Below are 72,089 nucleotides of genomic sequence, written 5' to 3'. Positions count from 1 at the left end.
AAACAGCTCTCTACCCCCCCCACTGCCTTATTGGGGGCCATCTTGGGTACTGGCAGCTGTCTGCCAGTACCCAGTTTGCATATAAAAATGTTTTTTTTTAATTTATTTTAGTTTTTTCTGTAGTGTAGCTCCCCCCCCCCCCCAGATCAATCCCCCACCCCCTCCCAGATCCCTTAGATGAGTTCCATTACGTTTTATTATTATTATTTTGTACAATATTATCCAAAAGTTTCTGTAGTGTAAGCGGTTCCCACCCGCTCCCTCCCCGTGCACGCGCCCTCCCGCCGCCCCCTGTGCACGCGCGCGCGCCTGTGCGCGCCCCCGGCGATCCCGCCCCCGATCCCGCCCCCCTCTCTGACTAAGAAGCCATCGATGGCCGCCCACCAACGAATGCGGCCATCGATGTCCGGTGCAGAGAGGGCCACAGAGTGGCTCTCTCTGCACCGGAGGGGCAAAAATTGTTATTGCAGGATGCCTCGATATCGAGGCATCCTGCAATAACCGGAAAGCAGCTGGAAGTGATCAGGATCGCTTCCAGCTGCTTTCCAAACCGAGGACGTGCAGGGTACGTTCTCAGGCATTAACTGCCTTTTTTCTGAGGACGTACCCTGCACGTCCTCGGTCGTTAAGGGGTTAAATTAGAGGGTAGCAAATTCAGGAGAAATGAGAGGAAGCATTTTTTTCAGAAAGGGTGGTAAATGTATGGGATACATTTTCAATAGAGGTGGTAAAATTAATTAATTTAAAAAATGCCTGGGAGATCCATAAGGCTATCCTAAGAAAATAGTAACATGTACAATGTGTAGACTTAATGGGCCTTTTGGCTCTTATCTACCATCAAATTCTCTGTTTCTATGTGTATAAGGTATAACAATGTATCAATTTATGATGAGGTGTCACTTTCTCATTGGCTTCTTGTTTTGTTCTTTAATGTAAGCATCCATATAGGGAAAAAAATATATATTTTCTGGACAAAACATTTCAACAGAGGAGCCTACAACTAATGAGCATCAGTAGTAATCTGTATATTTGTTCTGTAACCACCATAGAAAACCGTGAGCCTTATATAACATTTCTATTGAATATTGTTCAAATAAACTGAATAGGCAATGCAATTACCCAGATATGCAAACAACTCACATGCTAAATCAAGGTAAAAAAAAAAAAAAAATATATATATATATATATATATATATATTATTCTGATCTATGTCTTATTTAACATTATAGTTTGTAGCTGTTAATGTATTCTGTACTAGTTTTAGTACAACTGAATAATTTATCTTGCAGCTTTATGAATATATGTAATTCAGGTTTTACAAATACAAAAAATTAAACATTTGAAATATGAGTTAAATTACTGTATTTCTATTAGTATAAATATATTTAGTTTACATGGATACCTGTTAAAAAGGGGTTTTGAAATATGTTTTTTTTAGAAATAAATAATATACTGAAAATAATGCATTTGCTTTAGGCTCATATTGCAGCTTAAAGCATCAGTAACGAATCATTAGCATAAAATTGTGTTTTTTCCCTGACATATCATATATTTACTGGATTCAGTTAATCTTTCCCTGTGAGCCATTAAGTGTTTTTATGGTGCTTTGTTTATTTGGTGGATCAGATAATAAATTCAGATTATGTTTCAGAAGAGATTTACTGAGTTAACATTTAACTTCACCAGGATACAAATATGAACATTTCTAATCAAAATATTTGAAGACATAGTTTTTAAGAAAGGATTGCTTTTGCCTCAAAGTCAAAGCAATAGTTATAATAAACATTGTAATGCTGAGAAATATATTCAGTGAAGAAAATGTACTATTTTTTCTGCTAGCTTTATGTCTTATTAGTAGAGCAAATTTACTAAAAAACTTCCAGTGTCATAAAGTCCTAGGGGTCAATTTATCAAGCTCTGTACGGAGCTTGATGTCCCGTGTTTAAAGACCGCTGCTCCATAACCTGTCCGCCTCCATAACCTGTCGGATACGATCGGGTTGATTGACACCCCCTGCTAGTGGTCGATTAACCGCAAATCTGCAGGGGCGGTATCGCACCAGCAGTTCACAAGAACTGCTGGTGCAATGATATATGCCGACAGCATATGCTGTCGGCATTTATCGATGTGCAGCGGACATGATACGCTACATTGTATCATGTCCGCTTGCACATTAGTAAATTGAACCCATATACTGTTATGTGCAGCTGATTCTCTAAACTTGACATACCTCCCTCCCGTCTAGATTGTATGGTCTCTTTAAATTAACATTTAAATTGGTGATACATGAGGCTTGCTCCAAGATATGTTTTAGTAATTAAACACCTTGTAATTACATGATATTCCTTTTGTGTTGCTATAGGATAACATATCAGTAAAGTCCAAACATTTTAAAAACAAATTAACATCCCTTTTAATTAGAATTGCTTTTCATTATCCAAACTCAATCCACCATTTGATTTATTTTGAGGAGCCAATCTTGGCTTTAGTTTGCAGACAGCAAGATTAGTTATAGTTATGTGTCAATCATAAAAAAATAATTTTGACTTTACTGTTCCTTTAATAGTGGTTAAATAAATAAATAAATAAAAACTGCATTCAAATCAAGCAGCCATCATCAATATATATATATATATATATATATATATATATATATATATATCCTCCGTCTGTGTCTGCAATCCCAATGCTGTGTGGTCATCCACCAGGGTGCGAAGTCAATCAAGCATACAGTCTATATCCAATAAGGGACTGCACTCGCTGGGTTTTGTTTAAGAAACCTTTAAATCTTTATTGTGGTAACGTTTCAAGGTTCACAGACCCATCTGGTCTGAGGAAGGGGTCTGTGAAACTCGAAACGTTACCACAATAAAGATTTAAAGGGTTCTTAAACCAAACCCAGCGAGTGCAGTTCCTTATTGGATATATATATATATATATATATACATCTTTACATATGTATCTCTATGTAAAAGCCCTTTGTCTGGCTTTTGTTTTCTAACACCTGAGACCTCATAACTTTGAGCCCTTATAAAGTTTTTCTGCAATATTTTCTTTTATAATTTTTTATTAGATGGTGCTATTATGTGTGTAAGCATAATTTGTAATGTATTTTTGATGTGTTTTGTGACAGCTTTTTTCACAAAAACTGTTAACCAGAGCTCTGAGGACGCGGTAATCATCCTAGCGTAAATCGCAATTGTGCTCAAGTGATCACGTTTACTTTCAACTTGTAATACGAGCGCTAAACCCAATGCGCGCAAACACTAACCATAACAAAAAAGTAAAGCTATTAAACTGTCTGATACATTAAATAATAGTACAGTTAATAAACAATATTATATGTTTTAAATTAAGATGTTACATGCTGCAAACAAAATAAGGGAGAAAATATTCTAAGAGCAGATAAATAAGGGATCCTGGGAGACTGTAAAAGTTTGGCAAATAAAGGAGATCCCTGTAAAAAAAAAAAAAAAAAGAAGGAGGACGGCAGGCCTATTTACAATGATATATTCATAATAGTATTGCAACAGATATAAGGACAAGTAGAAATATCTCCTTCCAAGGCCTAGATTCATACACATGTGTGACATTGCCAAGGGACTTGTTTTATGGCTCCGTCATGTTAAAAAATCCTAGAGCATTGCATTATCCATATTTTCTGCTGTTTCATTAGTGGGCTTTCCTGCAATCAACATCTAAAATTTAGTGAGGTGTCCTATAAATGGTATCTTGCTCATCAAAAGCAAAGCTCTAGCAGTGCACAAAAACAATAATTATATTTTTTTTATGTAAAGTAATCATGTTGGATAGAGTGAAAGCTGTGTCTATGAACTGGCATGGGCATTCCAGGGAATTTTAGAGACATGATTTCTCTCCTTCATATAGGCCCAGTATACAAACTTCATAAAGACTCTATAGCAGAGTGATGTTTCTTGTGTCTTTGTTATATCTCACTATCTATTTAACTGTTTTCAAGTTTCTTTCTTGAAGGAATTTTGTTAATTCTAATGCGATTGTTCTGTATGACTTTAAAGTTGTTTTAGTGATGTCAGTATCCTGTACAGTGTAACTTATTCAATGCACAACCAGTATTAATATTCCATTATCTCCAGAAAAGTGGTCAAACTTAGTCTGGATTCATATCCTCCGATGTAAGGGATTGCAAATAGTAAATCCAGTTAATCAGAAGCTGTTTAAATGTAATTTTTATATTGTCATCAAATCTATGCTTGACACCTGTTCAAAGAGTTTAAAATGTACTGAATTTATATATATGAGAAAAAAAGAAAACACAGCGCATCCGTGATTCACAGCATCGTTTTATTCATAACACACAGCTCCACGTAAAATGGCACACTTACAAGATAAAGGATAAAAACTAGCACTTAGCCCACTGGCTGATGAGAAGACCGCCTGTAGTAGTTACCGGAAAGGATCACCTGGACGCGACCAGCAGCACATGGAGTTACACTTCTCCTTGTCTCACAGAGCAGTAATAGATCAATTGCATATAGCAGTCCCTTTACCCAACGCGTTTCCTCTGCTCACGGGCAGACTTTTTCAAGGGGATTTGTTCAACTGGAGTACTAAACCCTCCATACATAGACTGCTTTATAATGCCAAACTTCCTCTAGCTTGATTGCATCAGATGTGTCCAGGTACCATAAGTGCTCTAATACAATGGCAAATACCTGTTCTTAAATTTGAGTAAATTAATTATTTCCCTGTTTAGAAAAGTTTATCTTTCTGTCTCATTAAATCAGCTTCAATGTCCGACCAGATTACAAGTGGCGTGCTATTGTTAGTGTTAGGAGCATAAACACGATCGCAAGATCACAGTGTTTGTTACTCTGAAATCCATATTGCATGTTATGTACTGTTTAAATTACCACTGTTTTATTTGCGCCAAACTTGCAGTAACTTAATGGACGGCGTTGAGCAGCAATGTGCTCTCGTATTACAAGTTCAATGTAAATGCGATCAATCAAACACAATTGCAATTAATACTCAAACTTTTTGTGCGACCTTAAAGTATGCGTAAATTATTTGGCTAGAGGAAAAAGTTATACTAAACTAATCCCTAAACCACCCCATAGCCCACCGCAAAGTTCTCCTTTACACTTTTAACACCATAAACCGCCACACCACCACATTGCAAAGTACATGCTTACACTATTAACCCCAACCCCCCACATCACAAGGTACCCCTCTACACTGTTAAAGGGACAGTTCACCCAAACATTTTCTCCCCTTTAAATTGTTCCCAGCAATCCAGTTTACCTGCTAGATTGTGTTAAATTGTTTACAAGTAGCTTCTTTACCCCTATTTTGGCATTTGAAATAGCTGGTTTAGCTTGTGGCATCCACACCTATTCTGAAACTTTCTATACTGAAGTCTCAGCTATTGATAAGCCTATGTAAATACAGCAAGCAGAATAAATTACACTCCCAGTGGGGTGCAGGATAGTTAAGTAATAAAATCATAATTCTCTATTGTTCTCTCTAAGTATTGAGCTTTGGTTTTCAAGACAAATATAAGATAAGAAAGCAAGTGTGTGTACACAAAGTGATAATATAATAGACTATTGTAATAGGCTGTGGTTTAAAATCACATATACACAAATAAAGCTGAAAATGCAATTTCTTATACATTTTATACTCTGCAGCTCATTGAGAATACATTAATTGAAAAATAAATTACAGTGTATTTTCCCTTTAACTCCCAAACTGCCACAACCCCCATCGTAAAGTACCCACTAATCTCTAAACACCCTAACCAGCTAACACCCCTGACCTATTACCCCATAAGTTAACAAAAAAAAAAACATTGCATATAAAAAAAACGAATATTACAGGTAAAAAAGCTAACATTACAGAAAAAAACTACCATTACAGAATTTTTTTTAACAAAAATGAAAAAACAAAAAACAGTTATGCCTATTCTAAAACTAAAGACCCACTTAAAAAAACTATACTAACACTAAAATAAACTATAGCAATAGCCCTTAAAACGTCTTTTTGTAGGGTATTGCCCTAAAGTGACTAACCTCTTTTTCACAAAAAAAATAAATACAAAAATACCCTATTCTACAAGTAACCCCCCACCCCACAAAAGAGCCTAATTAAAAAAAAAACTACTCTAGAAAATGCACTGAAAAGGGCATTTGGTTGGGCATTGCGCTTAGAAGGGAACTTGATAGGGCAGTGCCCTAAAGCTCTTTTGCTGCCCAAAAAAACCCTAAAAAAAACCATTCTAAAAAAAAACCCCAAAAAAAACCCCCAAAGTCTACCATTAAACCCCAAAGATGGTATTCACTAAACTTGAATCCGGCTACTACGTGATCGCCAACTGTGGTGCTCCTCTTCTGAACTGGCGATGAAGGCCTTCTATCTTCATCCATCTTCTTATCTTCTGAACGTCCGTCTTCATGCGGTCACTCATCGCACACTGAAGTTTGAATGCCCTTGCATTCCAATTGCCAGATTTTTAAAACCAAGTTAAAATCAGACAATATAATGAAAAAAATTTCTATTGGATGATTTGCATTTAGATTTGAAAACCAGCAAGGGCACCCCTATATAAGGGGGTAACCTTCATTCAAACTTCAGTGTGTGGCAGTGGACCACATGAAGAGGACGTTGTTGATGGAAGATTTGAAGATGAGAAGATCTGAAGATTAAAGATGGATGAAGACCAGTCGGGTGGATTAGGACATCACCAGTGAAGCGGCATCATGGCTGAAGATGGAAGAAGGACCACTGCCATGGATGAAGATAGAAGAGGAGCACTGCCTTGGAGTTGTAGCTACCCACCGAGTCAGATTCACGTTGGGCAAGTACCATCTTTGCGGTTTAGAGTTAGGCTTTTTTTGGATGGATGTTTTTTTTAGGATAGGGTTTTATATTTTTTACTTAGGTTTTTTTTAAGAATAGAAGTTTTCTATGCAAACAAGCTTAATCGCTTTAGGCCAATGCTTTACCAAATGCTCTTCTAAGGGCAATGCCTTACCAAATGCTGTTCCAATGGCAATGCCCTACCAAATGCCCTTTTCAGGGAATTTTTTTTTTCAGGATGGGAATTTATTTTTAAAAATAAAAGAGTTATAATCAATTTATGGCAATGCCCTACCAAATGCCCTTATCAGAGCAATTTTTAGTTTTGTTTATTTATGATAGGCGTTTTATTTGGGGTGTGGAGGTTACATTGGATTTAGAATATGGTCATTTTGTGAAAGAGCTAAATTACTTTAGAGCAATGCCCTACAAAATTACCTTTTCAGGGCAATTTTTACAGTAGGTTTTATTGTTAGCATAAGGTTTTTATTTTGAGGTGGGCTTTTTTGTAAGGGAACTTTAGTTTTAGGGGAACTCTTATGTTTTATTTTTTAATTTTGTAGTGTGTTTTTTATTTCTTGTAATTTTAGTTTTTTTTTTATTTGGTGTAATTTAAGGAATGTCATGTTAGGGATCTTTGGAGGCATTAGCTTTTAGGGGGTTAAGTAGTGTAGTGGTAGTTTGAAATTGAGTATCAGGCAGTGCTTTAGGAGTTAATAGGTTAGGGTGTTACATGTGGTGGGGTATTGGCAGTTAAGGTATTAATAGGTTATGGGGTGGTTAGATTATCATGTTATGGCAGATTAGGGGTTAATAGTGTAGCAGGGTTAGGTTGCGCTGGGGGTGAATGTACGTAAGGAGTTAGTAGTTAAATTAAAATGGATTTTCATTTGGATTCCATTCAATGGATATACACAAAATAGTCCAAATTAGTGAAGTAAAATAAAGAAAATAACTTGTTTTAAAAAATGATAAACAATAAAAAACTGAAAAGTGGTGCGTGCATATGTATTTACCCCCTTTGCTATGAAGCCCCTTAATAAGATCTTGTGCAACCAATTGCCTTCAGAAGTCACCTAATTAGTTATATAAAGTCCACCTGTGTACAATCTAAGTGTTACATGATCTCAGTATAAATACACCTGTTCTGAAAGGTCCCAGAGTCTGCAAAACCACTGAGCAAGGGGCACCAACAAGCAAGCTTCACTATGAAGACCAAGGAGCTGTCCACACAGGTCAGTGACAAAGTTGTAGAAAAGTACAGATCAGGGTTAGGTTATAAAAAAAATCCGAAACTTTGAACATTCCACAGAGCACCATTAAATCCATTATTAAAAAATGGAAAGAATATGGCACCATTACAAACCTGTGAAGAGAGGGCCAATCACTAAAACTTATTAACCTGGCAAGGAGGGCATTATTCAGAGAGGCAACAAATAGACCAAAGATAACCCTGAAGGAACTGCAAAGCTTCATAGCCGATATTGGAGTATCTGTCCATAGGACCACTTTAAGCCACACACCCTACTGAGCTGGGCTTTACGGAAGAGTGGCTAGAAAAAAAAAAAACATTGCTTAAAAAAAAAAAGCAAACATGTTTGCTGTTCACCAAAAGACATGTGGGAGACTCCACAAACATTTGGAAGAAGTAACTCTGGTCAGATGAGACTAAAATTTAGCTTTTTGGCCATCAAAGAAAACGCTATGTCTGGCGCAAACCCAAGACCTCTCATCTCCCCAAGAACACCATCCCCACACTGAAGCATGGTGGTGGCAGCATCTTGCTGTGTGGATGTTTTCAACCACAGATACTGAGAAACTGGTCTGAATTGAAGGAATGACGGATAGTGCTATATACAGGAAAATGCTTGAGACAAACCAGTTTCAATCTTCCATAGATTTGAGACTTGGACAGAGGTTCACCTTCCAGCAGGACAATCTTGGAATGGCCTAGTCAAAGCCCAGACCTCAATCTAATTGAGAATCTGTGGTATGATTTAAAGATTGCTGTGCACCAGTGGAACCCATCTAACTTGAAGGAACTGAATCAGTTTTGGCTTGAAGATGTGCCAAGCTTATAGAGATGTACCCCAAGAGACTTGCAGCTGTAAATGCTGTAAAAGGAGGCTCTACAAAGTATTGACTTTGGGGGTTAATAGTTATGCACGCTCACATTTTCTGTTTTTTGTTTTATTTCTTGTTTGTTTCACAATAAAAAATATTTTGCATCTTGAAAGTGGTAGGCATGTTGTGTAAAGCAAATGATACAAACCCTCAAAAAATCAAATTTTCCAAATAAGTAAAATGCCAAGGGGAAGAATAGTTTTGAAAGGTACTGTATGCATGGAGCATAGGCATGTGATTTTGTTTTCAAGAAAATTTTAAAAATAAAGGAAATTAATTGTCAAAAAACGTACATACGGTACATTGTCTAGAATTTTAATTCTTATTCAAACGTTAAAATAAAGGAAATTCCGAACTTAAATTTCCCCTACTCCGGGGTTTTTGTATGACATCATCAATGATATCAGTGATTAAATTATACTTGACATTGTTGATATCATCATTAATCACTAGTGACTTCACCTATGACATCATCAATAGGATCACTAGTGAACCCAATGGTATCACTAGTGATATAACCATCATACAGATCAGAGAAATTATATTTTCTAAATCATTAATGACATCACTATCAACATCATTAATAGCATCATATATATGTACACAAATATATATACATATATTTACACACACACACACACAAACACACACACACACTGTGGGCTAGATTACAAGTGGAGCACTTAATATAGCTTGCAAGCAATATTAGCTCACCACTTTGTAATACCAGCACATGATAATGTGAGCTGGTATTAAAAGTAAATTGCAATAAGAACGTGAGCATGCTTCCAAAGGCTCCTATGGGAGAGTCGTTCTGATGCCGTCAGAGACAGCATCAGAACCTTGTGCAGCGAAAGGGGTAAGTAGTGTAGTGATGGGTAGCATTTTTAAATATATATGTATATGATTATATATACAGTATATATATATATATATATATATATATATATATATATATATATATATATATATTTGTATGTGTTAATATGTGTATATACATATATTAACACATAAATATATATGCATTAAACATAATTTAAATAAGAACTTACCTGATAAATTAATTTCTTTCATGGAGTCCATGAGCTAGCTACTGATGGGATATACATTCCTACCAAGAGGGGGCAGAGTTTTCCAAACCTCAAATGACTATAAATACACCTCCCAACTCACTCATACCTCAGTTTAACGTATAACCAAGTTAGTGAGCTGTATAAGGAGTAAAAGCATAACAAAGAGGAACAGGATAAATAATGTGCTTTATAAAAAAAAAAATCAGAACCCCCCCAAAAAATGGGTGGGTCTCATGGACTTTTGCCACCATGAAATAAATGAATTTATCTGGTAAGTTCTTACATACATTTTGTTTTCTTTCATAATGGGTGGCAAAAGTCCACAAACTAGTTACTGATGGGATATAATACCCAAGATGTGGAAGTCCACGAGTAACTATAGAAGGAGGGATAAAATAAAAACAGCTATTTCCGCTGAGAAATTCAATCCAAAAAAAAATTACGTTTTCTAAAAAATTCAAAAAACTTAAATCATAGGCACTAGAATCAAACCGAGACAGCTGCTTGAAGCACCTTTCTTCCAAAAGCTGATTCTGAAGAAGCAAAATCTTCAAAATGGTCTTCTTTCCATACATTTACAAAATTTTACCAAGTTGTTGCTTTGCAGATTTAATCAACTAAAACTTCATTCTTGAAAGCCCAAGATGTGGCAACTGATTTTGTAGAATTAGCTGTTATTCTCTGAGGCGGAGACTGCCCCACCTCCAAATAAGCTTTGCGAATCAGAAGATTGAACCAAGATGCCAAAGAAATGGCAGAGGCTTTCTGGCCTTATCTGGAACCAGAAAAAATAACAAATAGACTAGAAGACTTTCTGAAAACTTTAGTAACCTCAACTTAAAATTTCAAAGCTCTTACCACATCCAAAGAATGTAAAAACCTTTCAAGAGTATTCTTAGGATTAGGACATAAGGAAGGAACAATAATTTCCCTATCGATGTTGTTAGAATTCACAACTTTAGGTAAAAAGTTAAACAAAGTCCACAAAACAACTTTATCCTGATGGAAAATCAGATAAGGAGACTGGCAAGAGAGCAGACAATTCAGAAACTCTTCTAGCAGAAGAGATAGCCAAGAGAAATAACACTTTCCAATAAAGTAGTTTAATGTCCAAAGAATGCCTAGGATCAAAAGGAGGAGCCTGCAAAATCTTTAATACCAAATTTTGACTCCAAGGAAGAGAGATTGATTTAATAACAGCTTTGATACGAGTCAAAGACTGTACTAAACAGTGAACATCAGGAAGATTAGCAATCTTTCTGTGAAATAAAACAGAAAGAGCAAAGATTTGTCCTTTCAAAGTATTGGCAGACAAATCTTTATCCAAACCATCCTGAATAAACTGTAGAATCATAGGAATTCTAAAAGAATGACAAGAATAATCATGAGTGTAACACCATGAAATATAGGTTTTCCAACCCTTGTGATATATTTTCCTTGAAACAGGCTTACAGCCTGTATCATAGTGTTAATCACAGAGTCAGAGAAGCCTCTATGACTAAGGACTAAGATTTCAATTTCCATGCATTTATATTTAGAGATTTGAGATCCGGATTGAAAAACGGGCCTTGAGACAGAAGGTCTGGTCTTAGAGGAAGTGACTAAGGTTGGCAACTGGACATTCGGACAAGGTCTACATACCAGAACCTGTGAGCCCATGCTGGTGCTATCAGAAACATATACGATTGTTCCATTAAGATCTTTGAGATTACTCTTGGAAGAAGAACCAGAAGTGGAAAAATGTAACCAGGTTGGTAATACCATAGAACTTCTAGAGCATCCATCAATTCCATCTGAAGATCCATGGACCTGGAGAGGTATCTGGGAAGTTTCTTGTTTAGACAAGATGCCATCAGATCTATGTCTAGAAGACCCCACATCTGCACAATCTGATAGAACACATCTGGATGGAGAGACCACTCCCCAGATGTAGAGTCTGATGGCTGAGAAAATTTGCTTCCCAATTGTCTACACCTGGTATATAAATCACAGTGATAAGACAAGAGTTGGATTCCACCCAAGAAAGTATTAGAGATACTTCTTTCATTGCTAGGGGACTGCGAGTCCCCCCTTGATGATTGACATATGCCACTGTTGTGGCATTGTCTGTTTGAAACCGAATATACGATTCTCTCTTTAATAGAGGCCAAGCTTGAAGAGCTCTGAAAATAGCACAGAGTTCTAAGATATTGATTGGTAATCTCACCTCTCAAGGATTCCCTACTCCTTGTGCAATCAGAGATACCCAAACAGCTCCCCAACCTATGAGACTTGCATCTGTAGTGATCACAGTCCAGGTAGGACAAACAAAGGAGGCCCCTTGAACAATAAGGTAATGGTTTAACCACCAAGTCAGAGAGAGTTAAGTGTTGGGATTTAAGTATATCAGTTGTGGTATCTGAGTATAATCCCTGCACCATTGCTGCAACATGCAAAGCTGTAGAGGTCTCATATGAAAATGAGCAAAAGAGATCACGTCCGATGCTGCAATCATGAGACCTAAAACTACCATGCAGATAGCCACTGAAGGGATGATAGAGACTGAAGGTTTAGACAAGCTGAACCCAATCTCAATCATCTCTCTTTTCTGTTGGGGATAGAGTCATGGACACTGAATCTATCTGGAAACCTAAAAAGGGGACCTTTGTCTGAGGAGTCAAGAAACTCTTTGGTAAATTGTCACTCCAACCATGTCTTTGAAGAAACCACAGAAGTTGTTTTGTGTGAGATTCTGATAAATGGAAAGATTGAGCTAGTACTAAGATTTCATCCAAATAAGGAAACACCACAATACCCTACTTTCTGTTTACAGATAGAAGGGCACCTTGAACTTTTGAGAATATTCTTGGTGCTGTTGCAAGGCCAAACAGAAGAGCAACAAATTGTTAATTCTTGTTTAGAAAGGAGAATCTCAGAAATTGATAGTGATCTGGAGGAATCGGAATGTGAAGGTAAGCATCCTGTAATTCTATTGTGGACATGAAGTGACCTTGCTGAACAAAAGGCAGAATAGTCCTTATAGTCACCATCTTGAAAGTTGGGACTCTTGCAAAACGATTGAAAGTTTTCAGATCCATAATTGGTCTGAAAGAATTTTCCTTCTTTGGTACAATGAATAGATTTGAATAAAAACCCAATCATTGTAGAGGCAGAGCCTGATGCCGAAGCAGCAGGACGTGCTTTGAAGGAGCTCCTCATTCTAATTAATATTTTATGAGCTAATTCAACAATTTTATGGAAGTTGGAGTAAATTAATAGTACTGAGGATATGTGGGAGCTTGCTCATTAAACACTTTTCTGACCTATGTTCTTTGGCACATTTTAATAGCCATAGAGAGAAATTTTTTTGCAGTGAGGCCTATACGACTCGACTGTGAGTTGGAGCCTAGTGGAGTTTAGTCTAGCGTTTGTCAACCTCAGTTGCCTGGATTACTGACGCAAAATGGAGAACATCTCACAGGCACTGCTAACAAACTTCGAAAGAACTATGCTCCAGATCTTTGACACTCTACAGATAAAAAAGCCAGGAGGCAACTCATGGAACAACAAAGACCAACTGAAGGGAATATCAAGACAACATTGGCAGACCACATCTCACAGGATGCAGCCAACCTTTGGAGACAGATCTACGAACATCCAGCCTACAGGATAGAAGCCTGGGATCTCACAAAGTGATCTAAAAGGCAGTCCAAGAATAGATACATTTTCCACAATGAGGCTGGTAGTGATGGGCCCTAGCTGCCTGACCTCATATTGGCAATGGCCTGCCCTGATAGTCTCTAAGTAGGAGATCACCAAGTCCTTATCCGAAACAGTGAGTATTGACACTTCAGCCCCTCTAACAGACAGGCACTCGCAAGAAATCGAAAATCTAGATTACCGAGATTTGTCATCACCTTATATGACTTTTCTGAGGCAAGCATTTTCAAGTACAGGAGTGGGATAGGAGATGCTTTCTATTACTGGTCAGTCACTACAACCTTTACTACAATGCGGTAACATGCTTACTTATTTCCATGTGTCCAAATTTGCCTGTTTTATCTGCTACTTTCAATGACGACAGCAATGTCCGAAATTCTTGACTGGAAAATATGTGGGACACTTACTCTGTTTATAGTTAGACATTTTGCTCCTGTTATGATCTGCAGTCCAGTCTTTAAGCTATATACATGGCCAACTGCCTAGTTTAAACTTTACTCCTATCCATAGTTTAATGTTTTTATTAAATTGGTTGTGAATTTTGAATTACTTTGGTTCATATGCCCACAGTTTAGAATATTTATTTTTTAATTTTTGTATGTAAGCTTTAATCACAAGGTAGATGTGCAATGTTTTATTTATATATGCTATAACGGGAACTAATCATCCCGGTACTATCCGGGTAAGTAGCAATTGTAACACATAAATACCACTTTATATACTGGTTCCTCATACTTGTAATTAGATCCATATAAATATCTAAGTTTAAGTTGATTACTTTAAGACAGTTATATTTTGAATATTATCAGTTTTCAACATCTATACGTATTCATATTTTTTTAGTTTAAAATTCTAGTAATTAACTACCCGGGCAGACAATAAATCCCCAATATACTCTTGCTCAGTTAGTGATTCAATGTTTATTTTGCGATCATACGTATATACCGGATCTATCCACTAGGTGGGAGTACAACCACAATTTTGAATTTATTTTTGAAGTGGGTCTTTATTTTGTTGATGGTACCTTCATTAGATTTCTGAAATAGCTTATTGCAAACTCCTAGAGAATCCTTAGTAAAGAATACTATATTTTTCCCTGATACTAGAGATGTACGTACTTTGGTTGTTATATATGACTGTAGGATGACTTGTTGCTTACTAATAATATAGGTTAACCTAGACCTTTAGCCTTTTATTTAACTGATTCTTTAATGTACATGTAACTGTTAACATAGCTGCTATTCTTACTTCTAGTTTGTTGCAGGTCCATATGTATTTATATTCTCCACAGAGAAAATGCGGATATGAATATCCTATTTTTGTATGAATGATGACCCCATAGTATAAAGGATGTCCCTCTCAAAGGTTCTTTTCTACTATTGGATCCGCCCCCCCCCCCCCAGACTCATATCTGTTAACTGGATAAACAGAGGAACACAGATTCTATTAAACTTTTCCCCAAACTCTAAGTATGTGGCTTAATTTTAAGAAGAATTTGTTTCTAGTAAGTAATATGGGTGGTACAAGACCTTTGACAGGTGCATAGGGTAATGACTTATAGGGGCCTATTTTTCAAGCTCTGTATGGAGCTTGAAGGCCGCTGCTCGATAACCTATCCGTCTGCTCTCTGAGGAGGTGGACAGACATAGTGGGAAATCAACACGATCATATACGATTGGGTTGATTGACACCGCCTGCTAGAGGCAGAATGGCTGCAAATCTGCAGGGGGCCGTGTTCACAACAGCTGCTGGTGTAATGCTGAATGCAGAGAGCTTATTGCTCCCGCATTCAGCAATGTCTGTCGGACATGATCAGCTGATCAGATCATGTCCGACAGAGGGTTGATAAATCGGCCCCATAGGCTGATAACACAAAATCATAGGGACAACACTGGTACTTTATTCTAGTATACTATATTATTATAGTTTATACCCCTTAAACAATATATAAGACAACATTCCTAGCTATTATGCGATAATACTCAGTTAGAACTTATTCTATTATATATTTTTATTGCACTTGTTATTTCTATATGGAAATTAATGTATGCTTCTTTTATTTTTAAAATATTACCCTTCCCCCTATATTACTGATCTTAAGGGTGAACTTATTGGATAGTCATTTTATGGTGCTGTATAGAAGGAGTGTGTTCGTTTAAACTCTTGTTTGTTTAAATAATACTATCTTGTAAAATATATATAAAAAAGAAAATTATTTGAGGTTTTACTACTATGTTATTACAAGTGTACTATTATAGCTTGAACTCCACTAGGATTGTGTCATTTTAGTTTTTTTGCACTTTAATGATGTATAATGTGGACATAGATTATGATGTAATAGTCTGGGCACTTGCAAAAGGCTGCTTGTGTCATTTGCCAAATGTGAATTGTATTTTGTTATGTTTTGATATACCTCAATTAAAAAAAACAAAAACAAAAACCAATCATTGTTCCTGCTGTGGAACTGGGACAATTACACCTGAAAGTCCTCGATCTGAAAAACATTTCAGAAAGGCTTGAGCTTTTACTGGGATTTTTGGAACATGGGTAAGAAAGAATCTTCCCAAGGGAGGTCTTATTCTGAATCCTATTCAATAGCACTGATAAATTATATTCTGAATCCACTGATTTTGGACAGAGTCTGTCCAAACTCTTTGAAATAGCTTAAGTCTGCCCCCTACCAGAAGAACTGTCTTGAGGGCCCCACCTTCATGTAAGCTTTAGGGGCAGGATTTGGTTTCTTATAAGGCTTGGATTAATTCCAATTTATAGATGGTCTCATTAGAGTAAGGGGCCTTAGGTGAAGGAGTGGTTTTCTGTTCTCTATTCTTATAAAAGGAACGAAAACGATTGGGAGCCTTAGATTTTTTGTCTTGGGGCCAAAAAACTCCCTTACCCCCAGTAACAGTGGAGATAATAGAATCCAATTGTGAACCAAAAAGATTTTTACTTTGAAAAGAGAGATAATAATCTAGTTTTAGACGCCATGTCAGAATTCCAAGACTTAAGCCATAAAGCTCTTCTAGTTAGAATAGCTAAAGACATGGATTTGACATTGATCTTCAGACCATCTGAACATCTGATTTGCATGTTGAAGTAAAACAATAATGGTAGATAATTCAGAATTTGATAACTGCTGTGCTAAACTGTCCAACCAAAAAGTAGGAGCAGCAGCAACATCAGCCATAGATATAACAGGTCTAAGAATATAGCCCCCCCCACTTACAAAAAACTCTTCCTTGAATGGTGGGAGCAACACACAGTATTAGCAGATGAAAATGTACCATTCACAAATCACATCCCTCTATGGCTGTGCTACATAGACAACATGATCTTCCTATGGGAAGGCCCACTAGAAACCCTTAAACAATTTCTGCAACAACTTAATATCAATAATTTGAACATTAAGCTTACTTGGGAACATAACTACAATGAAGTCACTTTCTTGGATTTGAAAATATCTAAAGGTGAAAGGGGTATGCTATAAACTGACCTGTTCAGAAATGAGTGACGTTGTGTTAGGAGCACCCCTAGAGGCTGACTGTGAAAGTGACTTAACTTGTAATAAACTAGAATTATATCTTTAGTAAGAATATATTAAAACTTTTAATAGACTAGAATTATATCTTTAATAAGAAAATATATCAAGTGCAATTTTCACTGGTGAGGAGAATTTTTTATATTATAACTTTATGTTGGTGTTCTTAATATTGTATGACGTTACTATAGAGAATACACTTACGGACCCAATGTTCACTCGATGAGAAATAATGTGATACGAGGGTCTATATAAATACAATTTAATGTTTAACAAATAAAAAGAATGACACAAATTGACATTTCAATTGCTTTCCATAAAAACATTGATACAATTTGTCTGACAAATTTCAAAATTCAGACAAATTGTATCAATGTTTTTATGGAAAGTTACTTATATAGTATATTTTATTGATAGCGACACCGGTGTCTAAATTTTATAATTTATATTGAAATGTCAATTTGTGTCATTCTTTTTATTTGCTAAACATTAAATTTTATTTATATAGACCCTCGTATCACATTATTTCTCATTGAGTGAACATTGGGTCCGTAAGTGTATTCTCTATAGTAACGTCATACAATATTAAGAACACCAACATAAAATTATAATATAAAAAATTCTCCTCACCAGTGAAAATTGCACTTGATATATTTTCTTATTAAAGATATAATTCGTCTATTAAAAGTTTTAATATATTCTTACTAAAGATATAATTCTAGTTTATTACAAGTTAAGTCACTTTCACAGTCAGCCTCTAGGGGCGCTCCTAACACAACGTCACTCCAATACACCCCTTCATTCTAATTTGTGAGGAATTAGAAACGTTAGGAAGCCAGCACTACCATTCCAAGTATTAGTGTACAACCACTCACACACTGTTCAGAAATGACACAGCTACAAATAATATCCTACATTCTACGAGTGCACATTCACCAAATATGGTAAATGCTCTCCCAATTGGAGAATTTCTCAGAGTTAAGAGGAACTGCTATGATGCAGCAACATATTATAAACGTGCAGACGAATTGCAGCAAAGATTGAGGCAAAGGGGTAACAGCAATCACTGCATCAAAAAAGCAAGACAACGAGCCAATGCAACCAATAGACAAGATTTGCTACCAAAAAAGTTAAAAATAAGAGACCAAGGGGCCTATCTATCAAGCTCCGAATGGAGCTTGATGCCCCGTGTTTCTGGCGAGCCTGCAGGCTCACCAGAAACAGCAGTTATGAAGCAGCGGTCACAAAGACCGCTGCTCCAGAACCTGTCCGCCTCCTCTGAGCAGGCGGACAGACATCGCCGGAAATAAACACGATCGAGTACGATCGGGTTGATTGACACCCCCTGCTGGCGGCCCATTGGGCGCGAGTCTGCAGGGGGCGTCGTTGCACCAGCAGCTCTTGTGAGCTGCTGGTGCAATGCTGAATACGGCGAGCGTATTGCTCGCTGTATTCAGCGAGGTCTGGCGGACCTGATCCACACTGTCGGATCAGGTCCGCCAGACTTTCTTAAATAGGGGCCCAAGAAACAAGATTGATATTAACATACTCACCCCAAACCCAAGATGTAATAAATATTTTGAACAAACATCTAAAAATATTAAGAGCAGATCCCAGTCTCAATACCATTATAGGTGACAGAATCCAAGTAGAATACAGACGTACCAGAAATCTGAAGGATATACTAAGCTCAAGTCATATGCAAAATGTAAAATCAGGGGTGTATTATGGCCTAGGCTAACAAGGCCGGTGCCTAGGGAGGCAGATTTTGGAGGGGCAGCACATCTGCCCTATCTTCTCTCTAAAAGCTAGCACACAGTACAGTGAGCGATAAATTGCAGGCTTTTAAAGAGAAGACAAGGCACGTGTGCTGATTAAGGTTGCTCTTCACAGGCAGTGGTCCTTTAAACCTGTCAGGATTCCAGTCCACCTTTTCCTTTTTACTTTGGTTTTCCTGCTCAGTTTGGTAACTCCCCTATTTAAGCAATCAATCCACCTTAAACAGGTGCTTAGTTATTTTGCCTGTAAGCTGAAACTACGCCAGTGCTGTGTCTGACTAGACTCAGAACAAATTGGATTATAACTTACTACAAGTACCAGCAGGAGGTTACAATTTGTCTCACTTCAACCCTCTTGTGGATTGTTACAAAGTATTGTTCTGCTAGGCTGTGTTACGCCTGAACTTTTCCTAGCTACCTCTCCTGCATTCCACTTACCTGACTCTATAAGGCTATTACGCTTCATCTCACCGCTCAGCAGGAGGAAGCACATACTTGGGGCTATCATCAACATTCAGCTCACTACCGAAGATCACAGTCTACTTGTTTAAAACATTCCGGTCACGGAACTTGGCCACGCCCCCAAGTACGAACTCTCAGCTGACTCACTAGCGGCTCTCACACCCTCCGGTCTGAGCCGCAAGTTGCACATACTGTGACTCTCTGCTTCAGCTCCCGATCATGTCTACAGCATCACCTTTGCTCTCACCTGCAGTCTCTCAATACGAGCCGCAACTTAAAGGTACTGTCGCTGTGTGTATTGTGTGCTGAGTCGCACATCAGGTACAATTTGCTGTTTTCAAGTGCGGTCACATCCACACCAACTCTGCTGTGCTCCTCTGAGTAAACTGTCACTCATCCCTTCAGGCTGTTTAGAAGAAGTTGCGATAATAGTAAGCAGTGAATACAATTAGAACTGCCTGATAAAAGGTTTCCTCACATACTGTGACGAATATCTACATTCTTATACTCTCTCAGTAAACTAATGTGGCTCACTTCAACTTAATTCTGCTACATAATATTAACTTGCAACGGTTACATAATTAGTTGCCAAGCATATGAAAATCTATCTATCAATTTCACTGAAGTAAAACTGTGCAAATTCACTTATTTTGCTCAGCATCTAAAGTGATACATTCTCACAAAACATATTAAGGTTTGCAGTTGCGATCCTAAAATCAACAGATACCAGACATAACCTGACATAATAACTAAGCCACCAAATGGATCCAGCAGACCTTCCTCAAATTTGATATGGTCTTTTTCAAAAAGTGGATCAATTAAGTCAAGGACTTAGGGAATTACAGGTTGAAAATGAGACTCTTAGAAAAGTGATTAAGGACACTATGACACCAAAGACAACGACAACTGAGCATTACCCAGAACCGCTGGTGTCACCTCCAGATTTGTTCTATGGGGATAGGAGTCAATACAGGCAGTTTAAAAAATGCATGCCTACTAATGTTCCCCCTGAAGCCGAGGACCTATCCCACCGATAACATCAAGGTCTTAACTTTGATATCATTCCTTAGAGCAGAACCTAGGGTCTGGGCAGACACTCTCTACGAAACTCACAACCCTGTGCTTACATCACTTAACTCATTCCTCACTACTATGGACGAATTTTACTCAGATTCTGATCTTCAACTTACTGCAGAAGGAAAAATGAGGCATTTAAAGCAAGGAAGCAGACCAGTAGAGATGTACATAACAGAATTCAAGCAGTATGCAACTGATTCGCCATGGAACGGAGTTGCTCTAAAGAATCAGTTCAGGCTTGGCTTATCGGAAGCTATAAAAGACGAACTCACCAGAACAGACCTGCCTGACTCCTTGGAAGCAGTAATGAAATTAAAGGGACAGTCTACACCCCTACTAAGCGTCGCTTATATGCTAAATCTACTGCAGATCGTTCAAACTCACCCCACTTCAGTGACCATATTGATCCACCTCCGGACTTATTTATATTACAAACTGAGTCTTTTTAACTTGTAAATGGCCGCCATGCCCCTCCTAATATTACATCAGCCATCCTCTCTTTCCAAAACATCCAATCAGAAATAGATCATGGATGTAAAAACTTGATCGCGCTTTTGTCGTTTAGCGCATGCGCACACGCTGTGGAACAAAAAAAACGGAACCAAAATTTTATTGCAATTTCCACACGTCTATTTGTTTTAACTGTACATGCAATATCAATTGTAAGTATCGAGCGCAAATGAAGTCTCTATTAAAATTTCCTACTGATAATTACCAAATAAAAAGCTTTTTATTTTCTATGGGTCCTTTCAATTTATTTGACTCTTGATAGCAGCAAAACTATTGTTATGTTCGCTTTCAGATACATATTTCACAAATGTCATTCCATCATTTCGCTAATAATGTGATATCCACTTCTCATATGTATATGCCATTTTATATTTAGTACCTTTGATATATTCTTTTATTAAGAATGATGCTTACAAAATTGATTTAACATTAAATTTTCTTTCGTCAGCTATTTATATTTGCTACTATACTACTTATAATGCATATGTGTGACCAATAAGACACTAATGAATATGCTTTAATGATCTCATGTTTATTTAACTGCATATCCACAATAATGTTAATTTATTTCAAAGTTTAAATTGTCAACAGCTGTCACTACATTTTTTTTTTTTTGTTGTTGAAAACATTTTTTTATACTAATATCCTATCTACACTATCCTCAATTTTTAATAATTATAAAAATTTATATTATAAAAAACACCTCAATACTTGAGCTTGATATCCCTCTCTTTTGCACTCTATCACCCCTCTCTTTTGCGCTCTATCTCCCCCCTCACTCTCTCTATCTCTCCCCTCTCTCTCTCTCTATCTCCACCTCTCTCTCTCTCTCTCTCTCTCTCTCTCCCCCTCTCTCTCTCTATCTCCCCCTCTCTATGTCCCCCTCTCTCTCTATCTATCTCCCCCTCTCTCTCTCTATCTCCCCCTCTCTATCTCCCCCTCTCTATCTCCCCCCCCCCCTCTCTCTCTCTCTCTCTCTCTCTCTCTCTCCCCCTCTCTCTCCCCATCTCCCCCCTCTATTTCTCTCTCCCCTCTCTCTCTATCTCCCCCCTCTCTTTCTCTCTACCCTCTGTCTATCTCCCCCCTCTCTCTCTCTCTCTATCTCCCCCCCCCCTCTCTCTCTATCTCCCCCCTCTCTCTCCCCATCTCCCCCCTCTCTTTCTCTCTCCCCTCTCTCTATCTCCCCCTCTCTCTCTATCTCCCCCTCTCTCTCTCTATCTCCCCCCTCTCTCTATCTCCCCCCTCTCTCTATGTCCCCCCCCTCTCTCTCTATCTCCCCCCCTCTCTCTCTATCTCCCCCTCTCTCTCTCTATCTCCCCCCTCTCTCTCTATCTCCCCCCTCTCTCTATCTCCCCCCTCTCTCTATGTCCCCCCTCTCTCTCTCTATCTCCCCCCTCTCTCTCTCTCTATATCCCCCTCTCTCTCTCTATATCCCCCCCCCCTCTCTCTCTCTCCACCCTCTCTCTCTCTATCTCCCCTTCTCTATCTCCCCCTCTCTCTCTCTCTCTATCTCCCCCACTCTATCTCCCCACCTCTCTCTCTATCTCCCCTTCTCTCTCTCTTTATCTCCCCCTCTCTCTCTCACCCTCTCTATATCCCTCTCTCTATCTCCCCACCTCTCTATCTCCCCTCTCTCTCTCTCTATCTCCACCTCTCTCTCTCTATCTCACCCTCTCTCTCTCTATCTCACCCTCTCTCTCTCTATCTCCCCCCCTCTCTCTCTATCTCCCCCCCTCTCTCTCTCTCCACCCTCTCTTTCTCTCTCCCCTCCCTCTATCTCCACCCTCTCTCTCTCTATCTCCCCCCCTCTCTCTCTCTACCTCACCCCCCTCTCTCTCTATCTCCCCCCTATATCTATCTCTATCTCCCCCTCTCTCTCTCTATCTCCCCCTCTCTATCTCCCCACCTCTCTCTCTTTATCTCCCCCCTCTCTCTATCTCTCCCCCTCTCTCTTTCTCCCCCTCTCTCTCTCTCTCTATCTCACCCTCTCTCTCTCTATCTCACACTCTCTATCTCCCCTCTCTCTCTCTATCTCCCCCCTCTCTTTCTCTCTACTCTCTCTCTATCTTCCACCCCTCTCTCTATCTCCCCCCTCTCTCTCTATCTCCCCCCTCTCTCTCTCTATCTCCCCCCCCTCTCCCCATTTCCCCCTCTTTTTTCCCTTCTCTCTTTCTATCTCCCCCTCTCTCTCTCCCCCTCTCTCTCCCCCTCTCTTTCTCTATCTCCCCCTCTCTCTCTCCCCCTCTCTCTCTCTATCTCCCCCTCTCTATCTCCCCACCTCTCTCTCTATCTCCCTCCTCTCTTTCTCTCTACCCTCTCTCTATCTCCCCCCCCCTCTCTCTCTCTCTCTCTCTCTCTATCTCCCCCTCTCTATCTCCCCTATCCCCCCCTCTCTTTCTCTCTACCCTCTCTATCTCCCCCACCTCTCTCTCTCTCTCTCTCTCTCCCCCTCTCTCTCTCTTTATCTCCCCCTCTCTCTCTCTCACCCCTCTCTCTCTATCTCCCCCCTCTCTCTATCTATCTCCCCTCTCTCTCCCCTCTCTTCCTCTCTCTCTTCCAGACAAATATAAAATATGGAAGCAAGTGTGTGTACATAAAAGTTAAAAAATAATGACATATGATATTACCTGTAGATCAACCCATTGTAATAGGCTGTGGTACAAATCCAGCTACTTCTGATACACAAATAAAGCCTAAAATTAAATTACTCAAATTTTTTAAAATCCACCGTTGGTATAACCTGTTTTTTTATATACTTGTATGTAATAAACATTCAAGAGTGTACCGTCCCTTTTATTTATATTTAATAAAGGTTCACTATAAATAATTTATGTATTTCTTACTTAAAAAACATAATACCATAATTATCCTTTCTGAGGTTTTGCAGAACCAACAAACTTATATTTATATAAATGTAATGGGACATTCAACACCAGATTTTTTTTTTAAGATAGTTAATATCTTTATTATACATTACAAAGTTTTTAAATAACAATCAATTTTTAATAATGTTATTTTTAATCTTGTGGATTATCCATTATCTAAGCCTCTTCCAACTGCACCTTTATTTCATTTTTTTTTTTTTTGCATTTTAAACAATCAATGTCTGCCCCATGATCATTCACGTGCATGAGCACAGTGTTATCGTTCTTATAAACTTTAAGAAACATGCTCTACTTTTTAATATTTTTTTAAGAATCTATAATAAAAGAGTTGTAATTCAATATCTACGAAATTATCATATGAACCTCAAAGTTTAAATGGACAGTCAAGTCTAAAATTAATTTTTGAAATTCGTATAGGGCATGTAATCTTAATCTATTTTAAAATTTATTGTTAGTACCAATCAGCCTTTGTTCTCTTGATATTCTTATTTGAAAGTGTATTTTTCTTTATTAATCATTAAAAATCAAATCATTGAATTATTATTTTTTAATGTAATCAATTTTTTTATTTTTTAGTAAGATGGATAGCCAGCAAACTAATCAACGCCGTACGTTATATGACTTAGATAGCCAAGAAGTAGAAAGGATGGTAATTATCAATTTTTGTATTTGTTACACACATATAATTTTGTTATGTATCTTTTTTTAAAAATTTTTTTTTTATTTAAAAGCGTCCTCAAAATATAATATATTGTCAATAACTAAAAAAAATCAAAATAAACATTCATGTTTGTTTTTTTTTAATGTCGTTTACAGCTACCGTCTTTTTTTAGTGGAGAAATTTTATTTTTTTATTATTTATAAGATCTTAAAAAATAAAATAATGCATATCATTTCCAGAATAAATAAATAAATAAATCTTTTTCTACTAAATTAGCCAATTTCTTAAGTAATATTACATTTACTATTCGCATTTTTTTTTATAATCTTAAATTAATTGAGAGTGTACATGAAAATAAATGTATTCATTTGTAATATTATTAGAGTCGTTTTAATAATATGTATCGGAAAATATAATTTTTTTTGGAAGAGAGAAGAGATGAATGAAAGGAGGCGAAACCGTCATGCTACTTATATGGCAAATATGTCACATAGTTGGGATCCAATTAGGTCATCAACTGAAGATAATTCGACTCAAAATACAGAGACATCATCTGAAATTGGCAGCCCTACCGAGAGTGATAGAATTGGAAACACTCAATGGTGTACATGTGGACATTGCAAAATCATGCAAACACATATTGAAAGCATCTGTTGCCATGAGATAGCACAAGTATTGGATCCACTAGAAGATGAATCTGCTTGCATTGCCTATCAGCAATATGTTTTGGTAGATTTGGCAAACAGAGAGTTACTTGAGGAATTCTATGCTTTTGGTTCAAGATATTATTCTAATCCCCGTAGCAGACAGGGACAGATGAGAGAAAGGTTTGATATAATTATTATTAATTCTTTTTTCTTAATTCAATTGTACACTGACTCTATCTCTATCTCTCTTTCTCTCAATTTATATAGATATATTTATCTCTCTCTCTCTCTTTCTCTCTCTCTCTCTCTCTCTCTATATATATATATATATATATATAGAGAGAGAGAGAGAGAGAGAGTATATTATATATATTTATATATATATATATATATATATATATATACATATATATGTATTTTTAACTTTATTATTAGTTAAATATATATCTATCTATATATATATATATATATATATATATATATATATTTATATTTACATGTCTCTATATATTTATATCTATCTATCTATCTATCTATCTATCTATCTATCTATCTATCTATCAATAGATGTTTAGAGATATTTATATATATTTATCGATATTTAGAGATATTGTGGAGGGGGGAAGATAGAGAAAATAACACTCTCTATAATATTTTAAAACTGTAAAAATGCATCACGAAAATTGGATTTTATTCTAATTTGATATATATTGATGACGATTATGCTTTTAATATCTCTTTCTATATTAATATATATATATTTTTTTAATTTATATTTAATATACAATTATAGTGATTATAGGAAAGTGGCTTACAGGAGGTTTGTAAACAAGATTCACGGATATCTTGGACCAAAAGTTAGAGTTCCAATACCGTCTTGTGTTGTGAATAAAATCCGAGAACATTTTCCAGCTCCAGACAATCTCTATTGTGGTTTCAGATATGCCGATGATGAAGGTCCAGCATCGGAGTTAATTTGGGATTAAATATTGAAAATAAGATTGTATATATATATTTACATGTCTCTATATATTTATATCTATCTATCTATCTATCTATCTATCTATCTATCAATAGATGTTTAGAGATATTTATATATATTTATCGATATTTAGAGATATTGTGGAGGGGGGGAAGATAGAGAAAATAACACTCTCTATAATATTTTAAAACTGTAAAAATGCATCACGAAAATTGGATTTTATTCTAATTTGATATATATTGATGACGATTATGCTTTTAATATCTCTTTCTATATTAATATATATATTTTTTTTTTATTTATATTTAATATACAATTATAGTGATTATAGGAAAGTGGCTTACAGGAGGTTTGTAAACAAGATTCACGGATATCTTGGACCAAAAGTTAGAGTTCCAATACCGTCTTGTGTTGTGAATAAAATCCGAGAACATTTTCCAGCTCCAGACAATCTCTATTGTGGTTTCAGATATGCCGATGATGAAGGTCCAGCATCGGAGTTAATTTGGGATTAAATATTGAAAATAAGATTGTAGTTATATTATTTATCTTGTGTTTTCAAGTTAGACATTACAATATCGATTTTTGATTGATATATGTTAACTTTTCATTTTTTAATATTTATTTTGTTATCGTTTAAGAGATAATTATACTCACTTTTTTGTGTCATTTTGTACAAAATATCTAGAATTAAGAAAGTTTGTCAAAAAATATATATAAAATTCAATAAATAAAAAGAAAAAATATCTTTCCAATTTTTATTTAATTCTTAACATATTCTTTTAAATAATCATCAAATATTGTTTTAAAAAGTACACAAACTATTATATTTTTATAAATTAATATTTTTTTTAATGTCGTTTACAGCTACCGTCTTTTTTTAGTGGAGAAATTTTATTTTTTTATTATTTATAAGATCTTAAAAAATAAAATAATGCATATCATTTCCAGAATAAATAAATAAATAAATCTTTTTCTACTAAATTAGCCAATTTCTTAAGTAATATTACATTTACTATTCGCATTTTTTTTTATAATCTTAAATTAATTGAGAGTGTACATGAAAATAAATGTATTCATTTGTAATATTATTAGAGTCGTTTTAATAATATGTATCGGAAAATATAATTTTTTTTGGAAGAGAGAAGAGATGAATGAAAGGAGGCGAAACCGTCATGCTACTTATATGGCAAATATGTCACATAGTTGGGATCCAATTAGGTCATCAACTGAAGATAATTCGACTCAAAATACAGAGACATCATCTGAAATTGGCAGCCCTACCGAGAGTGATAGAATTGGAAACACTCAATGGTGTACATGTGGACATTGCAAAATCATGCAAACACATATTGAAAGCATCTGTTGCCATGAGATAGCACAAGTATTGGATCCACTAGAAGATGAATCTGCTTGCATTGCCTATCAGCAATATGTTTTGGTAGATTTGGCAAACAGAGAGTTACTTGAGGAATTCTATGCTTTTGGTTCAAGATATTATTCTAATCCCCGTAGCAGACAGGGACAGATGAGAGAAAGGTTTGATATAATTATTATTAATTCTTTTTTCTTAATTCAATTGTACACTGACTCTATCTCTATCTCTCTTTCTCTCAATTTATATAGATATATTTATCTCTCTCTCTCTCTTTCTCTCTCTCTCTCTCTCTCTATATATATATATATATATATATATAGAGAGAGAGAGAGAGAGAGTATATTATATATATTTATATATATATATATATATATATATATATATACATATATATGTATTTTTAACTTTATTATTAGTTAAATATATATCTATCTATATATATATATATATATATATATATATATATATATATTTATATTTACATGTCTCTATATATTTATATCTATCTATCTATCTATCTATCTATCTATCTATCTATCTATCTATCAATAGATGTTTAGAGATATTTATATATATTTATCGATATTTAGAGATATTGTGGAGGGGGGAAGATAGAGAAAATAACACTCTCTATAATATTTTAAAACTGTAAAAATGCATCACGAAAATTGGATTTTATTCTAATTTGATATATATTGATGACGATTATGCTTTTAATATCTCTTTCTATATTAATATATATATATTTTTTTAATTTATATTTAATATACAATTATAGTGATTATAGGAAAGTGGCTTACAGGAGGTTTGTAAACAAGATTCACGGATATCTTGGACCAAAAGTTAGAGTTCCAATACCGTCTTGTGTTGTGAATAAAATCCGAGAACATTTTCCAGCTCCAGACAATCTCTATTGTGGTTTCAGATATGCCGATGATGAAGGTCCAGCATCGGAGTTAATTTGGGATTAAATATTGAAAATAAGATTGTATATATATATTTACATGTCTCTATATATTTATATCTATCTATCTATCTATCTATCTATCTATCAATAGATGTTTAGAGATATTTATATATATTTATCGATATTTAGAGATATTGTGGAGGGGGGAAGATAGAGAAAATAACACTCTCTATAATATTTTAAAACTGTAAAAATGCATCACGAAAATTGGATTTTATTCTAATTTGATATATATTGATGACGATTATGCTTTTAATATCTCTTTCTATATTAATATATATATTTTTTTTTTATTTATATTTAATATACAATTATAGTGATTATAGGAAAGTGACTTACAGGAGGTTTGTAAACAAGATTCACGGATATCTTGGACCAAAAGTTAGAGTTCCAATACCGTCTTGTGTTGTGAATAAAATCCGAGAACATTTTCCAGCTCCAGACAATCTCTATTGTGGTTTCAGATATGCCGATGATGAAGGTCCAGCATCGGAGTTAATTTGGGATTAAATATTGAAAATAAGATTGTAGTTATATTATTTATCTTGTGTTTTCAAGTTAGACATTACAATATCGATTTTTGATTGATATATGTTAACTTTTCATTTTTTAATATTTATTTTGTTATCGTTTAAGAGATAATTATACTCACTTTTTTGTGTCATTTTGTACAAAATATCTAGAATTAAGAAAGTTTGTCAAAAAATATATATAAAATTCAATAAATAAAAAGAAAAAATATCTTTCCAATTTTTATTTAATTCTTAACATATTCTTTTAAATAATCATCAAATATTGTTTTAAAAAGTACACAAACTATTATATTTTTATAAATTAATATAATTTACTAAATACAATAGATTGATGTGTGATTAGACGGTATCTTAGCCTCTTATAACTGCCACCGGATTTTTTTTTGGGTGTTCGGTTTTTAATTTTGATTTTTAAACAGAAATCGTTAATTATATTTTGTTTTCATGTTGCTTTCATTATTTGGATCATATATACTTTTATATTCAATCAAAGAGGTCTAAACAGAACTCCAGTTACGTGTGCATAGTGTTATGTATCTGACACGCATGAAATAAAAAGCACAAATATTGTAAAAACAATTTCATTTAAATAGAGAATAGGCTGTATTTATGTAAATATCAATTGCCAATGTAATAAACCTCATACTTTTCATTTTAAAATTAATAATCCAAAGACCAAAGGTAAATTAAATGAAAAAGCAAAAAAAAAATGTAAAATAAGAATCGAAATCACTATATTTGATTTTCAAATATATTTTTTATTTTTTCAAAACCAAATGTTATGTATTTATTTTTTTTGAAATAATTGGTTCAAAAAATAAGAACAAATATTTTTTTTTTTTAATTCAAAAGAATAACTGTTTGAAATGACATTACATTAACTAAATTAAATATATTTTTAAATTATTGTAGAATCCTTAAAATTCAAAATTTAAATTATTCTTTATAATTAGAAAATAAAACTAAACATAAATTTTAAGTAACTGAATTTTAAATTTGACGCTTATTTAATTAGAAAACGTGATCTTTTTGTCTGCATTAGTATATATTTTGAGGGCCGAGGAATCTTTGCAATGTTTTCTGGTAGGCTATCATTCTTTGATTCCCACGAGTGATCCAAAATTCCAGAATAAATTTTAAGTACATCAGTTATCATCGGATAAATGTGATCCATTTTCATGGATCCATATATTGGACGTAGTTGCCATTCCTGTTTGGCCTTTGGATATACTGCCTTAAACTTAAGTTCACCAAAGAAACCACTTTTTGCAGTTTGTCTACAAATTCTTTCCTGTATTCTTTTGGTGTTGTTGTTGTGGGCTAAGACAGCTAGTGTTGTGCGTGCATTCATTGCGTCCATTTGAAAATGGATGCGTTTAGGGCGATATTTTAAAACTAGACTGTGGAAAACTTCAATGGATCCTGTATGGCAAAATTGAGCAAGACATTCAAAGTCTTTGTCCATTCGAGGATCACAGATAATGTCTTGCAAAGCCATAAACGCATTGCTTTTCGGATCCATCCATGCTCTTTTGTGTTCTTGTTCTTCTGTGAATTCATCATGTCCACATTCTGAGATAAATCGACCATTTGTCCACGAATGTTTGTTGCAGATGTGGTTTAATAAGGATTGCCAAATTTCTTTCATCAGCTCACCATTACCATTAGACTTCAAACTAGCAGTCCAGAGGTGATTTATTATAGCTTGTATCCATGGAGCAATCGATCGACAGTTCTTTTTACGGCTTATGGAAAGTAATTTTTTTCTGATACTTTTTCCATAATGCCATATGTCGTACTGATGGACTATTAAGGGATATTCTTCTCTGATAATCTTCCTTATACTGACATGGCGATCAGTTGCGACTTGTAGTACAAATAGTGATTCTTTTTCAATATTATTCATTGTTCTCCTAAAGGCTTTTGACTCCATAGTGACTGAAGATGTTGTTTCATTCACCTGCACCACATTAAAATCAATAATCTTTTTGGTTTCATCTTCAATCATAGTGTAAGTGCAATATTTAGCACTGTAGCCAGGGCTATCACATTGTCCATCACCGCACAATGTGATAGCACGATATTTCATACTGTTTATATTACGTTCACGGTCTTCAATCCAGTGTTGATGGATAGTTGGAAAAATAAATTTTCTCTGGATTTTGTAGTATGTCTGTTTACATACTGTTTGTAGACCCATAAATTGACCCAATTCATGAATTTTATCAAAATGATTGCCGCTGAAAAGAATAGATGCACAATAAATTAAATTGCCATTTGGCATCTGTCCAATGGTAGGTTGACTACGCCATAATATTTCTTCATGTCCTGACAAACATTCTCCAGAAATATTTAATAGAGTTCCTAATAACGATTTTTTTAGACTGATTATAGGTGATGTACATCCAAAGTATCTGCATTGTAATAACTTTAACAATTGATCCAAACAGCTTTCAAATACTATATTTTTTTTTTCTCTGACATAGTCATCTAAAGTGGGTTCAATTAGAATACTTGTGTCATTTAGTGTAATCATGGATTTATCCGGAGAGTAGTCAGGATCTTTCAATTTTGAATTCTCATTCAATCTGTTTATACTTTCATTTTCTGCTGTTGTGTCTAAATCTTCATTTACTTCCATGGGGACTTCATTGTCATAATGATAGTGTTCTGAACTTTGGTATATTGGTGATAAGTTTAAGCTCATATTATCTTCATTTTCAGATAATATAGTTGAACTATTTATGGAATCAAAATTTGTTGAAGTACCAACTGAATTACTGTGAACCATGCCACTAACATCACCAATAGTCCATGTATAAGCATCTTTGGTCACTATTAATCCGGCTGTGGATGTAAAATTATTCTTCGTACCATATATCTTGGTTTGTGTACCAACTGTAACAGTTCCATAAGATCTATCAAACTGAATTTGCTGATTTTTTTTAAAGATTTCTGTGTTGGTGGACACATCAGATGTGTTTTGATTTACTGTATGACCACAAGTTGGGCTATTAAATACATGTGAAACACCCACTGAACGTAAAGCATCAGTATGTAATACAGGATCGAGTACAGTTTCTGTAACATTTCCTTCTGTAATTGAAACAACAATGTTCCTTGTAGATGTACTACTATTTATTGTTGATGGCACTTTTTGAAGACCCAGAATTTTTCTTTTTAAATTTTGTCCAAATATAGTTGGTACAGCATGTTTATAAAGAAACAACTTAAGTCCGTTGGAATAGAAATCTTTGGGTGTGAAATGTAATGAACACATCCGATATCTGCCAGTTTTGTTAGTTTCTATTACTCTCTTAACCATTTCATCAATTCCATCGTCAAATTGTACAGTTTGAAGCAACCATTCACGTACCAGTTCACCATGTGGTGGAAATTTATGTAGTGAAAATGAAGTTATTAATTTTGTCTTCTTATTAGAATTAGGGCAATTTTTTACAATGCGAACTGCCATTATAAAACCTGTAAATAAAATAATAAATAAGTTAATTCGAGTATGGAATAACATTAGACAAATTTAAATCATATAAAACAACATGGTGTTACTTCATGTATATCGGAAAAATAAAAAATAACATCTTGACCATGAATTTATCGGTGATCAGGAACTGATTGCCTAACATACTAGTCTCATAAAACTAATGAAATAAAGTTGATTTTTTTAAGAGGCTTCGATACAAGATAATCACATAATTTTTAAAGTATATTTTACACAATTATTTTGATTATGAAAAAATGTCAACGCTTAATACATTTTATATATATATATATATATATATATATATATATATATATATATTTATATAATAGAAAAAGCTTTTGTAGACTTTACCTTAAATCAAATGAATGTCTTATTAAAATCACATGAATACAATAAAAAATATAAAAAATTTTTTTTCCATATATCTATAGTTCTGACTAATTTTCTTTTTTATAGTTTTTTAATTAAAATTATTTTCATATCATAATTAATAATAAGACGACATTGAAGGAAACTTAATCAATCATGGCATTTATTATTTTAAAGATATACAATTATATGTCTCTCTCTCGCTATATATATATATATATATATATATTTTTTTTTTTTTTTTATATATATATTTATATATATATATATAGATATATATATATATATAGATATAGATATATCGATATATATATATATATATATAGAGAGAGAGAGATAGATATAGATATAGTAATAGATATATATAGCACTTCTACTTCTCTAACGGGTAAAGTAGCGAGAGAGCTGCCACTTGTGCTGCAGGAAGAATACAGACAAAAAGGTCTCCTGTCGCTGTTTATTAACTTGGTAGTCTTCGCAATACTTGCACAGGGTTCTCACCTTCACAGACATCATACTGTGGAAATACAGTTCCGGAGGGACTTCAGGGGACAACTGGGAATAAGGGAAAACAGAATATAATATTCTGCTATAATGAAAACCTGGCATGTTGGGTGTACTGGAGGACCATTGTTGACAAACAAAGCACTAAAGCACCAGCTCAGAGGAAATGTATTGATTACCTGGAGATTAAAGCAAACGTACTCTGCTCAATGACACACAAACACATACTCGGCTCACATACACACTCCCACAATTCGTTTGAACACTGCCAGTTATTAAAGAAATAGAATGATACACAATATCTTATCTCTCTACTGTATTTATAAAAAAAAGAAAAAATTTACAATATAAGTTTTACATAAATGACAAGTTATCAATAGTTCCAACACAGTTGTTGCGATATGGTGTTCCCAAAACGCATGTACACATCCCACTTATCTATGCTTTTCTAAAAAAGAACACCAAAGGATACCAAAATAATTATTGACATAATAATAACAGTAAGATAAAAAATGATTTTTTTTGTTGCAAGTTCTATATGAATGTTGGAAATAAAATTATGACTTTCATGTTCCTTTAAAAAAATTATTAGATTTGGTGACATGGAGCCAGTAACAGTTTATGTTAATTCTCAAAATATAAATAACTCGAAAAGTCGATTAAAATAGCATGCTATACCTAAATCATTAAAGTTTAATTTTAAATGACTCATTTTGAATATCTGTTTAACGATTTACTTTTCAGAGGCATAATTTCTATAACTTTTTAAATGCAATAATTACATATATTTTATAAACAAATCATTATCTACTTTTAGTAATATAAACTTGTATAAAAGCAGCAGATATTAAAAACACAATGCAACAGCTTGAAATAAATTTGGGAATTAAAAGTCAAAAGCAGGAGATAGAGGGAGAGTGAGAGAGAGGAGAGAGAGATTGAGGGGGAAGAGAGAGATAGAGAGAAGAGAGAGACATGAAAAAGAGAGAGGGGAGAGAAAGAGTAGAGAGAGTGGAGTGATAAGAAGGGAAATTGAGAAAGATCGAGGGTAGAGAGAGAGAGGAGAGAGATAAAGGGGATAGAGAGGAGAGATAGAGAGACAGGGAAGAGAGAGGGGAGAGAGAGAGAAGAGAGAGAGAGAGAGTAGAGAGAGAAAGAGGGGATAGAGAGATTGGAGACAGAGAGAAATATAGATGTTGAGAGATGGAAGAGAGAGAGAGGGGAGATAAAGAGAGAGGGGAGAGAGATAGTGGATAGAGAAATAGAGATGTGAAAGAGAGAGGTGAGCGAGGGGAGAAAGAGAGAGGGGCGATGGAGAGAGAGGAGATAGAGAGGAGAGAGATAGAGGGGACATAGAGAGGAGGGGAATTTTTAGAGAGAATGGGTGGGAGAGAGAGGTGGGGTAGAGAGATAGATATAGAGAGGGGAGATGAATAGAGAGAAAGAGAGAGAGGGGAGATGAAGAGAGAGAGAGGGATAGAGAAAGAGAGGTGAGATTTAGAGAGAGAGAGGGTAGAGAGAGAGAGACGGGAGATGGAGAGAGAGAGGGGGTAAATAGAAAGAGAGGGCAGATAGACAGTGATAGAGAATGAGCACAGAAGAGGGAGGGAGAGAGAGAGATTGGAAAAGAAAGGGGGGAAAGAGAGAGCGGAAAAGAGATTTTGTAGAGAGAGAGAGAGATTAAAAGAGAGGGGGAGAGAGAGAAGAAAAGAGAGGGGGCAGAGATAGAAAGCTAAAGAGAGTGGGAGGGACAGAACGCAAGTTGTTGAACCAATATATGGGCTATATGACTAATATACATTTAAATTTATTAATTTAAATATATATATATACATAAATACATATATATATTTCTATTTACACATATATATTATAGATATATATATATTTTTAAATATAGATACATATATATAGATAAATATATTTGTGTTTTAAATGAAATAAAAATATATATATAAATATATATACACATATATACATATATATATTTAAATATGTATACTTACCGATATCTATACACTTTCCAAAATAAGTATATATATATATATATATATATATATATATATATATACTTTTACATATATATATATACACATAGAAATATATATATCAACATATAAACATATATATATATATATATATATATATATATATATATATATATAGTTTGAGACATATATATATATATATATGTATATAAATATATATATATATATATATATATATATATATATATATATAAAGAAAAAGAGATAGAGAGAGATGTAGAGATATTTTTATATAGACATACATATATATATGTGTGTGTATATATATATATATATACGTATAGAAATATATATGTTTATGTATATATATATATATGTACATATATTTATATAAACGTCAATATATATATATATATATATATATATATATATATATATATATATATATATATATATTACGGCACCCAGCCGAAACATGTCAGCTTGAGTGCACAGTGCTCAATTTTTTTCTTGCTGTATTGGACACCTCCATGGATTTTAATGGATTTCTAATAAAGACTTTTTACTTTTCTACACTGACCTGAGGATCGAGTTTTCTTTATTCTCTGTGTATATATATATAAATATATATATATATATACATATATATATATAGACACGTGTATATATATATATATATATATATATATATATATATATGTATATATATATATATATATAGATATATATATATATGTATATATATATATATATATATATATATATATACATTTATAGAATATATAGATGGAATAATATATATATATATATATATATATATATATATATATATATAAGTATATATAATTATATATACATATATAGACATATATATATATATATATGTATAAACATTTTAAATATATATATATGTATATATAAATATATATATATATATATATATATATATAGATATATACATAGATATATAGATATGTATATTTATACATATATATATGTATATGTATCTATATATAGATGGGTATATATATATATATATATATATATATATAGATAGATAGATAGATAGATAGATAGATAGATAGATAGATAGATAGATAGATAGATAGAGAAATAGAGATTGTGAAAAGGTTAATTATAGTGTATAAATAAAGGGTTAAAAAAATTAGAACAGCAAGCATCAACGATATACACTTTGAAGATTGTTGGATTATAATACATACTCTTCAATTATAAAAGTATTAGAAGTGAACAATCAAACTTTTTTGATACCTAAAAATAATCAAAATTGAGAATAGAAAAAATGTATTGATATGAAATAGAATTGATAGTCTATAGCAATTTATTGTATTGCATTAGAGTTGACAGTGGTTAAAGCATAAATAAAATCAAATACATAAAGTTTTTTATTTCATTATGGATCAACATTTAATATACATTGGGTGCATTGTAAAGATAATAAAATAATTTGGAACATGCTGGATCAAAGCGGCAAATTATTTACTCTTACCGATTGATCTATCACAAGGACACGTCTAGCGTCGGAACAAAAAAAATATAAGGGGAATAGAAAACGTGAAGCGCAGACGGACTTTTGCTTACACGTCACTTATGGATATTCGGGCATGCGTATTCACACGCATCTGACGTATGTGACTGACCGTGCACGAGCATGGATCACATAGAGAAGCTCCCAAAAATTTAGAAGGAGAAGTGGATGGGCGGAGTTTGGCGGCCATTTATAACGGCTGTAAGGAGACTTTTAGTGTGAGCGATGTAGGTTGTACAATCAACAGATAACGATTAGAGCGGGTGAGTTAGCACTAACAAAGATAAATAAACATTATAAGCGACGCTTTATATGGGTGTAGACTGTCCCTTTAAGTATGCAGATTGATAGAAGGCTGCGTGAGAGGAAAACTGAACGTCATACTTCTGATGTAGGTTACAAAAAACCTAACACACCATCCAGTTCCCCTTCAACTACCCCAGAAGCCATGGAGATCGGATTCATACATGGACCCCTAACCACCGAAGAACATCTTAGAAGAAAAAATAAAGGATTGTGTATGTACTGTGGCAAACCGACTCACACTGTCAGAGATTGTCCACTTCTTGAGAAGAATAAAACCAGTAAGTCCCCTCTCCATTTGACTTCTCTTGTTGTTCATGATAAACCTATTCATTGCACCATCTCTCTCTCGTTACAGTGGGAATGAAAAAGCTTGATGAAAGAAGCCATCGTTGACACTGGGGCACAAGGAAATTATATTGATGTCACTTGTTTTCTTGAATAAAATTCCACTGATTAAAAAATTACACCAGTCTCTATCCATGTTATTGATGGTTCTGAGTTACCTTCTGGGCCGATCACTCACCACACTATACCTTTACTAGTGACAACTTCCACTTCTCACCAAGAATACCTATGTTTTGATGTGATTATCTCCCCACTATTCCCGATTGTCCTCGGGTTACAGTGGCTCCAGTTACATGAGCCTACAGTAGATTAGAAAACTCTACACTTCAAGTTAGATTCCTCCTATTGTCATCAGATGTGTTACACACATACTCCTCTCTTGCAGTTCACTGATGTACAGCAAGAGCAGCCTAGCATTCCAGAGGTTTATTCCAAGTTCTCCGAAGTCTTCAGCAAAAAAGAAGCTGAGAGCGTGCCTCCCCATCGTTCATACAATTGTCCGATAGACCTCAAACCAGGTACATCACCTCACCACCTTGTGACATCACCTCACCACCTTGTGGACACCTCTACCCACTTTGCCAACCAGAATTGGACCATTTAAAGAACTATCTGGAAGACAATCTCAGGAAAGGGTTCATCCGTCCCTCTGTCCCTTCGGCTGGAGCTGGGATATTCTTTGTGAAGAATAAAGACCAATCCCTTCGACCGATTATATTTTATCGGGAATTGAATAAAATTACTAAGAAGAACAGATACCCCTTGCCGTTGATCCCTGAATTAATCGAACAACTTCACCACGCTAAGATCTTCACTAAATTGGATATAATGGGTGCCTATAACTTGTTTCGCATCAGAGAGGGTGATGAGTGGCTCACCGCATTCAGGACTAGGTATGGTTTATATGAGTACCTAGTCATGCCTTTTGGATTAACTAATGCTCCTGCCACCTTTCAGATCTTCATTAATGACATGTTTCGAGATTTATTGGACACTTGTATTGTTGTATATCTTGACAACATCTTGGTATACTCCACCAACTTAGAAAAACACATAAAACATGTAAGTTGGGTACTATCCAGATTACAAGTCCACTGCCTCTATGCAAAACCGGAAAAATGTCTTTTCCATACAGAAGAGATCTCCTTCCTCAGATATTCCATCAGTCCCAGAGGGATACAGATGCAGCAAAATAAGGTAGACGCTGTTTCACTTTTGCCTCAACCCACAACCTGGAAGCAGTTACAGCGCTTCCTAGGATTCAGCAATTATTATAGAAAGTTTATAAAAAACTACTCTGCAATTGCTAAACCTCTCACAAAACTCACCAGTTCTAACATCCCATTTAGATGGAACACTCAGGCTAAGGATGCCTTCCACTTCTTGAAGAGTGCTTTTTCGACAGCTCCCATCTTACGCTTCCCAGATTCCACACTCCAATACATTCTGGAGGTGGACTCTTCTGATTACGCCCTAGGTGCAGTGCTATCTCAAAGGAAAAGCTTGATTGAACCACTTCACCCCGTCGCCTTCTATTCAAAAACCTTGTCTTCTCCCGAGATGAACTATCCTATTGGGTAGAAAGAACTTCTGGCAATTAAAAGGGCTTTTGAACATTGGAGGCATCTGTTAGAAGGAACAGAATTACCCATTATCATTTATACGGATCACCGTAACCTAGAATCCCTAAAAAAAAAAAAAACTTTATCTGGAAGACAAGTGAGATGGAGCCTTTATTTCAGTCGTTTCAATTTTCAGATTATCTACCGGCCGGGTTCACAGAATGGAAAGGCGGATGCCCTCTCCCGAATAGAAAGATTGGAAGAGAGTCCTTCAACACACCAATCACCTACCACAATCATACCTCCAGATAGGTTCCTTGGGTTGTTTTCTGTCTCACCCAAAAATCTACAGGGGGCTTTAACCTTTCGACAAAGATGTACCAGAAAACCTCTTGACCTTAAAAAACAACTTATACTACTACGGAACCAAGTTGTACATTCCAGATATCATGAGACTCAATTTGATCAGACAATACCACGACCCTCCTCTTCTGGGTCATCCAGGAATCCACAGAACTCTCGAACTACTCAAAAGAGACTACTGGTGGCCGAGGATGGAATCAAGTGTAAAGGACTACATCAGAAATTGCATTGTGTGCATAACTTCAAAGGCAGAAAAAAAACACCATATGGTCTACTAAGGTCCATGCCAATCCCAGAGAAACCATGGACCCATTTAGGAATGGATTTTATTGTCAATCTACCAGTAAGTTTAGGTAAAAATACCATATTGATAGTCACTGATTTCTTAACTAAGATGGCACACTTCATCCCTTTCCACAAATTACCCACCTCCGCAGAAACAGCACAACTCTTTCTGGATTCTATTGTAAGAATCCACGGCCTTTCATCCATTCTAACAACTGACAGGGGTAGTCAATTCACTTCCCGTTTCTGGAAACATCTCAGTAAAGTCCTACAAATCAACCATCACTTATCTACGTCATACCACCCTCAAACCAACGGTCAATCAGAAAGGTTGAACCAGTGGTTACAGCAGTATTTGCACTGTTATTGTGCATACCACCAGCAGGACTGGTCAACTTTCCTATCAATGGCAGAATTTTCATACAATAACACACTGAATACGTCCTCCAACATGACCCCTTTCTATGCTAACTATGCTTACCACCCACAGTTTTCGTTCAACTACACAGATTCCATAAACACTCCCTCTGTTGACGATCATACCCAAAAACTAGCTGAAAATTTCCAGGTTTTTATGAAAAAACATACAGGATGCTCAAGCTACACAAAAACGCTATTATGATCTTAGGAGATGACCTGCTCCTCAATATGCAATAGGTGACAAGGTCTGGCTTTCCACCAAGTATCTACGATTGCAAGTTCCTAGCAAAAACTAGCTGTACTCTACATTGGTCCCTTTCCCATCATCCGCATCATAAACGACAATGCTGTTGTACTTGATCTCCCACCTACTCTCAAAATCCATCTTCCTTTCATGTTTCCTTATTGAAACCAGCTACTACTCAAGAGCATCAGGATTTAATAATTCCTCCTACACCTTCAGTCTTGGATGAAGAGACTTATGAAGTCCAAGATCTCCTGGATTCCAGACTTCTGAACGGAGAGCTTCAATACTTAGTTCGTTGGAAAGGTTTCTCACCGGAGGATGACACCTGGGAACCATTCAACAACATAAACGCTCCAAGACTTGTTTCAAGGTTCCACAGACGCTACCCCCATAGGCCTAAACATCAAGCCGTGTGTCGGCTTGCTTGAGGGGGGGATCTGTCAGGATTCCAGTCCACTTTTTCCTTTTTACTTTGGTTTTCCTGCTCAGTTTGGTTACTCCCCTATTTAAGCAATCAATCCACCTTAAACAGGTGCTTAGTTATTTTGCCTGTAAGCTGAAACTACGACAGTGCTGTGTCTGACTAGACTCAGAACAAATTGGATTATAACTTACTACAAGTACCAGCAGGAGGTTACAATTTGTCTCACTTCAACCCTCTTGTGGATTGTTACAAAGTATTGTTCTGCTAGGCTGTGTTACGTCTGAACTTTTCCTAGCTACCTCTCCTGCATTCCACTTACCTGACTCTCTAAGGCTATCATGCTTCATCTCACCGCTCAGCAGGAGGAAGCACATACTTGGGGCTATCATCAACATTCAGCTCACTACCGAAGATCACAGTCTACTTGTTTAAAACGTTCTGGTCACGGAACTTGGCCACGCCACCAAGTACGAACTCTCAGCTAACTCGCTAGCGGCTCTCACACCCTCCGGTCTGAGCCGCAAGTTGCACATACTGTGACTCTCTGCTTCAGCTCCCGATCACGTCTACAGCTGCACCTTTGCTCTCACCTGCAGTCTCTTGATATGAGCCGCAACTTAAAGGTATTGTCGCTGTGTGTATTGTGTGCTGAGTCGCACATCAGGTACAATTTGCTGTTTTCAAGTGCGGTCACACCCGCTCCAACTCTGCTGTGCTCCTCTGATTAAACTGTCACTCATCCCTTCAGGCTGTTTAGAAGAAGTTGTGATAATAGTAAGCAGTGAATACAATTAGAACTGCCTGATAAAAGGTTTCCTCACATACTGTGACGAATATCTACATTCTTATACTATCTCAGTAAATTAATGTGGCTCATTTCAACTTAATTCTGCTACATAATATTAACTTGCAACGGTTACATAATTAGTTGCCAAGCATATGAAAATCTATCTATCAATTTCACTGAAGTAAAGCTGTGCAAATTCACTTATTTTGCTCAGCATCTAAAGTGATACATTCTGACAAAACATATTAAGGTTTGCAGTTGCGATCCTAAAATCAACAGATACCAGACATAACCTGACAAAACCGTTGCTTCATTTAGAGCAGTTGGCATTTTTGAAGTGGAAGTGTTCTTGGTGAGAAACTTGCCTGGGAATATGCCTACAAGGTGAGGCTGGAGAAGAAGACCTTGTGCCGATATGCTGCCTCCTTTTGTCAGCTGAGGTGGGTCTGTGAGCGCAGCTCTTATTGCAGGTCTTAGTAACTAATAGACTGGATGCGTCTGTGCACTGCTTAGATCAGCTTGTGATGTCTAGTCATAAACTCTCAGTGGTAATGTATGTTAGCTTCTAATAGCTAGCTTTCTCTGCATTCATGAACCCACCGAGTAAACAGTAAATGGACACTTAAAAAGATTCATTGCTTGAATGATGGTAATTACTCTATGTTGTTGCATGTGAAGGGCAGTGATTGTTTCAAAGTGTATTCTTCTTTCCCTCCCTTCCTCTATCCCTTCTTTCCCTTTCTCCCTCCCTTCCTCAACTCCCTTCCTCCCTCAACTCACTCACTCACTCCCTCCCTCAACTCCCTCCCTTCTTTCATTCCCTCCCTACCTTCTTTCTCTCAACTCCCTCCCTTGCCCCCTTCTTTTACTCCTTTCTTTCCCTCCCCCTTTTTTCTCACCCTCCCCACTTTCTCTTCTCTCTCTCTCCTTCCCTTCCTTCTTTCTTTCCCCTCCCTTTTCTCCCCTCACCTTCTTTTCTCTCAGGGAGACAATGGTATGAGGTGCATGAAATTCAACCCATTTGTATGCAAGTGTTTTGCTAGCCCATGTTCTTATGAATTGTTATGAAATAAAAAACAAAACATTTTACACACTGACAGCAGAATTTTGAGTGCCTAGGGCAGCACAAACCTAAATAATGCCACTGTGTAAAATCAATAACTGATAGATTTTGAAAAACCCACAAGATTTAGACACACATTAACTGCAACACAGAATGTGTTATCTATGCTGTCAAATCTAGATGTAATCTAACATACATTGGAATGACCTCAAGGAAGTTACGTGTAAGAATGCTTGAACGTAAGAAATGCTGAGAAGGAAAAAAAGGCAAGAAACAAGGGGTGTGTATCAAACTGTTTTGTGAGACAGACTGGCCTACCTCTAGGTTTGCAAAAAATCTCACAAATTTGCAACCTTGGATGCTAAACAGGACAACAGAAAGAGTTAGAGGTGGCGCCTACGGCTAGCTGTCTTAAAATAAATTAGAAAGTGATAATTTTATAAGATCAAATAATGTGAATCAACGTTATAATATTCAAAAAGGTGTTTTGTGAAAATAATTCTACCATACAAAAGTATTGAAAGGGTGAATAAATAAAATATTTTATTGGAAATAAATATCAATCTAAATGTATTACAACACAATACTGAGAGTATATAATGTGTTCAATATAATAAAAATGTATTAAAACCCAATAATTACTGGATACGTGACTTGGTGGCTGGATTCTATAGTATGGATATATTTTTACTAGATGCTGGTTGGATATCCAGTGAACGAAATATACTTCAAAAAAATATATAATAATAATATCAATAGACACTTAAAAAGGCTCGAAAAAAGAAAAAAATCAAAATAGTTCAGAAATAATGAAAAAAAATAAGAAAAAATAGAAAAAATAAGAACAAATATTTGAAAAATATAAAAAATATATGAAAAAATAAAAAATATATGCAAAAACAATGTTTCTGTTTAAAATTTTACGTTTTAAAATTGCTGCAGCAAAAAAAAGGGGGATAATAAGAGCTGACACTTGAGGCTTTGTGTGCAATCAAACTTCTTTGGATAAGACTATGTTCCTGGATATATATGTAAAGTCTCTAGGTTCCCGCGTGGATCTTTTAATCGTCACAACAATCCTAGGAGTTATATATCATTTCCTGGAGAAGTTTATAATGTTGCTATTATTGCACTATAGCCATAAAAACTTGTAATCCAAAGTTTTGATAATGTGTATCAATTTCAATATTAGTATTGAAAGTAAGGTATATATGAATCTTCTTCTGTAACAATGTTGCAAATTCTTATTAAGGTGCAATCCCTTTAGAAGCGGAGCAACCAATGTTGTTTCAAAGGGGCTCACTTGCAGTTTTAAGATAAATCTCTTGACATATATTTATATGTGTTGCGTGAAATCTTTTCAACAGGGGCAAGAATTCTTTCTACAATCTTGTGTATGTTATATTATCTTCATAGACATACAAATGAAAAGAATTTCTTACCCGATCCTATAGTAGTTCTGTTTACAGTGACGCCGATAATAGTGTGTAGCGGCGTTTTTCTCTGGACCGGAAGTAGCTGTGTAACGAAGGGTCCGATCCTCACATACCTTCCTTAATATCGGTAAAAAGGTGAAAGAAATCTTTTTCCACGATCTGCCAAGAAGCTCCTATCGTCCAGTGAGTTGAAGAATTTCCACTTTCAGATGGACGGTTTTGGGAGCAGATGAAAACTATAACTGGCCAGTTATTTGAAGAGTAAATGCTGGAGCTGGTTATCTTCTACGCGTTTCGGCTTTTTGGATACAAGCCTTTATCAAGTATACCAGATCCGGCTTCTCCCAGTGCCTAGGGCAGCACAAACCTAAATAATGCCACTGTGTAAAATCAATAAATGATAGATTTTGAAAAACCCACAAGATTTAGACACACATTAACTGCAACACAGAATGTGTTATCTATGCTGTCAAATCTAGATGTAATCTAACATACATTTTAATGACCTCAAGGAAGTTACGTGTAAGAATGCTTGAACATAAGAAATGCTGAGAAGGAAAAAAAGGCAAGTGTAGCATCCCATTTTCTTATTCACCACCAGGGTAAAACTACGGATATCCAATGCTTTGGCATAGAGAAAATATCTATGGGTATAAGAGGTAACCTGGAAGAAATCTTATTAAAAAAAAGAAAGTCTTTGGATCTATTTGATCAATACGGTCCAACCAGATTCATTTCTCACAAGGAGAATTAATAGTATAACAACTAAAAATGTCATTATATAAGTAGAAATCTCTGTTACCTGATATTGAAACATAATGAAGCTATCATTCTAGATAGGATGATATCATAAGAACCTACAATCGATGATATATTGTCCCTCCATTCCATTAACATTACAATAGGCAAAATTATTTAGAATATAGTTTCATTTTATTTACATCATTCACTTCATTATCACTACATTACAGGTTGATATCATTATTATCATATAATATCTAGAGATTTTGTAACTTATCCCTTATTGATTTGGTTTTAGTATTAGTATTATTGATAATTTTTCTTTTCATACACTATAAATTCTAAATTAGCACGTATCATCACATCACATTTAAACAAAACACTATTGTGAGGGAGTTATGATCATGGGATCTAATAATATATACCTTTGTTATGGGCTCTTACTTATTATATATAAAAAAATTATTATCATTAATTTTTCATCACATAATATTGGAAGTACTCAATGTTACACATATTTTGGGGACAGTATGGAGGTACATGAACTCTGTAGTGGATATTATGCATTCAAATAATTCATCATGGAACTAGTATATCAATGTTTATATATTACCATCTTATTATTACCCATAATTCGATCTAAATTCTCATACTCAGCTTGGAATGTACATAAATACCTTTCTTATGGTTGTATCATATATTCAATACAGCAATACATTAAATATTATTTGCAATGTCCTATATTTCATCAAGATCGTGTGTGTGATGACGCACTGGAGGAACAGATGATTTAATTTGTCGATATACACAATAGGCGTGGTTTACGTCATAAAAGTCCGCTGATGCCAACCCCTCACAACACACTACAGATGCCTCTTAGGAGATACCTCACTCACAAAGACGAGACATATGATTTCATGGGAGATGGAATTAAGAGTGACGTACACACCTCTAGATTGGGCCAAAGCCATTACAATGACAAAATGTACCTTGCACTGTGTGACGATGTATGAACTCTATTTTAAAATCATTACCAGGTGGCACCTTGTCCCGACTAAGCTACAGACTCTATACTCCGACCACTCTCCCAATTGCTGGAGAGAGTGTGGGGAGATAGGTACCCCGGCCCACATATGGTGGTCATGTTCTAGGGCTTAAACCCCTTTGGTCTAAACTGCGGACTGTATGCATAAAACTAGACTTGCCAGAAATTGACAGCCCGAGCGCAGCCCTCCTACACTTAGGCCTCAAAAAACTACCTACCCATAAAAGGTCTCTTCTCCTCTATCTACTGACCTCAGTTAAAATGCTGATTGCTAGGAATTGGAAAAAGGTGCTCCCCCGAAGTCGAAAGGTGTGGTGGAGTATTTGAATTATATTAAGTCTATGGAGGACTATGTCTTCAGGCTTAGAAAACAGTCAGCAGAATTTAGTTGCATCTGGGAACCCTGGGAGGTATACCTGACGCAGCACAAACACTGAGATGTGCTGTTGAGGGTGATGCCAATGGTTTCGGAGAGAGACGCTAAGATGGGGCTCCCCGCTGTGTCCAATTGGGGGGCCCTGTCTAGGAGGTTACCCCACACTTCCTCCCAGGGGGGACTCTGCCTCCCCTTGCCGCCTCCCCCACTACCCCCCTACTTCCCTTTTTCTCTTTCCCTTCCATACTTTTTCCTACTAAACACGTCTCCCCCCCGCAAGTGAACGCAAAGTTTAGGAGGGGTGTTATGGTCTTACTGTACTACCTGTTGGTGTTTATGTTAATGTATGTATATCTCCATTTGCATACTCAAAACAATTGATCTGTAAGTGTACCTAGGTATGGCGACATACGTCACATACCTTTTTCTCTTATTTACTTACTGAACTTCGCAGGTATGTTGCAATATAAATGTACTAAGAGAAGTTGGATAGAACAGGATAGAGATGCCTTGCTTATATCTGATGCATATCGAAATGTCTAAAATGCCATGTTGTTTAATGTGTTATTGTTTTGTTCTGTCCATATATACTGATTTTGGAAATTGATTGATTATATTGTTATTGCACTTTTTACCTACAATAAAAAAATTATCTTAAAAAAAAAAAAAAGACAGCCGATGCCGCGGCACCTCACCTTCGGGTTGCCGGCGAAACATGTTAGGGGGAGAGAGCTAATGGGACCTTATTTTAACATGACTAGATAACGGTATTAACTGGTAACTGGATTTATAAATAATTGAGCTATAACATTAACGGTACTGCACTGTTACAATTGAGCCGCTATTATTTTAGTGTTCGTATACTGATACGAGGTGAACTAAAGGCGACCATCTGTTTTAATTATTAACTACATAGTAACAGATAGTGTTGCTAAAATGAATCTCTTTTTACAAACAATGTCTGACTGCTGTTTAGATACCTTTGTGCAATAATATCAGCACTAATCTATTGCTATTAAGTTATTAGGATGGTATACCAACTTTATTTATAAAAATAGTGAGTTGGAACTCAAAGTCTCCAAGTAATCTTGGGGCATATACAATTAAGCAAATGCTATTGGCACTTGACTAGAACAAGGAGATTTGTAGGAACACTCACTATCTATATATTGTTACGATCGTCTCCATGCATTATCTTTATTAGTTTGATGCTATCAAACTTTGTTTTGAATCTTCATTTAAGTGCTATAATACTAACCTCCAGATATTTATTGGGATCAATATAACTGCCGGCGTTATTTACCACAGGGATTGGTTGTGATATATCATTCACCAATACTATTTGGCAGCCTGCTTTTAGGAACACACTAAGCAGTTATTCTAATCCCATCTGGAGTATCAGCATATTTTCTAAAGCAGTACTGACTAGATGTTTATTATTATTATTTTTAGTGCATAGGCAATTGTGCCTTAGATTTTGACCCACCATTGGGGCTAGGCAATTTGTGGGAACACTAATTTCCCATATTTGTAGATTTCAGTATTGGCTCTATGCACTGCTCTTATAAGGTTTAATATTCTCAACGTTGTTTCAAGTTTGCACCCAAGCATTATAGCACTAATTTCACCACATTCCTGGCCCCAACCTCTATACCACACAGTAATCATTGCGACAACTTAGCCTATCTAATAGTGGGATCGGACATTATTTATACCGTGACTTATATGAATAATAATTTATTTAGCTCTCTAGTTAGATAATTAGTAACTATCCAGACTGTATCTAGCATTTGTTTTTAAAGTTCACCCATTCTTAATTATTGTCAATAAAGTTTGATTTTAATTAGAAAAATGACGTAACCATAATAGTATTTCTGAGGGATTTGTGTGCTAAAATGTATCCTTTTCCCAACTTCTCTTAGTTGTTTTTGTAAATGCTGCATCAGATACATAGCACCTACTAGCCAGATATATATTACATTTAAGGCCTAATAATAGACATTTATGGCAATATCCCTCGATTTTGAATAAACCAAACTAAGTAATGCCATAATTTTCCTTTTTTCTAAGAATATAGCCAGCATGTAAATATGCTTCTTAGATAAGATTCAAGCTTCCTATCTAAAGGATCCTTAAAAGAAGTACTGTCTTCTATAGGAATAGTAGTACTTTTGGCAAGAGTGGAAATTGCCCCATAAACTTTAGGAACTGTTTCCCAAAGTTCTAAATTGGCTACAGGTAAAGGGTACAATTTCTTAAACCTAGAAGAAGGGTTAAAAGAGGTACCAGGCTTAGACCATTATTTAGTAATCACATTAGAGATAGCGTCAGGAATAGGAAATACTTCAGGAGTAATAACAGTAGTCTTAAATACAGAATTTAGACGATTACTAGCTTTATCATCATGAGGTTTAGACTCCTCAATACCCAAAGTAAACAAAACTTCCTTTAAGAGAGAACAAATATATTCTATCTTAAATAAAAAAGAAGATTTGTCTATATCTGTCTCTGACATGGCATCCTCTAAATCAGAGGAAACCCCATCAGTAGAGGATACATCAGTATGCTGAAAGTCAGAATTTAATTCACTAGGTTTAGGAAAATGTTGCAAAACCCTTTTACGTTTATTTGAAGGCGGAATAGCAGTCATTGCCTTCTCTATAGCTGCAGCAATAAAATATTTCATTTCTGCAGGAATGCTATGTACATTAGACTGAGATGGAATAACAGTGGGTGCATTTGTACTCATAGATATATTATCAGCATTTAACAAATTGGCAAAACAAGAGCCACATAATTGAGCTGAAGAATTTAGCTTTTTTAAAACAAACACACTTAGCTTTGGTAGATATGTGTTCATGCAGCTCAAATCCTATGGTAACATCAGAGGCAGGTTCAGTTTGAGACATAATTGCAAAAAAACAAAATTTAAAAAAAACTAAATAATTCTGCAAATTTATATCCATGCTCCTATATATAATATATATAACAGGCTTGAGAGAATGGGTAACAGAGCGAAAATTTATAAAAAAGAGAACTGATTCATAAAATAATGCTGCATTAAAGCTCTCTAAGTGTTTTCTAAAAGCACTGAATGAGTTGGGGCGGAGATTATAACGGCAATTTTGGCGGAAAAATTTCTGGCGGGAAATTTTTGGCACCAAAAAAATTACGCAAAATGATGACACGTCATGCTATGACATAAATAGCATCATCACATGCGCGACATGCAAAGCTGTAGTGGATTTCTAATACACCCATCACTCTAAAAAGCAGGTAAGAATTTTGATTATATATACAAAAACAAAACAAAAGTACCTAATGAACCAACTGATTTTTTAAAGACTTTATTTAAAATGAATACTAAATGATAAGATAGGGGTAATTTAGAGTAGCCACCTGCCAATCAAAAAGAACAGCTTTCATAATAAACTAAACCAGGAATTATATCTGATATTTTTATGTTTAAATATTTTTTATTGTCATTATTTTGAAACTTTGAAAAAAATTACAGACATACCTTCCCCTCCATGTAATTCCCTCTACATGAAGGTTAGGAAGAAGACATTCAGTATAACATCATTTATATAGCAAACAATATAGCTAATGTGGTAAGGTTTACAGTGCTCTACTCATTCCCAATGAAATTTGAATGTCCTTTTGGTTTCTGGAATGAAAGATAGATGGTAATATTCATAGGTCATCTTTTTCACATGATGATTTGAGTATCTTCCGTGGTGTTAGGGACCCTCTCTCAAGGGGTAGAGCAAATATCTAATTTAACTTCCATATTCACCTGTTATTGAGTTACGATAGCAATTTCACAGTATCTGATGTCACCTGAATTAACTCTACATAAATTAACTTTAAAGAGGTATATCCTCCTTAGGAGGTAAAATTATATAAATAGGATATAAAGAAGAGAGAAAAAAAAAGGGGGAAGGGGGGATGGGGGGGGGGAGGGGAGTGACGACACAACCTGATGTGATTATTAGGGAGTGATTTCGCAGTAAGTAAAATCACTCGTTATTTTTGTGTTTCACTTTTTTATTTATTTAGCTATCCAGTAATACCATATAGCTAGGAAAGTTTCTCTATTGTCTAGGGTGTGAGACGCCAGCTCATACATAGTATATGTATATTGGATTTTATTATAAATTTCCGTCCAGGTTGGGCTGCCTGTCTTCCAATATCTGGCTATGCAAGTCCTTGTGATTGTACACAATATCCTAATAAATGTGTTGATATGTTTATTAAGTGTACTAATATTTATGTGTAGAAGGGCCTGTTGGATGGTAAGATCTATACTTTCATTCAGTATGTGACTAAGGAAGGAGGATAGCTGTTGCCATATCCCTGTAATTTCTTTGCAGTCCCACCACATATGTTTGTATGTTCCTGTCTCCCCGCACCCTCTGTAACATAAGGGACTTCCCTGTGTGTGCATATGAGCCGTTCTAATGGGTGTTAGATACCATCGGTGTATAGTCTTGATTATGTTTTCCTTAAGATCTACACTTATAAGTCCCTTCTCAGCCTTTAGAAATATCTTTTCCCATTCTTTAGTTTCTTTAGAAATGTGAAGATCCCTTTCCCAAGCTATCATAGTAGGGGTTTTGATTTTATTCTGTGATATTTGAATATTGGTATAGAGGATGGTAATAGTATGTTTATCTCGTTCTTGCGATTTACAAAGATGTTCTAGTGGCGCGGTGTACCTTTCTCTTGGATGTTTCAGATATATCTGGGTGGCTGAATGAATCTGTAGGTATAAATACCATCTCAATTTCAAGGGGGATAATTTTTCTTGAAGTTGGTTAAATGTGAGTGTAGTACCTCCCTCTATAAAATCTGCTACTCTATAGAGACCCTTATTTTCCCATTTCTGCAGTTGGTCCCAGAGTTCTCTGGGCAAAATATATTTTATCGGGATGTATAAGGAATATTGTGGAATAAGATTGTATTTGGATTTTGCTTTCTTCCAGGTAGTTATTGTGGTATTTGTAGTGTAGGGTCTATATGATTCTTGTTTGGATTGTGCTTTCTCAGGATCCCAAATAATGGTATCCGTTTCCCCCCAACCACCCAGCGTTGTTTCTAGAGTAGGCCAGATAATTTCTTTATTTCTTTTTAGTAATAGACTATCTTGTGCTAATCTGGCGGCGTGGTAATATTCCATTAAATTGGGGACCCCAATACCTCCCAGAGTCCTGTGTCTAGTCAGGATAGATTTAGCAATCCTGTTCGTTTTGTCTCCTCTTATATAGATTAGTATCTCTTTTTGCAATGAGTCTATATCTGTTTTGACAATTTGGATAGGGAGTGTTCTAAAGAGATACAAGATCCTTGGCAAGATAGTCATCTTAACTGCGGCCACTCTGCCTAGCCATGAAAATCTATAGGTTTTCCACTTTGATAAATCTTTTTTAATTTGTTTGAACAATGGGATATAATTTACTTTGTATAGATGTGTAGGGCAGGAAGAAAGGTGAACTCCAAGGTATTTTAATGAATGTTTCATCCATTTGAAGTTGAAATTAGTTTCTAATAGCGTCTAAATCATTTGTGGTAGTGCAATGGGTAGGGCTTCACATTTTTCTGTGTTTATTTTGAATCCCAATATGGTAGAGAAGGTTTCTAGTGTTTGGTAAAGGTTGGGTAATGATATTAAGGGGTTAGTCACAGTCAATAAAATATCGTCGGCAAACAAAGCCAATTTATGTTCCACTTTAGCTAACTTAACTCCCGAGATGTCTACTTGAGAGCGGATTTTGGCGGCCAGAGGTTCAATGCAAAGGGCGAAAAGTAATGGAGACAAAGGACAACCTTGTCTAGTCCCATTACGAATTGGGAAGGGTTGTGATTTGTATCCTGCAGATGAAACCTGAGCTCCCGGCATGGAATAGATAACTTTTAATGCCTTAATGAATGCCCCCTCAAACCCCATTTTATGCATCACTACAAACATATAATTCCAGTCAATTCTATCAAACGCCTTCTCCGCGTCTAATGATAAGAGCAGAGAAGGCGTCTGTGTTTCATTTAAGGTCTGAATTAAGTTGGTGACTTTGCGGATATTGTCTGGAGCTTCCCTACCTTTGACAAAGCCCACCTGATCTGGGTGGACTAGGTGTGGTATAATATGTTTTAATCTGTTTGCCAATATCTTTGTAAATATTTTAAGATCTTGGTTAATCAGGGATATTGGGCGATAATTTTGGCATTTCTTGTGATCTCTCCCTGGTTTGGGAATTACAACTATTTTTGCTGCCAGGAGCTCAGGTGGGATGGCCCCCCCTTCCATGAGATGATTACATAGTTTGACAAGGTGTGGAATCAGTGTTATTTTGAACAATTTATAATAGTCGCCTGGGAAGCCATCTGGGCCCGCCGCTTTTCCCGGTTTGAGATCTTTGATAGCCCCTAGTACTTCTACTGTGGATATGGGGGAATTCAGGGATTCTAACTGTTCCTTAGATATAGTCTGTAATAGGTCGTGGTTGAAGAAGGATGAGGTAAGTTTTTCAGTGTCTTTGTTGTGTAGGACTTTTTCCCCATCATATAGGGCACCGTAATATGTTGCGAAGGTGTCTACAATTTCTTGTGGGTGTGAGGTTACTGTGTTATGAGGTGTTTCAATCGCAGAGATTACTGAGGCTCTACATCGTTCTCAGATTTTATGTGCCATGAATCTGTCAGGCTTATTAGCAAATATAAAATATTGTGATTGTTGGCATTGTATTGTTCTGGTGGCTTGTGAATGAAGCAGTGTAGCTAATGCTGTTTTTTTTAGGTGGAGAGCATTTGCATTGGCTTTTGTCTTATTGAACTTATGTCGTTTTTCCAATTCCTCAATTTCTGAGTAGAACTGTTCTAGTTGTTGTCTATATTTTCTAATCTGCTGCGCTTTTTCCTTAATAAGTATCCCCCTTAGGACTGCTTTATGAGCCGCCCACGTGATCCCTGGATTAGTTGCAGTATCTATATTTATATGCCAGTATTCAGTTAGTAATCTCAGTACTTTGTCATGTGTTTGGGGGTCTCTAACATATGATTTGTCAAAGGTCCAAGTTTTACTTCTGTTTGGGTCACACAAACCCTCTACCTGAAGAGTGAGGATCGAGTGGTCCGACCATACGCAAGTGTGTATCTGGGAGTTGTGTAATAAAGGTTGTAATATCTGACTTACATAAATGTAATCTAATCTGATGTAGGATTTATGTGCAGCGGAGTAAAATGTAGTGTCGTTGGTCGAGCCATATAGTGTTGTCCAAGTTTCTATGAGGGAATGAGGTAGTAGGTCTGTTTTGTTTGTTGGTTAGGGGTCTGGATTCGGTCGGGTTAATAGGTCTCATGGTGATGTTAAAATCTCCTGCTATAAATATTTTGGTGTGGGACCATTGTGTTAGTAAGTTTGAAATTTGTTGGAAGAAGCTGTGCTGATTCTCATTTGGAGCATAAACATTGCATAGGGTAATTTCGGTATCTGAAATTCTACCTTTCACTATTATGTACCTCCCTTCAGTATCTGCGATAGTGTCTTCCTGTTTGAAATTGAGTGAAGAATGAATGAGGATGGATGTGCCCCGCTTTTTAGATGTGGTGGTTGAGTGAAAATGGGTATTAAAATTTTTTGCCCAATACTTTGGGATATTATCTTTAAGTAGATGGGTCTCCTGGAGAAATAGAATGTTGGCATGTAAAGAGGTGTACTGTGTCATCGCCATCCGTCTTTTTATATTAGTATTTAGTCCCCTAACATTATGGGATATTAGTTTTATTTTGGGGATCATGTCAGTGTGTTTGTTTTGGGCTGGTGTAGTGAGATTTTTATTACCTGAGGATCTTCGGGTTGTAAACCTGACATTACCGGTTGTAGTCGATCTGAAATGTAATTGATAGGAAGTGTTGTGTCGTCACTGGGGATGGGAGGGAAGCTAGGAAAGAAAAACAATGTTAATAACATAGCAAACAGTGCTGTGGAATCCTCAACAGAAGGGTTCCTAGGAGTAAAACTATTATGCATTCTAAAAGTAAACATAAACTAGTATGATACTAATTTGTCCTGGGGGAAATTAAATTTCCATAACAACTGATAACTTTTCTAGTGGTGAAACTTAACAGGAGTCTCTGAGTGACAAGTGGGAAAGGTCCAAAGATTTGTAGTTGCAGATGCTTTCAAGGTGAACGAAGGCTATCTCTGGATATTTTTCTCTCAGTCCATCTTTCCGACTCTCAGGCTCCTAAAGTAGTATAGTTTGAGTTCCTGTATCCATGCCACAAACAGGATACCATCTAGGAGATTTTCCCCCTTGTTTCCTTTATTTTTTGTTTTTTATAATTGATATTCTGCCATTTTAGAGAATCTGGGTGTTTGTCTTGGCCTTTGTTTTTCTCTTGATTTGGTGTTGTGCTTGGGATACTGGGTGTCTCCAGTGATAGGATGTTGCAGATCTCAGGAATATCCTCAGGGTCTTTTAGTGTGACTGTTTTGGAGTCTTTAATAATGTGTAGGGCAAACGGGAACCCCCATCTATATGGTATCTGGTGTTTTCTGAGCATAGTGGTAAGAGGGCGCAGGGATCCCCTTCTTTGCAGTGTTCTGACACTGAGGTCTTGGTAAAATTGTATGATGTTGCCCTGGTGTTTATAAGTTGGATTTTTCCTTGCGGCTTGTAGGATTTTTTCTTTGTCTGGGAAGAAAGTTAGTTTAATTATTATGTCTCTTGGGGGCAGGCCTGGTTTGGGTTTGGCTTTTAGTGCCCTGTGTGCTCTTTCTAAGTGGAAAACATAGTCAGCTGGGGAATTTGTGATTTGGGAGAAGAGTTGGGCAAGATAGCATGGGAGTTCTGTGGGGCCCACCTCCTCAGGAACTCCTTTAAGTCGAATGTTATTCCTCCTACTCCTGTTCTCCAGATCTTCCATTTTATCCTGGAATTCCTCCAATAATTGTTGTTGTGAGGACATGGTTTGGGACATTTCGTCCATTTGTTCCACCATGGAGTCTTTTTGATCTTCAAGTGTTTCAATTCTATTGCCCATCTCTTGTAGGTCAGATTTGATTTCGGATAGGCTGCTGGTCATAGATGAGTGAATAGTGTCAATTTTCTCACATAGCCTGTCAAAATTCTCTGCAATGTCCTGTTTAGATACTAAATTTCTGAGGTCAGCTTTTGTCAAAGGACTTTTGTCTTGTGGTGATTGTTGATGGTCAGCGTCCAGCTCCTCCTCTGCTTCTGTGTCTGTCAAGTGTTTAGCTGTCTGAGATGGTTTGAAGAATGTGGACACAGCTGTTGTTTTGGTTGTTTTGTCTCCCTTTGTGAGTCTTTTAGTGGACATCTTGACGTATCACAGATATAGCCAAGAGAGTGGTATTGTTTATTGCTAGGGATGAATCTGCTATCTTCTGGAGTAGCTGTTTTTTGCCAGATCAAAAGCCTTGCAGTGTATGTACTTGTATTTTGATTGTGGAAACCCAGATTCAGTTTTAATTGTTTGTCTCGAGGAGGCAGATCATTTAGGATAACAAGAGGTAAGTTTATCAATCTTTAAAACATGGTATGACTCATATCAGTGTTATGTTTATTATTTTAGATCTCCTTCGGTTCCCCCATTAGAAATTTTCCTTTCTTAGGATGTAGTTTACATTTTATTCCTCTTGTTCTCCTATGTTATATTATCCCAGGAGTATATCAGGAGGTAGTTTAAGTGTAGTCGGACTCTGGGGAGTGCTGAGAAGTATGTGTTTCAGCGCCCGATGTGTCTGCTGTAGGTTACTTTTCTCAGTTGTAGGGTGACTTCAAGGTTAGTTGTAGAATATTATGAATTAGTGATCTCCCTCTCCTCAGGGTATTTATCCTCACAGGATGATCTCGGGAAAAGGTTCAAGGGGTATGACCTGCCACCACTTTGGGCTGGCAGGAAAGGGGGGAGGAGAGGAAGGTGACAGGAGGTCCTCCTATAGTACTGCCGCTATGCTATAGCTGATTGTTGGGGGGAGCTTTTAAGTGTCCACTTAATGATAGGAGCAGACGTTAGAATGTGGATAAAGAGTGGATAAGGTGTCTCTAATGTGCTTGTAGAACGTTACTTTGAGGATTCTTTTGTAGTGGCAGTTGAATGTATGCCTCTGTCTTGTGGTTAGAGTGTTAAGGTGTATAAAGTCACTGCAGAGGTTAGAGAGTAAGGATTTGGGGATTCCCCCTTCACTAGCCGGAACCTATATTGTAATATATCCCGGTTATCAACTGGGGTCCAGATCACCTGGGCTACGCAAATATCAGCCTGCAATGCAGTAGGGTAGTCTGTCTATATTGTATAACACACTGTTGTTTGGGAATCAGTTAGATTGTGGATCACCTGCAGCGTTTGTTTTCTTTTTTCAGTATAGGTCAAACCGCCACAGCAGCACACAGAGACTTTCCCTCTCCCAACTCTAATTATTAATCTCTTTTGTTTGTCAGATAGTACAATGTTACTTTATAGGAGTTTGTTCAAGAATTGATTGCTGCTGTTATTCAAAGGCTATATAGTATGATGCAGTGATCAGATTGGTCTTAAGGTTATCGTAGCGATCAGATCCTGTGTTATAATTTGTACCTTGCGGTTATAATGTTCCCACACTCTTGCTCTTACTCAGTGTCAGCAGGATATTTATATTATGTGTGTACCGGGAGTTTCTCAGTCTCTAAGAGAGCAGCTGAGCTGTGTATTTTTACTTTCTATGTCTCTTGTTGGAGCCAGCTCTCTCCGTCTCTTCCGGGTATGCTACCGTGACGTCACAGAGCAATGGCGCTGTTTCGCGCTCTTTTGCCCCGTATCGCCAGCAGTGACTACTGTTAGGGTATTTATCCCTCAGTGATCTTCCGACTCACCGGTACTTTCAGGCGGTCCCCTCTTCTGTAGTCGGCAGGAGTCGGACTGTCTGCTTGAACTTCGGGTTCCGCTGCTGCAGATGAGCGGTTACTGTTTCGTCTGTGCTAGTTCTCCAAATAAGTAAAACAGAGTATATAGTCCCCAATCCTTTAGTGCCACCGAAGACCCAGTGTCTCAGTTTAGATAGCCAGCATCAGTAAATCAACTATAGTCCACTTTTTAATGTCAAATTATCAAAAGTATGCAGGAGCTCATTCACTCCACGTCTGTACTCCTCTCAGGCTAGCTCCGCCTCCATATCTGATATTTTTAAAGGGACACAAAACCCTTTGAGATCATAATATAAATAATTTAAAGTGACAGTCAAGTCAATCAAATAGCCTAAGTTTTCTTCAAAATGCTACAAATTACCTAAATCACCTTTCAACCAGACAGTGATTGCTCAGAGCTGTGGGCAAACTAACAACTAGCCCTAATTGGCTATAATTAAGGAAGATAAGATAAAGATACTACAGTTTTCAAATAGTTTTGCATATTAGTAACAAAGTGACACTTTAAATTGTAATAAATTATCTATTTTCTAGTTGTGTTATTGCAGTTTTACTGAAATGAGACATTTAATAAAAAGCAGGTAAAATATTTTTTTCATGTTAATCGAAAACGATTAATTTAATCAAAGCTTTAAATTACTTTTTTTTATTTAGAGAGATTCTTCATATTTTAAAAATAAATTTAACCTTTTTCTCCTGCAATAACATCTGTTAAATGTACTCTTGTTCTATCTCTTAAACTTGAAAGAATTCAAAATATTATTAGGAATTGATTTGAATGTCTACTTAAATATCACTGAATAAATATTTTCAAAAGACCTGTGCAGTTGCAAATCATACAGAATGCTTAAAAACCTTGTTAAGATTTGTTAAAATAGAGAGCACTGCTGATTGACTGCGTATACTGAAGCATGTGGAAATGTTATCAATTCACACATTCAGGGCTTATGCCATGCTTATCTAAATCCTATTATTTTATCTCTATGCTCAGCTGAATGAAACTGCGGGAGAATGTCAAGAAAAAAGGCAGGCCTTATCATGTGTTTTACATAAAGAAACATATTATACTTTTAATAAAACATCAAATAATTTAATTTCATTTGCAGGATTATTCAAATTTTAAGCTTCATAAAAACATATCTTTAATCTTAAAAAATACATAAACTGTTTCCTATTTATGTAGAGAGCACAAACCATTTTTTAAAATGATATTTCTCTTAAAAGTGTATTTATTTTTGTTTGCCCAACTTTTCCAAATTTGTTTACTAGTAAGAGAAGAAAACATGTCCTGATTTTTTTTTTATTTTGAGTTATGTTTCATGACATTTGTTAGTTTAGCAAGTACATTTATATTATATTTTGAAAGAATTTATGGTAAAAATTTTAAATTGTTTATGATAAAATTCATGCATTTTTCCAAGCTACCAGTTAATATGACTAGCCCGTACACACATACACACACACACTCACACACACACACACAGACACAGACTCTATGATCTAAATATGTATAGTTTAGGATAGAAGGGAAAGAGGTGACATGATAGAAACCTTCAAATATATGAAGGGACTTAATAAAATAGAAGCTGAAAGCATTTTTCACAAAAAAATAAATGCAAAAACATGGGGTCACAATCTAGGGCCCGATCTGATATGCAGCGTCGCCCGCAAAAGCCGACGACGCCAAATTTTGCGCGGGTTTGGTATCCTATATACGGCGTAACCTAGAAGTTACGCGCGTATATTTCTGCCTTCGCCCGTAGTTTTTTGGCCCATAGACTGACATACAAAACACGCGCAGTTTGGTATCCAATATACAGCGTAAGGACTTACGCTCGCAGATTTCTGAAAATCTACTCCATTTCCATCTTGCCACAAATTGCAGGCACAGTAACCCTTACACTGACTAACAAACCAACGTAACTCTCTGAGGGCTTAGCAAACACATACATAATCACATACATATAAGCAGCAGATCTCAAACAGTTAAACCTCTTCTAAGCATTCATAATTCCTCCCCCTGCAAGTGTGTCAAACCAATCACAAACAGCACAACCTCTCACCTGCAACCTTAAAACACCTGCCAATGCACACCCTCATTAGCCACCATGTTTCCCCTGCATTATATTGCATACCTAGAGAGACAGCATCGTGGGGCACAAGGGGTGCTGGAAGCCCTACAAGCCCCTGTTTTGGATGATATACCTGCTGCTGAGGTCCCTGGTCATGGTGCTGTAGCCATCCCTGCTGCTGTCCCTGCTCCTCCTGATGTTGTCCCTGTTCCTGGTGCTGCCCCTGCTGCTGTTGCTGCAGCTGGCCATAGGCCAGCAGGGCCTATAGGACGAAGGCATCAGCAGAGGGGAAGAGCACCAAGGATACACAGGGTTAGGGTCACCCTGTTTGGGATGACAGAAGTGGAGGTCAGGGAAAAATATTGCTTGACATCTGCAAGCCTCATTGACCTATATGAGATCTTGAAGGATGATATTGACCCTCAAGCGAATAGGAACTGAGCTCTGACTGGTATGCAGAAGCTGTTGTGTGTTGTACACTTCCTGGCATCCGGCTCATACCAGTCAACAGAGGGGCTTGTGTCTGGCCTAGCGCAGTCTACCTTCTCCAGGATTCTAGGGGAGGTTTTGACTGCTCTAGATAACCAGACACAGTGATACATTCATTTCCCCCGTACCCCCCAGGAATGGAACCATCTTAAACAAGGCTTCTATCGACTGCGGGGTATTCCCAATGTCATGGGGGCAATTGATTTCACACATGTGCGTATCGTGGCCCCACATGAGGAGCCACTCCTCTATATTAACAGGAAAGGGTTTTACTCATTGAATTGCCAGATGGTCTGTGATACCACTCTGAAATTCATACATGTGTATGCAGGCTTTCCAGGGAGTGCACATGATTCCTACATCCTGCGCCAGACCTCCTTATTCCAGCTGTTTGAAAATGGAACACTCTGCTGCTTGGTGAGTACCTTCATTCTGTCTGTATATTTCTACTAAAGGGACACTAAACACACAATAATTATCTCATGTTTCAGATAGAGAATACAATGTTAAACAACATTACAATTCACTTCTATTATCTCATTTGATTTATTCTTTAGATATCCTTTGTTGAAAAAATAGCAATGCACATAGATGAGCCAATCATATGAGGCATCTATGTGCAGCCAACAATCAGCAGCTAATGAGCATATCTAATATGCTTGTCAGCAAATGATATCAAGAGAATGGAGCAAATGACATAATAGTAGTAAATTATAAAGTTGAAGAAAATTGCAGGTTCTTTTTAACTCATGAAACAAGAAATGTGTGTTTCATGTCCCTTTAAAGGGACAGTATACTATAAATAGGTTTTCACTTAAAAGGACATTTTCTTAAAATGTCATGTTCTATCTGAATCATTAAAAGGGCATGAAACCCAATATTTTTCTTTCATGATTCAGTTATAAAATAAAATTTTAAACAACATTCCAGTTTACTTCTTTTATTTAATTCATTCATCAGATATCCTTTGTTGAAGAAATAGTAATGCACATGTGTGAGCCAATCACACAAGGCATCTATGTACAGCTACCAATCAGCAGCTACTGAGCCTATTCAGATATGCTTTTCAACAAAAGATATCAAGAGAATGAAGCAAATCAGGTAATATAAGTAAATTGGAAAGTTGATTAAAATTGCATGTTTTATCTGAATCATGAAATAAAAAAATTGTATTTCATGTCCCTTTAAAATAGAATTTTGGTCTAGACTAATCCTGGCATAAAAGTAGATTGCTTACAATGCACCAATTTAATGTTTTGGTTAAATATTTCTTTTAAATGAAATCCATGTTATGTCCCTTTAAGCACATGATGTACCTGTAGTAATCAGAATACATATGTTACATGACAGGTGACGCAGGGTACGGCTGCAGAACATGGCTATTAACCCCCTTGGTGCACCCCCTTACAGAGCCACAACTCAGGTACCAGGAGGCCCACATACGAACAAGAAATGTAATCAAAAGGAGCTTTGGCCTATTAAAATCCAGATTCAGGTGTCTGGATGTTACAGGCGGAGCTCTACAGTATAACCCCAACAAAGTGTGTTCCATTGTCAATGCTTGTTGTATTCTACACAACATTGCTGTGGACACACATATATTGGGGGACATGGAACCAGACCAAGAGCAGCAGCAGAAGCTGGTTCCTGTACCTGAGGATGTGGACAGGGGGACACTGAGGGGGAATGAAGTGAGGGATTCTGTTATCCGGGAATACTTCACCTGTAAGTTACTTGTTCATAAGTACAGTAAACCGTAACATTCACATGTATTATGATGTTTGACTGTACCTCACCAACCATTGCATGTGTATATATCATGTCTTGCAGAATTACATACTGCGGATTTCCACTGCATGTAAGTGAAACTACTACATCCCAACCCCCTTCCCTTAACCTCCCTAATTACTGTATATTTCTCATTTGTTTAATTCATGTTTAGGTCACTATGATTTATTGACTATCATTAAGAATGATGAAAATGGATGTTTATACCTTATGTTCACACCTTCTGTAGATACATTATTAGTTAGATATACCCATGTGTCAATTTAAATTGGATGTGAGAAACCTTGATTTACATCTTATAAGGGAATATTACTATATGTACCCTTCATACACAACTATGTGATGTGGTTTATAGGACATGAATATGTCATAAACATGATAATAATACCTTTTTTGGACATTTCCACACAGGTATTATTATATGTTTTAACAATATTACTGTACTAAAACACACCTGACATGGATGTGGATGACAATTATATGGTAAATAACAGAGGACAAGATTTCTGGTGAACTAAAAGAATATTTATTTTTTTCTAGGCTTCTTGGATGAGGGGGCTGAGGTGACTGGAGTGGATCTCCTGTTTCTCCTGGGTTGTGTGGATTCAGATGATTCTGCCGGAGTGCTGGCCACAGATGAGAGGCTGGAGGCAGTGTCCTGCTGGTGTGTGAAGTGCTCAACCAACACACCCAGGAGTTGGTTTTGTTCCCACCATCTGTTGTCAATCTGCATCTGCATATCTGAAATAACTCTCATCATCTGAGACTGGTTTTGGACTACTCCATTTAAGGATGCTGCCATGTCCCTCTGCAGCTCGATGGTATGCTGGAGTAACCTCTGTTGGCTCCTGTGAAACCTGTGTTGGTCTCTCTGTCTGCTCTCGCAGCTTGCTATGAGCCTCCTCTGTAGTGAAATGTATTCGTCTCCCAGGGGAGAATACATTGGATCTATAGGCTCTTGAGCAGCAGGGATTGTAGGTGCAGGTTCAGCTCTAGCTGCTGGTGCATCATGGACATCCTCAGCTGCTGGTGCATCATGGACATCCTCAGCTGCTGGTGCATCAGGGACAACTACAGCTGCTGGTGCATCAGGGACAACTACAGCTGCTTGTGCATCAGGGACAACTACAGCTATATGCTCCTCTTCAGATGTTGGAGCTCTTCCAAGGGAAGAGGATGGTGGAGCTCTCCGGGTGGACTGGTAGTCCCATTGACGACTAGTGTGCGACCACTCAGCCAGTCCAGTTTGCATTTCCTGTGCGTAAAAGCCATGACTGGCCTGATATTGGGGGGGGGGGGGGGGTAAAGACATGTACCCTTTGGGGCTGACTTGGCTCCCCCTCAAAGCCAAAAGAATAATCCTCCAGCCAGGTATCTTGCCAGGGCTCCTCTGACAATGTTGGTGGCATCACGTCTGGGTCCTCAACAGAGGCAATCCAACCCAGCTCATGCCTGGGAGCATACTGTCCTTGTTGCTGCATTCCTCGGACTGGTGGTGGAGGTGGATGCATTCCTCGGACTGGTGGTGGAGGTGGATGCATGCCTGTTTGTACCCTGGCGACAGGAGGTTCTGTGGAGGAGTCAAATGATGAGAGGGATTAGTACAATCATATATATGTCCATGTGGGCATACAATGTACATTGATACATGCTAGGGCCTATACTCATTCTCATGTCAAACTCTATAACATGCATGTGCACATTGTGATTTGTGATATGAGGGATTTTAATATGCAAAGTATACATGTATGTGTTTCATACAATAGTTATGTGTACATGTCAGTGATGGAGAAAATGTGTTCTTTAAGTGACACTATGGTCACACAATTTCCTTTAGCCTGATGTAGGCACATAACGTGCTTTCTTGAGCTAAAAGTATTGTGATGGCGAAAGTGTCCATTTACTGAAAACTCTACATGTGGCTTGTGGCCTGTGTTACTCTGAGACATGTTAGTATTTCACTATTCCACCTCATATCATGAATTTCAATGTGTTAAGTAGCATTAAATGGACATTAAACCCATTTTTATTCTTTCATGATTCAGCTAGAGCATGCAATTTTAAACAACTTTCTAATTTACTTCCATTACCTAATTTGCTTCATTCTCTTGATATTCTTTGATGAAAAGCATATCTAGGTAGGCTCAGAAGCTGCTGATTGGTGGCTGCACATCAATGCCTCATGTGATTGGCTCACCCATGTGCATTGATATTTCATAAACAAAGGATATCAGAATAATTAAGCAAATTAGATAATAGAATTAAATTGGGGTGTTGTTTAAAACTGTATTCTCTATCTGAATAATGAAATAAAAAGATTTGGTTTAATGTCCCTTTAATGTGAAATATAATTGTAGATGTTTTTGTTAGTAGGCCAAATACCATGCTCCTCATTGTGTACATGAATGTGTGACATTAAACGATGTTATATCTCAAATACATATAATACTGGTGTGTGGGATGTTACTCACCAGCATGCTGTGCTGATGTTGAAGCCCCTGAGTCACGAGCCCCTGGAAGTCCACGGACTGCTGTGATACTCAGGGACCTGCATATTATCTCCTGCCATTCATTGTATTCAGCTTCCTGGGGTGGACCACCGCCTGTTCCCCTCTGGTGCATGGCTTCTTGGCCCATCTTCTCCTTCACCCACCTTTTTTAAGGCCCTCGACAGTCCTCCTCTGCGGGGCCACGCTGTTTACTGCATCCTCGACCAACAGCCATGCAGCCTTACACCTTCGGTCAACTCCTTTGCCCTTCTCCTGGCCAAAGAGGGCACTGTGGTTATCCATGACGGCCTGGACTAGCGCAACATTCTCATCAAACGAGAAGTTCGGGCATCTCATGCGCTCATCGTCTGTGGCCGCCTGGCTTCCTCCCTGGGATGTCCCTGGTGTGGGTTCCTCCCTATCCTCTCCCTCCTCCCCCCTTCTGTCCCCATGTGCACCCTCTGTCCCTCTTCTAAGTGTGCCTGGTCTCGGGGCAACCCCACTCCCATCATCCCTTCTGGCTCTCCCTCTCCCCACTCCACTTACTCCCTGACGGGGACCCTGCTGCTCCTCCTGTCCACTACAATAATCCTCTCCCTGCAACTCCGCTCACCTCCACCCTACCTCTCCCTGCCATCCTCAAACTACACACACTCACACACTCACACTCACTCCCAGTTCAATAACACACAATCACAACCAAACACTCAGCCTATCACACTGTAAAATATAAAAAAAATGTGTGAGGTGTTAGAAAAAAAAAGTGTTGTGTATTTTGTATATGTATGTATGCAAAATGTGTGCTATATGTAAAAAAAAGTGTAAGTAAATGTACAGGCTTACCCAAACAAAAATCCAACCTAACTAACTTTTATGATCTGCGCCTCTCTCACTGCTCTTACTAAATAACTGAACTCACTGTAGTGTGCTGTAGCTCCAAGAACCAACCAAACACACTAAAGAAAATGGCGGCTGCGCATGGGTTTATGTATGAATTTTGAACCGCGTAATTACGTGGCGCATCTTTTAGAACTGGCGGTTATTTTTTACGATTCGTAGCCTAATTTGCATAAAACTACTCTTTATTGAGACTTTACGTGAACAAAACACTGGCGTAAGTACTTGAGACGACTAAAATATGTATTTGCGCACATTTTAGTTGATCGCCGGTTTTTCATACTTACTCCAGTTTAGCATCTGACGGCGCAGTATATGTGATAGCTCGAGTTGCGAGGTAAAATTACGGGCGGCGTGGGTTCCCTCGCTTGCGCCGAAAACTATGCCGTATATCGGATCGCCCCCTAAAGTTAGAGGGTAGCAGATTCAGGAGAAATTTGAGGAAGCATTTTTTTACAGAAAGGGTGGTGGATTCATGAAATAAAATTCCATTTGAGGTGGTAAACACAAAGACTGTAAAGGAATTTAAAAATGCCTGGGACATGCATAAGGCTATCCTAAGGAAAAAGTAACATGTAATATGGGTAGACTTGATGGGCCTTTTTGGTTCTTATCTACCGTCAAATTCTATGTTTCTATATTACACACACATACACACACTCTCAAACACACACACACTCTCACAGACACACACATACACACACACAGACAGACATACACACCCCCACACAGACACACACACACCCACACAGACACACACACACCCACACAACTGTAGAGCATAACTAGACTTGAAATCTGGAGGTCAGGGGCACATGGATAGATTATGAATCCTTCTAGAAAACCAATTATGGGCCAGATTACAAGTAAAGCGCTAAATATCTTTTTCAAGAAATCGATATTTGCTCTCCACTGTGTAATATCAGCACACGCTAATGTAAGCTGGTATTATAAGTTAACAGCAATGTGAACGCAAGCTCACATTTGCATTGCTGAGAAGCATTGCGCTCATGAGACTGTGCTTCCATACGTTTTGATGCCATCAGGGACGGCATCAGAATTAAAGCAACATGAAGTGGGTAAGTAGCGAAGCGATTGCAGCATTTATAAATATATATGCATATGCTGATATTTTATATTTATGTATATATGTATATACAGGGTGTCAGCCGCTCTGGAATCAATCCGGGATGTAACCCAACTGCTAGCGTGAATTGAAAGCACACGCTAGCACACTGAGAAATATCCAGGACGTGACCCACTCAGGAAGCAGATTAGAAGATAACTAAAATGAATATTGTTCCAGAATGCAGGAAAGCCACAAAGGATAAAACGTCCCTTTAAGCAGTACAAAGAACAAAAAGGAAATGCTCTTACTTGAAGCTTCTGAAAAAAGGTCCTCTTTAGCAGGCTTGTAAAACAAAGGAAAAGTTCTCTTTTGCAGCTTGTAAAAGTAAAAGTCCCTTTTAAGCAGGTGTATAACAAACAGAAAGGCAAAGTTCTCTTTTGCAGCTTGTAAAAGTAAATGTCCCTTTTTAGCAGGTTTAGAACAAACAGAATGGCAAAGTTTTCTTGTACAGCTTGTAAAAGTAAAAATGTCCCTTTAAGCAGGTTTATAACAGACAGAAAGGCAAAGTTCTCTTTTGCAGCTTGTAAAAGAAAAATGTCCCTTTAAGCAGGTTTATAACAGACAGAAAGGCAAAGTTCTCTTTTGCAACTTGTAAAAGTAAAATGTCCCTTTAAGCAGGTTTTATTTATCAAAGAAAAGGTTTAAAGATAAAGGCAAAAGCAAGGTCAGGCAGGCAGAAGTCGGCATCCAAATATCAGCAAAAGGTAGAGGCAAAAGACAAGGTCAGGCAAGCAGAAGTCGGCATCCAAGTATCAGCAAAAGGGTAAAGGCTATAGGCAAGGTCAGGCAGGCAGAAGTCAACATCCAAATATCAGCACGTAGGGTTTAGGCATGAGGCTTGGTCAGGCAGGCAGAAGTCGGTACACAAAAGAACAGAATTGATACGGTACTCACACTCCAAAGGGAAACAAACAAACGGGCCCCGATTCAGATCTCCCGCCGTGGTTTAAAGGCAGGAGCGTAACCGTCATCAGAGGGGTGTGTCGAGAAAGCGTCATGTTGCTAAGCAACATGACGTCAGACACACAGAGAAGATCCGGGAGCCGCGGCGACACGGCGATGAACGGAGGTAATCATGACAGCACCCCCCTCCTCAAGGACCCCTCCGGGGGACAGGACCAGGTCTATCAGGATGAGTCTTGTGGAAGGTCTTGACCAAAATAGGAGCATTTACTTGATGAGCAGGTTCCCAAGAACGTTCCGTGACTGGATAACCCTTCCAATGAATGAGATAATACAATTTCTTGCCCCGCAACTTGGAATCTAGAATATGGCTGATCTCAAACTCAGGGTGTCCATGCACCAATAACGGTGGAGGTTTGGAAAAAGGCTTAGAATACCTGTTAATCATCACAGGTTTTAAAAGAGAAACATGGAATACCGGATGGACTTTGAGAGACTTGGGTAAAGCCACCCGATAAGCAGTGGAACACACCTGACCCAGTATTCGGAAAGGACCCACATATCGTGGTCCCAATTTGTTAGAAGGTTGTTTCAGGCGAAGAAATCGAGAGGAAATCCAAACTTTATCACCAGGGCGATATTTGGGAGCCTTCTTCCGTCGAAGGTCTGAAAAGAACTTGTAACGTCTAGAAGTTACAGAAAGAAAACGATGTATCTTCTGCCAATGTCGAGTTAATCTTCGGGCTGTAAGATCAGAAGCAGGATTCACTGTGGAGGAAGTATGCAAAGGGAATGTTCTAGGCTGATATCCGTAAGCTGCATGAAAAGGAGAAGTCTGAAGGGAGGAATTGTACCGGGCATTATGAGCCAATTCAGCCAAAGGAAGGTAAGAAGTCCAGTTAGAGTGATAATGATCCACATAATGTCTAAGATATGTTTCAAGACACTGGTTTACTCTTTCAGTCTGACCATTCGATTGTGGGTGGTGAGAAGTAGAGAGAGATATAGTAGTTCCAAAATGTTTACAAAGTGACCTCCAAAATCGAGAAACAAATTGTACCCCTCTATCTGAAACAATATCTAGAGGAAATCCATGGATTCTTACAATATGTAAAATAAAAAGTTCAGAGAGTCTTTTGGCAGATGGTAATCCTGGCAAGGGTACAAAATGAGCAGTCTTAGTGAACCTGTCGACCACCACCCAGATAGTATTGTTCCCAGTGGACAAGGGAAGATCGGTAATAAAGTCCATGGATACATGAGTCCAAGGCTGGTGAGGTATAGGCAATGGTTGGAGTAATCCTGAAGGAAGTTGGCGTGGAGTTTTGTTCATGGCACATTGTGTGCATACTGAGACGTAATCCTTCACATCTTGAGAGAGTGTAGGCCACCAGACATGTTGTTTGAGGTTTCGAGTGGTAATACTGATGCCAGGATGTCCAGAAAGGGGACTATCATGAGCCCAAAATAAAATCTTGGAACGAAGGCGTTCAGGAACAAAGAGTAAACCATCGGGAGGTTTACAGGACAAAGGAAGATGCTCTTGAGCGGACTGTAATTCTTGTAACCAAGAAGTTGTTAACTGGGCAATGACTTCATGAGGTTGGAGAATGGTACCAGACTCAGGAACTGGGGTATCTTGAAATTGTCTGGAAAGGGCGTCTGCTTTAATATTTTTTGAACCAGGTATGTAAGACAAATTATAGTGAAACCGAGAGAAGAATAATGACCAGCGTGCTTGCCTGGAATTTAATCGTTTGGCTGTTTGGAGATACAGAAGGTTCTTATGATCAGTAAGTATAGTAAATGGCAAAGAAGTACCTTCCAGCCAATGTCTCCATTCATCCAATGCCATTTTGATGGCAAGCAACTCTTTATTCCCTACGTCATAGTTAAATTCGGAAGGAGTGAATTTTTTAGAGAAAAAAGCAACAGGATGAATCCTTCCAGTCTCTGGTATTCGTTGAGACAGAACAGCTCCAGCAGCAACAGAGGAAGCATCCACCTCCAGGATAAATTGAAACTCAGGATTTGGATGACGAAGGATAGGAGCTGAGGAAAAAGCTTCTTTGAGAGATTCAAAAGCTTCTATAGCCTCAGACGGCCATTCTTTACAGTTTTGTCCTTTTCTAGTGAGAGAAGTAAGAGGAGAAGTAATAGTAGCAAAATTCTTGATGAACTTTCTGTAATAATTGGCGAAGCCTAGGAAACGTTGTAAAGCCTTCAAAGAATCAGGTCTAGGCCAATCCAAAATGGCAGAAAGTTTCGTAGGGTCCATTTCGAATCCAGATGCCGATATTACATAACCCAGAAAGGGTATGGATTTTTGATGGAAAGAACATTTCTCCAGTTTAGCAAACAGATGGAATTCTCTTAGACGTTGAAGTACTTTCTTGACGTGGTGCACATGATCTTGGTGGTTCTGAGAAAAAATTAAGATGTCGTCCAGGTATATGATAACAAAGATATTCAAAAAATCACGAAAGATCTCGTTTACAAAATGCTGGAAAACCGCCGGAGCATTGCATAGCCCGAAGGGCATGACCAAATATTCATAATGCCCAAATCGAGTGTTAAAGGCAGTCTTCCACTCATCTCCTTTGCGTATACGGATCAAGTTGTATGCACCACGTAGGTCGAGTTTGGTGAAAATGGTGGCTCCCTGAAGATAAGTAAAAAGTTCAGGAATAAGGGGCAGAGGATAACTGTTCTTGATGGTAATCTGATTCAATCCTCGATAATCAATACAGGGTCTTAATCCGCCATCCTTTTTTCCCACAAAAAAGAAACCAGCCCCTACAGGGGAAGAGGAGGGCCGAATAAATCCTCTAGCCAGATTGTCTTTTATATATTCTTCCAGAGCCATGTTTTCTGGTTTAGAAAGTGGATATGTCTTGCCTCGAGGATAGGCAGCCCCAGGAAGGAGATCAATGGGACAATCAAAAGGGCGATGAGGAGGAAGACGTTCAGCTTCTTTTTTGGAGAAAACATCCACAAAGTCATGATAATGCATAGGTAAGGATTCCGGAGTTTCAACTGTGAGAGCAATAGTGAGTGGTAACTTAGTAATCTTTTGAAGACATTTAGTCTGGCATGTAGATCCCCAGGAAGTGAGTTCACCAAAAGTCCAAGAAAAAATGGGATTGTGAATCTGGAGCCAGGGTAATCCCAAGATAATGGGAAATTGCGGAGTGGGAATGACATCAAAACAAATTGTCTCGGAATGAAGTATTCCTACGGTGAGGAGTAAGGGTTGAGTAGAAAACTGAATGTATCCAGAACCCAAAGGATCTCCACTGACCGTAGAGACTGAAATGGAATACTCCTTCTTTAGTAAGGGTATAGAATGAGTAGAGACAAATGTAGAGTCAATGAACACTCCTCCAGCACCAGAATCAATTAGAGCTTGGGTATAGATCTTCTTATGTCCAATTAGAAGGGTTACTGGAACAAAGAGTTTCTTGTATAGGGAATGACCACTATTTTGGCTTAACTCAGTTCCCTGGACTAGAGTTAAGCCCTGGCTTTTACTGGCCTAGTAGGACAATCCCTTAATAAATGCCCTTTAAGGCCACAGTACAGACATAAGCCAAGAGTCCGTCTTCTCAAGCGTTCAGTCTCAGTTAATTTTATACTTCCTACTTCCATGGGTTCAGCCTGATCAGTAGTAGGAGAGACTGGAGTGACTGGATTAGAAAAACGAGGAGCCAAACGAAAAGGAGTTCGAGTTGAAGTCCTCTGTGTTCTATCCTTTTCTTGTTGGCGTTCACGAAACCTGGCGTCGAGACTGATACAGAGATTTATTAAGGCTTCTAAGGACTCTGGAAGTTCACGATACACCAATTCATCCTTGAGACGCTCAGAAAGTCCTTTACGGAAAGCGGCTCTGAGTGCTCCCTGATTCCAAGTGGTTTCAGAGGCAAGGGTGCGGAACTCAATAGCATATTGAGAGACTGGTTGATTTCCTTGACGTAAATCCAGGAGAGTAGCTTCAGCAGCGGATGACCTTCCAGGTTTATCGAATACGTTTGAGAACGTAGATAGAAATGTATCAACATCCAACAGTATAGGATCATTCTTTTCTAGCAAAGGTGATACCCAAGCCAAGGCTTTTCCTTTCATTAAGGAAATAAGAAATGTGATTCTAGAAGAGGGAGTAGCAAAAAGAGTAGGGCTATTTCGGAAATGAAGGCGGCATTGATTCAGAAAGCCTCTACATTCTTCAGGATTCCCATCATATTTATCCGGAAGAGGTATCCTGGGACTTAGTTGTACCTGAGACTGATTGTTAGGAATCGAAGGAGGTAATGCCTCAATCGGATTTGGATTGGGATTAGGATTGGGAGGTGCGGTAGCAACCAAATTTTGTAATAGAGCAGTAATTTGATCAAGTTTAGTGTCCAGAGACTGCAAGTGAGTGGCATGAGAACCCAAGAGCTGTCCCTGGTGAGCCACGGCCATAGATAATTCAGTGGGGTCCATTTTTATGGCCCGTTTGTAATGTCAGCCGCTCTGGAATCAATCCGGGATGTAACCCAACTGCTAGCGTGAATTGAAAGCACACGCTAGCACACTGAGAAATATCCAGGACGTGACCCACTCAGGAAGCAGATTAGAAGATAACTAAAATGAATATTGTTCCAGAATGCAGGAAAGCCACAAAGGATAAAACGTCCCTTTAAGCAGTACAAAGAACAAAAAGGAAATGCTCTTACTTGAAGCTTCTGAAAAAAGGTCCTCTTTAGCAGGCTTGTAAAACAAAGGAAAAGTTCTCTTTTGCAGCTTGTAAAAGTAAAAGTCCCTTTTAAGCAGGTGTATAACAAACAGAAAGGCAAAGTTCTCTTTTGCAGCTTGTAAAAGTAAATGTCCCTTTTTAGCAGGTTTAGAACAAACAGAATGGCAAAGTTTTCTTGTACAGCTTGTAAAAGTAAAA

The sequence above is a fragment of the Bombina bombina genome, chromosome 4 (genome assembly GCF_027579735.1).
Source record: "Bombina bombina isolate aBomBom1 chromosome 4, aBomBom1.pri, whole genome shotgun sequence".
NCBI lineage: Eukaryota > Metazoa > Chordata > Amphibia > Anura > Bombinatoridae > Bombina > Bombina bombina.
The sequence above is the reverse complement of the archived record's forward strand: the minus strand, read 5'-3'. Positions refer to the sequence as shown.